The sequence below is a fragment of the Rhamphochromis sp. 'chilingali' genome (genome assembly GCF_963969265.1).
Source record: "Rhamphochromis sp. 'chilingali' genome assembly, chromosome: 5".
NCBI lineage: Eukaryota > Metazoa > Chordata > Actinopteri > Cichliformes > Cichlidae > Rhamphochromis > Rhamphochromis sp. 'chilingali'.
The window spans coordinates 42,302,809-42,365,711 of NC_137932.1; the positions used below are offsets into that span (position 1 = coordinate 42,302,809).

The window sequence follows — 62,903 nt, forward strand, 5'->3', positions numbered from 1 at the left end:
CCAAAAGTTAGTCACAGAAACCAAAATTTGAAAAAATGCAACATGACAAACAGATGTCAGTGAGGTCAAGTCTACTCAAAAGAAGCAAAACTGAATAGAAAAATTAAAGAAAAGTAAAATAAATAAAATAAATCAAAATCAAATGCAATAAAATGTTATGTGAAAAGCTTGATATAATACAGTAAGGAGCTCAAAATATTAAAATCTTAAAGAAATGCAATAAATACAAAAAAAACCCAATAAAAATGTAAATAAAATACATCAAAGTGATTTTACAGAGTAAGATTAAACTAGATAAAAATGGATTACTAAAGAAACTCTAAAAGAAATCTGCTCATCCTCTTCTTGTATGTATTTGTTGCACATTTTGCAGTAACATGAAATCTTTGTAAGCACAGTAGTCATGAGCTCACATTAAAATTACATTTGTAATACAACCTAAGCAGTTTAGGAACATTTATCATGGTACAAGTGAAAGAGACCCTTTTAGTGCACTCCTTGATTTGTGGAAGGTTGGCTTATTCACATCATTATAATGTAGCCGTAAACAGGGACCTGTCTACAACCTGCCCAATAAGTATAGCATGTTAAGTTGCAGAAAGCAACACAACATGGGGCGGTTTGTTTACAAACTCAAGTCTAACTTGTTTTTTGTTAGAAAAAATCTGATTGTTACATGCTTAAATTTACACAAGTTTACACTGTCACGAATAAAAATTTAAACCTAATTTTTTATGATTTGTTGGGTTAACCCTCTGAGGTCCAAAATATAATTGGCCATTTTTGACTACGTTCAGGGCTGGACTGGGACAAAAAATCGGCCTTTGAATGAAAACAAACGCTGTTGTGACAGTGATGTACAGTCTTATTGGTATTTATATATGATTTCTATACGTTTTACATCAGATAAAAACTTTGGTTGTAAGATTCAGATAATTATTTATTAAAAATTAGACATTTAAAATGAGAATAACAAAGAAAAGTATTTCGTTGTGCCGCCCTTTCCCTGTGTCCAGGGCTGGGCGCTCAGGTATGTACCAGCTCACTCCCGGTGACTACTTGGCAGGGCCTGGTGCCTGTTGCCTGGTCAGGCCTCTTCCGGGGCAAAGGGGGCCCTTTGGGCCTCCGGCCTCTGGGCCGGCGGCTCAGTTCACTCTGGCTTCTGCTCCGTGGCTACTGGGTGACCCCTCACCTGGGGCTCTCCTCAGCTCTTCCCAGGAGGGTGGCACGGATGCCCCTCCGGTGGTCCTCCTTGGGTTCTCAAACTCTGGGGCCTCTGGATGTCTGGGGCCTGGATCTCCTCCATGCCTGCTTCATGCCCTGGGGGCGGGGCTATGGCTCTCTACATCCTCTAATGACAAAACCACTTATTAGGTTTAGAAGGAAATGACTTTTTCTACATGAGGTAAAGTTGGAGCTGTTTCCCCAAACTAAATGAAATCATCATTTAAAAAACTACAATCTGTATTTACTCTGAACATCTGTGTTAACATTTGAAATTGGAAACATGTAAGTGTAACAAACATGTTAAAACATAAGAAATCAGGAAGGGGCATGTATAGGAATTTCTTTTACTTATGTATTAATCACATTATTTTATTGTATGATGCCTTGGTGCCACTGGATTTTAACATGTCTCACACTCATACAGTAAGACAAATGGTGGGGGTCTAGTAAGGAAGTTGGGGGAAGCAGAAAACTCCACAGGAAGAGTCTTTTGTCTCTTTGAGGACTCTGGGAGGCAGCAAGGGAGTGTGAACCTTAAGGTGTGAAACAGCTGTGTACTGCCTTTTGTTCCTGGAGATATTTAACTGAGAGCCATGCTGGGCTCAGACTCTGCTGACCGTCTGTCCCGCGGTCATGCAGGGACTTCATCAAGCTTGGTTGTCTGTTCTTTGTGTGTTTGATCAAAGAATGTTAGCTACCGCTCACCGCTCGTCTGCAGGCTTTATTTAAATGGAAAACTTCCACAACAGGCAAAAAAAAGCTTTTTGCTAAAAAAAAGATTCAGAGCAGAAGTTTTTTGCACTGCATTTTAAAATGAAAACATATTGCATTTATTTACAATTAAAGACACAGAGCAGAAAGTGTGTTACTGTTTTACATCCACAGACACACAAGAAAAGAAGCAGGCAACATGTAAAGTTATGGCAATTTTATTTGTGCATTTCAGTTTTTAAAAAACAAACAAACGTCCCAAGAAGAAGAATGGGCTGAAAGAAAGGTGGAGAGAGGGGGAAGAAACTATTGATGCTGCTGGGTCAGTTCTTTCTCAGCAGTCTGCTCCAGAATCCCCTCCTGTCCTCGGCTTGCTTTTCTTTTTCTTTTGCCTTCAGTTCGTTTAAGGTCTTGTTGAGCTGCTCCTCGGCATCTTTAAATTTTTCTTTCAGCTGCTGTTTGGCCAGTTTCCCTTTGTGTTTGAGGAGCTCTTTAGCTTCCTTTTTGTGCTTTCGCATTTCTTTCAGTGCGTCTTTGCAGTCTTTCTTGGTCACCGTCATTTCTTTCTTGAATACCTTCACCTCAATTTTCTCTTCTGCAAGTTCTTCTTGCACTTTCATCAGTTCCTTCTTCATGTTTTCAGTGTGACTCTTTGTATCTTCCATTTCTTTCTTTGCTTCCTGTATTTTAATTTTCTCTTCCTCCAACACTTTTTGAGCTTCCAACAATTCTTTCTTCAAATTTTCAATCTCATTTTCTGCCTCATCTTTACGTCTTTTCTCCTCTTCAAGTTGTTGCTTTACATGCAGTAATTCCTTCCTTAGTGTTTCAGCTTCAGCCGTTACATTTGCAGCTTCTTGTGTTGCCAACTGCATTTTCCTTTTTCCCTCTCCAAAAGCTTCCTGCACCTCCTGTAATTCCTGAATCACATTTCCTGCCTCCTTCTTTGCAGTTTGATATTTATTTTTGGCTTCTTGTGCTGTGCTTTTCTCTTCCTCCAATGCTTTTTGAGCTTCCAACAGTTCTTTCTTCATCTTTTCATTCTCCTTTTCTGCCTGTTGTTTTCCCATTTTCTCTCCTTTAAGTTTGAGACCCACATGCAGTAATTCCTGCAATACTACATCAGTTTCAAACTTTGAATCTTTAGCTTCTCCTCTTGATTTTTCTGCCTCTTCTTTTAATTTGATATTTTCAGCCTGTATCATTTGAAGTTCTTCTTGCAGGTTAATCAGCTGTACTGAATTGTGAGGTGAAGCACTCGCCGATCCTCTTCTCGTTCTCCCCTGATTCATTTTGGCCTTTTAAACAAAGGAGCCAACGTTTTGTAGAGGAGTGAAGTGAAGTTTTCGATGTTTCTTCGTCAACTGTCGTTTGTCCTGCACAGAGATGCTGCTGTAGATGTGTCTCTAGCTGTGTCTGGATACAATGAAACATGCTGGAACTAAGTGCTTGTGTTGCACAGTTCTACTGAACATTCCATTTCATGCATGCTCCGCCCACATGGTCAGGAATGTCAGGTGCTGCATCACCAAATGCTGCTCCCGTTGCCTAGCAATAACAGCTGTTTACTTTTGGGGTCTGGTTCATTATTTAATAAAGAAAACATGTCCAAGTATTGGGTGCTGAGGCTCAGCGCATATTCTAGCCTGCTGTGTGGGTGGGCAGCTAGAAATCACTGGTGGGCAACACGAGTGAGGAGAAAACTGGAGCAGCCAAGCAGGGAGCTGCAGGTTGCTGGTTTGAGTCTCTGTTCAGATGCTGGTGTCTCCTCTCTCTGAGATGTCTGCAAACAGTCCCAGATAAAACAATAAGGATAATAAACAAACACGTGACTAAAATAACAATTATGACTCTGATGTGTTTCATGTGTAGCAGGATGGCCTCTATACAGCAGTCGCTGCAAGCATCCACATCGCCACACTCGCTTTTCTTTAAGCAGGCGTGCTGGGCTCCTCCTAAGGAAAGTTTGAAACTTCATTTCCTTCATGCTGGTGAACTTTTTACCAAATATTTCCATCAAAGCTTCTCCATCACTGACAGGGATTGTTTGGATCTTCACACTCATCTCCACCAACCCTAAAAAATGAGTCTCACTTTGCTCATATAATGCCAGGAGTGTCTCCATATTCCACAAAAGTCTGTGCAAACATGTAACAGTATCCCATATTCATATGAATATTATTGATATTATAACAAAAGCTGTCACCAACACAATTGTCCCAAGTGCTTTTTTTAAACAGGATTTTCAACTAGAGGATTTCCCCACAGAGCCAGCCTGATTTGTTTTTCCAGCCAGGATGAGTCCTTCTTTGCTGTGCTGCTCCCCCAGCACACCACAGCATAGAACAGTACTCCTGCAACCACCGACTGATAAAACATCCTCAGGAGCTTCCTGCAGATGTTGAAGGACCTCAGCCTCCTGAGGAAGTACAGTCAGCTTTGGCCTTTTATGTACAAGTGCTGCATGTTGCATGACCAAACAAAACTTTCAGTGCACTGTGAAAGTAAAAAAAAACAAAAAACAGGAAGACCTAGTTAGGACATCTAAGCATGCTCTTCATCTTGGAAGAGTAATTCATACCAAAACTAATTGGCAGGTTCAACTTGGTAATAAAAGTGTTGGGTCTGTGTTTCCACAGGCCCGCTAGTTTAGAGACTTATTCCTCATGAAGAACACAAGACAAAACAGAACATCTTCAACCAGTCTTTTTTAACTCGCTAGCGAGGGAGAGCTTTGGTCAGAAACAGGCAGTGGAGCAATGCTCCTCACCTGTCTCCAGCCCAAATCCTTCAAAGAGCAGCTCTCCTCGCAGCTATTTATTGACAAACTGTTACAATACACAACAACACAAGCACCTCCCATCGTAAACCCCCCCAATGGTTCTAAGACAAGGCACTATGTGTGTGTGTGTGTGTGTGTGTGTGTGTGTGTGTGTGTGTGTGTGTGTGTGTGTGTGTGTGTGTGTGTGTGGAGTCCTGTCTGTGCCCCTCAACAGTAATATTTAACTATTAACCACAGTTTTGCTCAATAAAAGGACTGGCTTGCATCAGTCATATGACTACCATTAACCAATGATCGCCCTTAACAGCATAGCGTGCTGGTTACAGGCTGGGAACGGGCTGGCAAAGAGCACGTGCATTTTTTGCCGTTTGAGCTGTAATTAATTAACACAAATTAATTAACAGACGCAGGCTGAACAAAAACAAACAAACAAAAAACAGTAAGTAGGTGTGTATACTGTAGTCTATAGCACACAGGAGTATTTGCTTATTATGTACACGTTGGTAAGATACCTTGTGGCACTAGGGCTGGCAAGGGATCATTTTGGGGTGGCACATGCCACCTTTCTAGATCCACCCCTGCAAGTATGACTTACCACTTTTATTTAGATTATCTGGTGCAACTTTGACTTTGTAGGCCTACCAGTGAATTAGCAGGTTAAATACACATCCAACTGAGTTAGACGCTAGAAAAGTTCAAAGCTGTGAATTATGAATGAATTATAATTAAATCCGATTGGCATTTTATTATGAAATACTGTTAAGAGATGCCAGGTTTTTATGAGCTGGTCCTTTTAGAGACTGTTATGTAAGTAACCACATGACACCACCTGCACACATCCTGTTCTCCTCTCATCCCTGTGACGGTTCAGATGTAAAGCTATGCTTGCATTACTTCAAGGATAAACAGAGTTACTTAAAGTGGCATATAATTTCAAATTCAACATTTCAAAAAGCTCAATACACATAACAACCAAACTGTTTCTGCACAGTGCGGTAGAGGTGGCAAAAATACAGACATTCTTTACTTAGGTAGAAGCACAGACAGGCCACCTGTGTTAAAAATACTCCAGTAAAAGCTAAAGTACAGAATCAACTTCTTTGCTCAATTGGGAACCCTACAATTGGTTGTAGTGGCTCAGTAGAGCTCTATATCTTGGCTAATTTACATTTCCTACACTGACAATATACTGCATATTGTCTTCATACTAGACCATATACAGCTGGCACAATTAATCTAAGCATCATCAGCTTCTTTGCAAATTATTTAAAGGTTCAAGGTTCTTTATTTGTCACATGCATAGTTATACAAGTATAACACACAGTGAAATGTAGCCTGACACGCTCCTCGACATGTGCAAAAATGGGGGGGGGGGGGGGGGGGGTAGTAGAGGAAGAACATATAATAAGAATAGACATCTGACTATTTTACAGAATAGACGATATAAAAATATTTGAAATTAAAGGACTTTGGAGTGTACATTGTGCCTGGGTTTAGAGTGTCTGGAAGAGTCCTGTCTCAGTCAATTATAGATGATGTGAGAGGGCGGGTGTGTGTGTTCAGGGCCCGGATGGCTTGGGGATAGAAGCTCCTCTTGAGTCTCTCTGTCCTTGCCCGGATGATGAGGAACCTTCTACCAGATTGCAGAGGTTGGAACAGTTTGTTGCCAGGATGGGACGGGTCCTTCAGTATCTGCGCTGCTCTAGTCCGGCATCTCCTGGTGTAGGTGTCCTGAAGCGGGGGGAGAGCAATCCTGCAGCAGCGTTCTGCTGTACGGATCACTCTCTGGAGAGCTTTTTGGTCCTTCACACAGCTGTTCCCAAACCACGATGTCATGTTCTGTGTGAGGATGCTCTCCACAGCGCCTGTATAGAAGATCCTGAGGATCTTTGGAGAGACCCTGAACTTCCTCAGTTGTCGTAGGTGATACAGGCGCTGCCTAGCCTTTTTGGTCTGGACCTGAATGTGGGCAGCCCATGTCAGGTCTGAGGAGATGTGGACACCAAGATACTTGAAGGACTGCACCCTCTCCACTGGAGCTCCATTGATGATAATGGGCTTGTAGTCTCTGTGCTGACCCCTTCTGAAGTCCACCACCAGCTCCTTGGTCTTGCCGACGTTCAGCTGGAGGTGGTTGTCCTGGCACCATGATGCCAGATTCCTCACTTTATCCATGTAGACTGCGTCATCGTTGTTGGAGATGGCACCCAACACCACTGTGTCGTCAGCAAACTTCACAATGGTGTTGGAGCCATGGGTGGCCACACAGTCTGAAGTGTAGAGGGAGTAGAGCAGTGGTGAGAGGACACATCCCTGAGGTGCTCCTGTGTTGATGGTGATGCTGTTGGAGAAGCACCTGCCCACCCTCACCACCTGAGTTCTGCCAGTGAGGAAGTCCAACACCCATGCACACAGACAGCTGTTAAGTCCCAGATCCCTGAGCTTTGTGAACAGTCTGCAGGGCACTATTGTGTTAAACGCTGAACTGTAATCAACAAAAAGCATTCGCACATAGTTACCCTGTTTCTTGTCCACATGGCTGAGAGTGGTGTGTAGGACGCGGGCGATGGCATCCTCTGTGGATCTGTTGGATCTGTAGGCGAACTGCAGCGGATCTGTGGTGTCTGGGATGGAGGAGGAGATGATGTTCTTCAGCAGCCTCTCAAACACCTTCATTACTACCGAGGTCAGTGCAACTGGCCGGTAATCGTTCAGGGATGAGGGTTTGCTGTTCTTGGGCACAGGGATGATGGTGGAACTTTTTTTAAGCATGTGGGGACCACAGACTTCGCCAGGGACTCGTTGAAGATGTAAGTGAACACACCTGCTAGCTGGTCAGCACAGCAGCGCAGCAGACGGCCGGTGATGCCGTCTGGCCCCGCCGCTTTCCTTGTGTTCACTCTCCTCAATGCCGCTCGGACGTCATGCTCCGCGATGCTGGTCACCGGTCTCTCGCTGATGACATCACTGTCCTCGGTAGTCAGGCGGTAGATAGCATTAGCCGCCTGGCTAACCTCGAAACGGGCGTAGAACCGATTCAGCTCGTTGGTGAATGCAGAGTCGGCGTTGATCGGCGCAGTGTCCCTGGCTTTGTAGTCCGTAATGGTGCGTAGTCCGTGCCACATACTCCGTGTGTCGCCCTGGTGGAAGCGGGACTCCACACGTTCCCGGTACCGGCGTTTGGCATCTCTCACCGCGCGCCGCACGCCGTATGAGGCCGCTTTGTTGGCGCTCATATCGCCAAATGTAATTGTCCAACATACTCTTTTATTGTGAATTCACCAAAGTAGCTTGCAGCTAACCTGATTATTCTGCACAAGACTACAGAATATTTTCATTCAACATTTAAATAACACAAAATAATTATACCATAGTTTGTTGTGCAGGATGTTTCACAGCATGAAAATACATAATTTACCAAAACACAGCAGATTTCTTGCCGCTGAGCAGTCCTTACCTTTAAATCTAACGTCTGTCCTTTCTTACGTCTTTCTCCATCTCTTATTGAATTTATCTTGAAACTTCTTTCTGTACCTGGAAATACAGCAGCTGTTGTTGTTGTTTTTTTACCTAGCAACAAAATATGTGACAAGCTGGACAAACAGTTTGTGTGTTTGTTGAGCTCATAAAATTGACACATTTCTAATTATTTGACAAAAAAAACCAAAAGCAAAACGTTACTCCCTTTATCCTCACTCCTCTTCTGTAGGGCTAGCTAGATGCTCAAGAACCGCAACCACAACTCACAACACTTGCACTCTTTCTGGCCCACTTTAGCCCCCCACTATAAACACCTAGCTATATTTGATAGACCTAAACCTAACTTAATGTCTGTTTTGAAAATATAGAGAGTGAAAAGTACAAATACTCGTGTAACCATGTAGGTCGTAAAAGTAAAAAGTGTCCTGAAAAATAAATGCACAAATACACCTGAATGTATACCTGAAAAATATGACCTGCAGAAACAAAGTATTTGTTCCCAGAGAGGTGGAGTCTAAGACTCGACCTGACATATAGACACAGACGAACAGGCACACACAGACACAAGCGTACATTCCCATCCTCATGCACACATATACAAATACTCATCATTCGCCCAACGTGGAGACAAACATAAATGGACACTGTACACACACTCACACTCCCCAAACATACTCTAAACCCCTGGTCCAGGCACCACCACCCCCAGAGGGGTGATGGTACCCAGACACAGGAGATGTTACTCTTTTCACTGGGGTGGAGACAAGCAGACTGCCCACGGCCCCGCAGCAGCAGGGAGGCCCCGCATCCAGACCTCGATCAGATGGCCAACTCTTTCTCCCAGCCCCAATGGTAAAGAGAGAACGGAGGTATAAAGAGACCCATGCTTCCCTCCGCCCGTTCATATGTGGTGTTACTGTGTGCTGTTCTAAAGTGCAGTTTTTCCCCTTTGGATCTTTAGCCATCAGAATTGTTGTCTGAAGGCAAAGAGATGCCAAACGGATTTACTTTACCAGTTGGATCATCATGGCCTTGCCATATTGGTCCATTTGATTGACCTTTATGACAATTATGTATTAATTTTATTTGATTTTCAGTTGTTACAGACGGGACAGACATGACTGGGGGATAGGACAGGGAGAAAGAATGAAAGAAAGAGAGCGAGAGAAAGAAAAATAGAGGAGAGAAGAGATGGTGAGAAAGGGGGGAAGAAAGAAACAAACAAACAAAACACCTGGATCACCTGTATGGAGATAAGAAAAAACAGAAGAGAAAACAAACAAGAAAGAGCAACATAATGAATACAACACAGTCACAATAAACTAGCTAACAGTGGATAATAGTAGATAGTAAATATTACATATTATTGTGCAGTACGCAAGATTGACAGTGCACAATGTGCTTTGAGGTAGCAGCCAAGAAGGGTGTAGTTTGTGTCTGTGAACACCCGTGTACACCTGTGTGCATCAGCACGCTTGTATTCAAAAGGTTTCTCCATGTAATGATCTGCTAGGGAGTGGGGAGCCATAGCCCCGTCCCCCAGGCAATGAAGCAGGTATGGAGGAGATCCAGGCCCCAGACATCCAGAGGCCCCAGAATACGAGGACCCAAGGAGGACCACCAGGGGGGCAACCGTGCCACCCTCCTGGGTAGAGATGAGGAGAGCCCCAAACGATAGGTCACCCAGCCGCCATGGAGCAGAGGCCAGAGGGGGTTGCAGTGACATGCCAGCGGGCTCTGCCGGCAGCCAGCTGTGCCAGAGAGGACGGAAGGGGCCCAGCCGGGCCACAGGCGCCAGGCCCCGCCAATCGGCCACCAGGAGTGAGCCGGTACATAGATGAGCGCCCACCCCCAGACACCAAGAACCACCAACACACCAACGTCTGAGGGCGTCAGCCACCGGCAGGGAGTGTGGTGAGGGGAGATGGGCCTCCATACCTCGGAGAGCCTGAGATGTTCCCAGAGAGGTGGAGTCTAAGACCCAACCTGACATATAGACACAGACGAACAGGCGCACACAGACACAAACGTGCATTCCCACCCCCATATACACAAACGAATACTCGGCACTCACCCGAAGTGGAGACAGACACAAATAGACACATTACACACATTCACACTCCCCAAAAATACTCTATATCCCAGGTCCGGGTACCCCTGCCCCTAGAGGGGCAAACCGTACCCAGACCCAGGAGATCTAGCCCTTCTCTCTGGGGTGGAGGAAAGCAGGCCGCCTCCTTATCTGCAATAGCAGGGAGGCCCCGCATCCCAGACCCCAATCCGACGGTTAACAGAACAGGAGTGAGTGAAGACCCCAAACCTCCCTCCGCCCGCTCATATGTAGTGTTGCTGCATGCTGTTCTAAAGTGCATTTAAAACATGGGAGGGCATGGTGGTTCCTGCCAGAGAGCAGCCGGTGTCTGCTTGGCCCCTCCCGAGAACCCTCAACATGCAATTAAAACTGAGAGGTGGGCACCAGCGCCAGAGGTGAGGTTGAATACACAGACGGTCCTCTGAACGCTGTATAGCGTGCTCACCCCCATGGTGTTTGTGTTATGACATGTGTTATAAGCCCCAGGTATAGGGGCCTTTCTCCCCTCACCACACTCCCTGCCAGTAGCTGATGCCCCCAGGCCTTGGTGTTTCTTGGTGTCCGGGGTTGGGTGCTCAGGTATGTACCGGCTCACTCCCGGTGGCTGCTTGGCGGGGCCTGGCGCCCGTGGCTCAGTCGGACCCCGTTTGGAGACTGGGGGGCCCTCGGGCCTCTGGATTTCTGCGGCCTGGATCCATGCCTGCTTCATGCCCTGTGGGCTATGGTTCCCCACACTAGTGCCACTGGGCCCTTTGACCACCACCAGTAGGCAACGGGTGAAGTGTCTTGCCCAAGGAGACAACGACCGAGACTGTCCAAGCCGGGGCTCGAACCAGCAACCTTCTGATTACAAGGTGAACTCCCAACTCTTGAGCCACGATCGCCCCAATCTAAACCCTGCAGTACATGATCTCACCCTGGGTCAACACACCTGAATCAAATGATTAGTTCATTACCAGGCCTCTGCAGAACTTCAGGACATGTTGAGGAGGTAATTTAGGCATTGAAATAGCTGTGTTGGATCAAGGACACATCTGAAACCTGCAGGACACCGGCCCTCGAGGCCTGGAATTGGACACCTGTGATCTAGCACACCATTACATGGGGAAATCTTTTGAATACAAGCACGCTGATTCACACAGGTGTGCACACGGGTGTTCACTGTTCATAGACATAAACTACACCTTTATTGGCTGCTATTTCCAAGCACATTGTGCGCTGTCGGTCCTTCTTGCTACACAACAACATTCGATATTTAGTATTTACTGCTGTTTACACTTGGCTAGATTAACGTGATGGTGTTGTGTTTAGTTTGTTGCTCTGGTTTTTTTTTTTTGCTTGTTTTCTCTTCTTTTTCTGTCAACAGGTGATCCAGGAGATTTTTTTTCTTCTTTCTCTTTTTAAGTGCCCTTTCTCACTGTCCCTCCTTTTGCTTCTTGTTCGCTCTCTTTTATTGTCTTCTCTCACTGTCCCGTTTCTCCTCTGTTTTTCTTCACCCCCCCCCCCCCCCTCCTCTTTCTGTTAGGGTGAAATTGTTAAATGTTGCCATTATTGTACGTACATTTTTAAGCCTTGGTTCAAACTGTATGATCAAAGACATTCTGTTTCTGTCCTTATTTAGTGAGGATGTTTACTTCTTTCAATTTATGGCCCCGCCTGTGCTTGTGTATGGGTGACCATTAAAGGGGTTGAGGCATATACAGGGTGAGGGGAGATGACCCTTTGTGATCAGCAGGAAGTCACACAAAAACACCCACATCCACACACAGACTCACACACGTGCACACACACACGTGCACACACACACGTGCACACACACACACACACACACACACACACACACACACACACACACACACACACACACACATGCTCGTACATGCATACGCACACACTCAGTGCCTTAGTTTTATGACGCACTATAGGGTTTTTTTTTTACGATGGGTGTTTTTGTAAACTGTGTTCACAGAATAAAGGCTGCAGGGGAAGCTGGGTTCTTTGGAGTGGTCTGAGACCGAGGGCAGAGGTGCTGCTCTGAGATCCTCCCCTTGCTAGCAAGTAAAAACCGGTTAAGTTGTTGTCTTGCTTTCTTCACGGGTGATAAGTCTTTGAACTAGCGGGGCCGACCCAACACTTTCTCTCTCCCTTTCCCATTCCCCAGTCATGTCTGTCCCGTCTGAATAAAATAAATAAATAATAACAAAGATCAATCAAATTGACCAATACGGCAAGGCCGTGATAACAAAGGTAAAGTAAATCTGTTGGGTATCTTTCTTGGCCTTCACACAGTAATTCTGATGGTTAAAGAACCAACCGGGACAGGCAAAAAAAGAAAAGAAAAAATAAACAAAGTGATTGTACTTTGTTCCCACTTCTGTAGTTTAGCACACAATTTGTTTGTTAGCTAAAGGTACGGTGGGTGTATTTCCCAGGCAAAAAATTTATGTTAATGCATGGCAGCCAAAGGGATAAGCAGACTGTGCAGCTGCTTAGGGCCACCATGGTTCTCCAGAAGAGAGCTTGATAGTCAGGCAGGTCACAAGACAGGTTGATGAATGATTATTTATTGTGTTTGTGTATATCAATAGTAATCACACAGTTCAGCACTCATACCCAAAAATCTATGCAAAATATTTTGATAAATCCGTCACGATCACATCTTTGAGTCCAGTAAAAACAGAAATATATGTTAGTGCAAGTTCTCTATTCTAATGATTTCAATTCAATTCAATTCAATTTTATTTATATAGCGCCAAATCACAACAAAAGTCGCCTCAAGGCGGTTCATAGATACAGAGAAAAACCCAACAATCATATGACCCCCTATGAGCAGCACTTTGGCGACAGTGGGAAGGAAAAACTCCCTTTTAACAGGAAGAAACCTCCAGCAGAACCAGGCTCAGGGAGGGGCGGGGCCATCTGCTGCGACCGGTTGGGGTGAGAGAAGGAAAACAGGATAAAGACATGCTGTGGAAGAGAGACAGAGGTTAATAACAGATATGATTCAATGCAGAGAGGTCTGTTAATACATAGTGAGTGAGAAAGGTGACTGGAAAGGAAAAACTCAGGGGGTTGGGAAGGAAGCATATCTGTAACCTGAAGGTCGCTGGTTCGATCCCTGGGCTCTCTGTCCTGGTCGTTGTGTCCTTGGGAAAGACACTTTACCCTGCCGATGGCGCGATATGGCAGCCTCGCTTCTGTCAGTCTGCCCCAGGGCAGCTGTGGCTACAACCATAGCTGCCTCCACCAGTGTGTGAATGCAAGAGTGAATGAATAGTGGCATTGTAAAGCGCTTTGGGTGCCTTGAAAAGCGCTATATAAATCCAATCCATTATTATTATTATCATCATGGGAATCCCCGGCAGCCTACGTCTATTGCAGCATAACTAAGGGAGGATTCAGGGTCACCTGGTCCAGCCCTAACTATATGCTTTAGCAAAGAGGAAAGTTTGAAGCCTAATCTTGAAAGTAGAGATAGTGTCTGTCTCCTGAATCCAAACTGGAAGCTGGTTCCACAGAAGAGGGGCCTGAAAACTGAAGGCTCTGCCTCCCATTCTACTTTTAAATACTCTAGGAACAACAAGTAGGCCTGCAGAGCGAGAGCGAAGTGCTCTAATAGGGTGATATGGTACTACAAGGTCATTAAGATAAGATGGGGCCTGATTATTTAAGACCTTGTATGTGAGGAGCAGCATTTTGAATTCTGGATTTAACAGGAAGCCAAAACAGGAGAAATCTGCTCTCTCTTTCTAGTCCCTGTCAGGACTCTTGCTGCAGCATTTTGGATTAGCTGAAGGCTTTTCAGGGAGTTTTTAGGACTTCCTGATAATAATGAATTACAGTCGTCCAGCCTGGAAGTAATAAATGCATGAACTAGTTTTTCAGCGTCACTCTGAGACAGGATATTTCTTTCTTTTTCTTTGTGTCCTGTCTGGCACTGTAGCAATCAGAATTATTGTCTGAAGGCCAAGAAAAATGCCCAACAGATTTACTTTCCCAAGTGGGCCTTTTGCTATACTAGTCCACTTGATTGTCATAGTTTATTTGATCTTTATTAGTTATTTTTATTCTAAGTTATTGTAATCAGACCAGACTGGACTCAGGGATGGGAAAGAAAAACAAGAAGAAAAGTTCAGAAGAAAGTTAACAGAAGGAGAGGGAAAGAAAAAGGAGAAAAGAGATAGAGAGAAAAGACGATGAAAATCTGCTTCATCACCTATTTTTTCTTTCTCTTTTCCTGGATCACCTGTTGAGAAAAAAAGAAAACAAGCAGAAGAAGACTAGAGCAATAGAATAAACAACATCACGATGATCTATGGGAATATGACAGTAAATACTAAATATTAAACATTATTGTGCAGCACATAAGATCAACAGAACACAGTGTGCTTTGAGGTAGGAGCCAAAAAGGGTGTAGTTTGTGGGTGTGATCCCCCGTGTGTACACCTGTGAGCATGGACGCGCTTGTTTTTAAAAGGTTCCTTCATGTAATGATCTGTTAGGGTGTGGGGGGGCCACAGCCCCGTCCTCCAGGGCATGAAGCAGGTATGGAGCAGATCAAAACTCCAGACATCCAGAGGCCCCCAGAACACAAGAGACCAAGGAAGACCAACAGAGGGGCAGCCGCGCCACTGTCCCAGAAAGAGCTGAGGAGAGTCCCAGATGAGGGCTCACTCAGCAGCCGCGGAGCAGAAGCCAGGGGGGGTTGCAGTGACGCGCCCGTGAGCTCCGCCGGCAGCCAGCTGCGCCTGAGTGACCGAGCCCCAGGCCCAGAGGCCGGAGACAGGATATTTCTAACTTTAGAGATGTTGCACAAATGGAAGAAAGCAGTCTTACATATTTGTTTAATATGTGCGTTGAAGGACATGTCCTGGTCAAAAATGACTCCAAGGTTCCTCACAGTGTTACTGGAGGCCAAGGTAATGCCATCCAGAGTAAGAATCTGCTTAGATACCATATTTCTAAGATTTTAGTACAATAACCTCAGTTTGATCTGAATTAAGAAGCAGAAAGTTAGCAGCCATCCACAATCATAATCATAACCCAGACTGCTCTGGTCTTCTGATGCTCAATTTGAACTTCAACAGCTCAGACATATACATGCATTGAGCTGCTGCCGTGGGACTGATTCGATAGTTGCATTAAAGACCATTTGAACAACGGGTGAAAGATGGGATCAGCAGCCTAATTTTCCCTAGATTAGCTATGCTGATAACAAAATTATTGAAAGTGAGATCATTATAGTTATTATTATACTTAACTTCATTGATAGGATGATATTAGGATATCAGGATTGGGATGAGAAGCTTTAAGAATTAAATTAATTTTGTCATGAATTGCAAAAAAGGCATTGTTAATAAAATGAGATGGGATTTGGAAAGTGGGCTCTTGATGAGAAGCCTGAGACACAGCCATGTACTTACCATGGTTAAAATATTATGTAGTATTCAGTAATGTTACACTGTCAATTTTATAGGAAGTTAGAATATAATTCATTGATACTGCAGTTGGGAAACTTGAGCTCTGTTAATCATTCTGATCATCAATCTGTTTTACAAGTCATGTGATTAGTTTTTTTGTTTTTTGGTCTCATTTGCTAGTGACAGCTACAGAGTGGGTGGGTGGGTGGGTGGGGAGGGTGGGTGGGTGGAGAGCAAGGAATGACATCCAGCATGGGCCCTGGGACTGGATCAAGCCATTAAAAACTCAAACTGGGAATAAGGGATGAGATCTGCAAGGTGAGCAAAGGGGGTGACCCCATACTTTGCATTTATAATCAGCTGAATTTGCTCAATTTTAGTCAATTAAAAGTATGATATAGTCATCTTATTGAATCTTATAGTCTTTGGTCCTGTCTAATATTTCACAACATTTCATATTTTTTAAAGGGAACATTTAGAAGCATAAGTAAAAAAGCTAAATAAAACAACATGGAAACAAAGTAAATTTTACTTAAGCAACCGTCACATAAATCATAATATTTGGCAGAAAAATGGACAGAGTCAAAGCAACAAGCAGAAATTAAGCAAAAATAAATAAACGGTGTCAGAACATGACGGCAGATAAAAGCAGAGCAGGCAGATCTGCTAAAATGTCACAGCCTTCACAGTCTGACCACAACAAATAAAGTGAGCAAACAGCAATAGTCACGCTGCCCCTTTATCTGAACTTTGAAGCCACATTTGAATAATTTGATGGAGAGATGCCACAAATGTTACAACATTACAAAAAATAAATAAATCAGTGGCACTGTCTTGATTTGATGAGACAAATAATATTTAAGCAAACACTTGACATGTATGTAAACAACTGAAAATGTCAGTGAAACCTTATTTTTAATGAACCTTTTTGCTATTCTTATATAGCAAAAAGTCTTTTGGATAAAGGGAGATTAGTTATATGTCAGGAAAAAAAGTGAAAAGATAAACACATCGGCAAATACACTGCAACAAAATTTGATTGTTGTGAAAAAAATTCTATTTTTCAGTTTTACTTTCGACTGAAACGCAATGAAAATTTCTACACATCACGTCAGGACTTAGCCTGCCATATTTGAAGAGAACAAGGGCAGGTGACCCTGACTTTTCATTCACTGATATATGAGTGCAATGATCAAATGTCCAGGGGTTTGAATCATACCTTCGTGCAATTTGTCAGCACAAATTTCCCTTTAAAAGGCTGCTTACTCTGCAGACCAGCACCACCCTGTCAGCAATGAGAGCGCTCGTGCTCGCCCTGATTCTGGCCGTTGTGGGTGAGTGATGATGTTTGTGCAAAACTTTGCTATTTTATAAATATGTTGAAAAATAATGCTGATTTCATATTTGGAGTTTTATTGATTATGCGTTGAATGGTAATGTCAGTGTAATGTAGGGTCTTTACCCAACAATAAAAAGCACCTTGAAGCAACTGTTGTTGTGATTTGGTGAAATGTAAATAACATTTGAATTGAGTTGAATGTAGGTAAAGACAAATTATAGTTATGTACTTGTTATAAATTGGTAGTGGGTTTATGCCTCTTTTAAAAAAAGGTTTTCATTTTTAGGCATATGTAACAGAAAACATGCTGCGTGTTTGTTACATATTTGGTGCTTTATGTGAATTTTAATATATACAGACCCAGCAGTTCAACTTTTCTTGTAAGCAGGGAGCTAAAACCTAGAACTAGAAATGAAAAAGCATTTTAGTTCACTTTAATAACTAAAATCAATTCAAATGATCAAGATCAGTTTAAAATGGGTCAGTTTGTCAGCTACTGTAGACTCTACTCACAAAGAACCGCTAAGTTTTGTACAGTGTGACTTTGTAATGGGGAAAATTCTAGTTTATCCTCACATTTCGATTCAGGTGTTTAGTCACTGTAGGATTTTGTATAACCTTTTGTTTCTTAGATGAAGGGTGTGTGTGTTTCAATATGACCAGGTGTAACTGCTTAGCTATGCTTAACGATGTTTCACTATGTATCTACTGACTGTTAAGGTGTAGAAGGACAAAATTCCCAAGAAGACCAGTCCAGGTGCTTCCTGGAGCATAGGTAGTGGGAAGTCTTTCCTGCCCAGCAACAGTCGGGTGGGATGAAAAATAGTTGTAACTGAAAAGATGCAGGGTTTTGTGTGTGAGGGTATAAAAGAGACCTGTGACGCCTCAAGGACAAAGCTTTCATGACTGTAGAACTGTGATGTTTGATGTGCGTTTGCTCTCCTGCATGCAGTAAATAAAGCGGCTTGACCACAGCTGACCTTGTTGCAGACTTTATTAACAGAAAATTCCACCACAACATTCAAAGACATTCAAATTTCCATTTCCAGCAAAACTTTGCATATCATTTGGTTTAGTTGCTCATCTTTACTACTTCATTATCTGAATTAAAATAGAAGTCTTATTGTACACAATTATAATGAAATTTCAGAGCAGAGTCTTTGGAGCGAACATGCAGTAAATATAAATCATAACATATAAACACTGCTGAAAAGCATATTCAAGCCCATTCATATGTTTTGTCATTGTTTGTGGATTCAGATTCTTTTTTTGTGTGTTTTCTTTTTTTCAACAGATTTTTCTAAATCTCTTTGTGCTTTGAGTCTCTGTCTGGCTCAGTTCTGAAACATGCTTAAGAGATTTGGGGTTGAATTAGTGGTTTGTATAATCACAATGTTCGGCCTTTAACATTTACAGTGCACTGCTTTCCTTTTACCTCTGGTTTTAATTTGTAAAACAAAATGCAAACTATGTTTTCAAATGTTGTAATAGTTTCAGATTTTACTCGCTGTATTACTGATTTCTTTCTTATTTTCTTACAGCTGGTGATCTTCAACATCAAGGTAAGTTTAATACTGTGTTCATTGTGAAACAAAAACTGTAGGCCTGGTTTAGAGTTTATAGTTCATATAATTTCACAAATGAGTCATATAAATTACATTCACTGACTTCTTCCAGATCCTGTTTTTGAAGCTGGTAAAACCTACGTGTACAAGTATGAGGCGCTGCTCCTGGCGGGCCTGCTAGAGAAAGGTTCAGCGAGAGCTGGACTAAATATCAGCAGCAAAGTTAGCATCAATGCTATAGACCAGAACACATACTTCATTAAGGTAAAGATCAAAATCCTGCACAAGCTGCAGTCATTTACCTTTTACATGTATACTAATTGAATTAAACCTTACTCTTATATGAAAGCTTGAGGAACCTGAGCTCCAGGAGTATAGTGGAATTTGGCCTGAGGATCCTTTTATCCCAGCAACTGAGCTGACTTCAGCCCTCCAAGCTGAGCTCACGACTCCCATTAAGTTTGAGTATGTCAATGGTGCTGTGGGAAAAGTCTTCGCCCCTGAAACCGTCTCAACAACAGTGCTTAACATCTACAGAGGTATCCTGAATGTCTTTCAGCTCAACATCAAAAAGACACAAAATGTCTACGAGTTGCAGGAGGTTGGTGAAAGATCTTTATAAACCTGTGTGTGACAAGAAGTTGAATCTCCCTACTGAATATGTGTGCTGCTCTATAGGCTGGAACTCAGGGTGTGTGCAAGACACTTTACTCCATCACTGAGGACACAGAGGCTGAACGTGTCTATCTGAGAAAGACCAGAGATATGAACCACTGTCAAGAAAGAATAACTAAAGACATGGGGTTAGCATACACAGAGAAATGTGGAAAGTGCCAGGAGGTAGGTTTTACACATTTTATATCAGGAAACATCTGTGAAAGTGATGGGATGCATGACAAGCAACAGCTTTGTTCTTACAGGACACTAAAAACCTGAAAGGAGTTTCATCATACAGTTACATCATGAAACCACTCGATAATGGCATCCAGATCAAGGAGGCATCGGTCCATGAGCTGATCCAGTTCTCACCTTTCAGCGAGCAGCATGGAGCTGCCCATATGGAGACCAAGTATGTCCATAACAACTGTGAATACAAAAATTGATTCAAAGAACGTAAATGAACTTTTCTTTCCACATTCAAGGCAATCCTTGATGCTCCTTGAGGTTCAAACACCCCCTTATGCACCCACTACACCACCACCCCTGGCTCAGTATCCACACCGTGGAAATCTCACATATCAATTCTCCACTGAGCTTCTTCAGTTACCCATTCTGCTCCTCAATATCAGCGACATAGAGTCTCAGGTATTGTCGTAATTAAGAGATTATTGCTAAGGCATGAATTAAAAGTCTGTGCCGTGCTCGGTGATATCCTGTTTACCCCTGTGTCATTAGCTCGAGGACACTCTGAATCACCTGGTCAAACAGGCTGTAGGAAAAGTTCATGAAGATGCACCTCTGGAATTTTTGAAGTTTGTTCAACTCCTCCGTGCAGCCTCCAATGAAACTCTGGAGAACCTGTGGAGCAAACACTCAGGGAGTTCTGCCCACAGGTGATTTCACTGATTAAATGTTTAAAATATCATGTAAAGATATTTGCACAATTTGGCAAACTTCCTTTTTATTGTTTCAGAAAATGGATCATGGACGCCATTCCTGCTGTGGGAAATCCTGATGCTCTGAGATTTATCAAAGAGAAATACCTAGCAGAAACCATAACTGTGTTTGAAGCCGTTCAGGCTTTGATTACTTCGTTTCACATGGTGACAGCAACCACCGAGGCCATTGAGGTCATCGAGGTCGGTAAATCTCAACATATCTAGTGAAGTCAAGTTATTTTGTCCAGAGTAAGAAGGGACGTTTTTGCATTAACTCTGATACTCTTAACTCTGTGTGATGTTTTAGAGCCTATCAAAGGAAAGCAGCATCGCGAGAAACCCAGTTCTGCGCCAGATTGTATTCCTTGGCTACGGTACCATGATTTACAAACACTGCTATGAGAGGACTTCCTGTCCTGCTAAGCTCATACAAGTAATATAACATTGACCTTACATGCTGCCTTAGAATCACGTACACATTTACGAATGAGAGAACGGGTGATTTACTTCCTTATTTGCTCTTGCAGCCCATTCAAGACCTTCTTGCACAGGCTCTGAAAGATGGAAACACAGAGGACATCATCCTGTTTGTGAAGGCTTTGGGAAATGCTGCGCATCCTTCTAGCCTCAAGACAATCACAAAGATGCTGCCCCTACATAGTAAATTAGGTTCATCACTGCCAGTGAGAGTTCATGCTGAAGCCATGATGGCCTTGAGGAACATCGCCAAAAAGGAGCCTAAAACGGTGAATTATCAACGCAGAGATTTCCTGATCATTCTAGTTTTGCACAAAGCTCCACACTGAGTCTGCGTTCTCTCATACATTAGGTCCAGTATTTAGCCTTTCAGCTCTACGGGGACAAGACTCTTCATGCAGAGATCCGCATGCTTGCGTGCATGGTGCTCTTTGACACAAAACCTTCAATGAGTTTGGTGTCAGCTGTTGTTCATATTGTGAAGACAGATACAAATTTGCAAGTAGCAAGCTTCACCTACTCCCACATGAAGTCCCTGACTTGGAGCACCAGCGTTATTTATGCCTCAGTGTAAGAGTGCTTTCTAATCCTTCGTCACAATCGGATAAATCTCTGTGATTTGATCCATCCTGCAGTGAGCTCTTTCATGTTATCACTGCAGTGCTGCAGCATGCAAAGCTGGCCTGAGAATGTTGGGCCCAAACCTGGACAAACTGAGCTCACGTTTCAGCAAAGCCATCCATGTCGACGTCTATAACAGTGAGAATCGCCGTGCCTGGTTTAACTAACCTGGATCTTTATTTTCGATTTAATAATGTTTAACTGCATCTCATTAAACTCTCTGTTAGGTCCCTTTATGCTTGGTGCTGCTGCGACTGCTTACTACATCAATGATGCTGCCACCATCATGCCCAAATCTATTACGTCTAGGATCAAGGCTTTCTTTGCTGGAGCTGCTGCTGACATTCTGGAGGTAAAGGAAACCGAAATCAGTCCAGATATTTAATAACTAACCTGAAAGTTACTTGTCTTTTTTTTTCTAGGTGGGAGTAAGAACTGGGGGACTACAGGAGGCTTTTCTGAAAAACCCAGCAGTTTTTGATAGTGCTGACAGGGTCACCAGGATGAAACATGTCATTAAGGCTGTAAGCAACACCATAAAGTTACAAGAACGACAGGGACATCTTATCTGCTATCTGCAAAATGAAACAGAAGACTAGTGATCAGCTGGACTGCATCTCTCTCTCTACAGCTCTCTCACTGGAAGTCTGCACCCAACAGCAAACCCCTGACTTCCATCTACGTCAAGTGTTTTGGACAAGAAGTTGCCTTTGTTGACTTTGACAAAAACTGGTTTGGCAACACCTTTAATGTACGATTTAAACAAACAACCCATCAACCTAAAGATCAGTTTAATCACGATTTTGCAAGACGCAATATTTATAAAATATTCTTCCCCTGCAGCTCATCCTTGGCAATAACGATGCTGACACGTTTGGTAGAGATGTTTTCAAGGCTCTGCAGTCTGGTCCTACTTGGCGCTTTGTTAAGCCTCTGCTGGCTAATGAGGTGAGACGTATCATGCCTACTATAGCTGGTTTCCCCATGGAGCTCGGTCTGTACACTGCTGCTGTGGCTGCTGTTCATGGTCAAAGTGAGTGAATATTACTTAACGACCTAATATTTCCATCAACACCAAAACTTCTTTAAAAGTTTTGAGCATTTTTTTAAACTTCTTTCAAAGAAAGAAGAAGTTGCAAACTTCCTTTTAATAAATTAATGTGGAAATATCATAACAATGTGCAGAAAAGTAACTTTTCTGTTCTGTTTTCTTAGTCAAAGTCACGACAACTCCAGCTCTGCCAGAAGACTTTTATCTCAGATACCTTCTCAAGGCAGACATATACATTACTACCAAGGTCACGCCAAGGTGGGGCAATAGCTGTCGCTACAATAGTAAATGGCTAATACTTTATAACACAGCACATAACTAAGGGTTTAATTCTACCCCTGGAATCAAGTGGGAATTTCCAAGAATTTTACCTGAAATTATTTTACCTGAATGGTTCACACCAGCATAATGAATACTGAAATGTAAAAAGGCAAAGTTAAGCTACTTGATGGTTGGAGAACCTAAAATACAGCAGGTACCTGCAGTGTGAGATGGGGAAGCTCCCCACTGAAAATGGCTTAATTTTGTGTTTGTGCCTCAGTTTCTGTAAAATACCTGAAGTTACGCACTACTTAAAATTACTTATGCATTACTCAAAACTCTTCATGTACTATTTAAAATGACTGTGAAGGTTCTCAGTCATCCAGGTCATCGTAGTCAAAGGAGCTTGCAAAGAAAAGCGTCTGGACTTCTTTAAGTTACTTGAAGACGTTTCACCTCTCATCCGACAAGCTTCTTCAGTTCTAAGGTCAAATGGTGGAGAGTTCCCTTTTGAGATCCCTCCCCAGACGCCTTAACGCCCACTCACATCCTGGGCCATCTGACCTCAGGAATTCACATGACAAGGTGGGGCCAGGTTTCACAATGAGCTCACCCGAAACTCTGGCTGATTGTGACCCACACCCAGTTTCCCACCTTGGCTCAGGCGATTAGAGGATCATCAGGGGGTCCTTTTGTCCCTCTGTGGGGGGAAACTCCCACTAGGTTTAAATCTGGGACTCTCCACCATTTGACCTTAGAACTGAAGAAGCTTCTCGGATGAGAGGTGAAACGTCTTCAAGTAACTTAAAGAAGTCCAGACGCTTTTCTTTCCAAGCTCCTTTGACTATTTAAAATTACTTTCAGTGTAATTTGTGTCTCTTTTCTTGCAAAATAACCAAAGTTACACACTGCTTACTCACTTTTATTGCTACTTCTGTACTGTTTAAATTGCTTACAGTACAATTTGTCTTTTCCTGGAAACACAATACTTGTAACTACTTGCATACTACTTAAAGTTACTTATCCATGAATTTCCTTGTTTTCTTAAAATGAAAAAAAATTAAGGTACAATTTGTGTCTCTTTTCCTGTAAAATACTCAAAGATACGCACTACTTGAATTTTCTTAAGCAATATTTAAAGATATTAGAATAGAATAGAATAGAATAGCCATTTATTGTCATTGTACATGTACAACAAAATTGCAGATGCTCCACACTATTTGTGCCAAAATAAAATATAAATAGTGTACAGCAGGAATATATACAATCAAGAGGGATATATACAAAAATAAGGGAAAGGCGCACGTTAGAGAACAAAATAGTTGCAAACAGGTTGGAAGTAGTGCAAAGAAAAGGTCTGAATAGAGTCTGTGTGCAAGCGACCTGAGTGATGCAGGTATTTCTGTACTATTTAAAATTACTCACATTATAATTTGCATGATTTATGTCTCCATTCCTCTAAAATACCTGAAGTTACATGCAGATTAAAGGTACGTGTGCATAATGTAAAATTACTAACAGTGTAATTATTATTTTCTTGTAAAAAACTTAAATTATTACCCTTATGCAACTGAGTCTACCTCTGGGTATTTGTTGGTAAATATAATTATATTGTAATTTCAGGTGTAATATAAGGAAATTCCACTTATTTCTAGGGGAATTAACCTCTTGGGCGCCGGCTGTATTATGACGTGTTACCAACAAATGTAATATAATGTTCAACTGTCCTCCTCTTCTAGTGCGGCTGTGAACACATTTGCTGTGTTCGGGATAAACACTGCCATACTCCAGGCTGTCATGGTATCAAGAGCCAAACTCTACTCCATCGCACCTGCCAAAACTGAAGTCACATTTAACATCAATGAGGGCTACTTAAACTTCACAGCTCTTCCTGTTTCAGTGCCTGAAAACATTACCGCTGTGGAGTAAGCCATGACATCTTTAATTTATTGCATATTCTTAAACATCGCTTCTGAGATGCTTTTACCTTTGCACTGATGATTACGGTTCATCCTTGCTTCTCTTTAACAGGGTTGAGACTTTTGCTGTGGTAAGAAATCCTGTTTCGGGAGAAAGTATCACTCCTGTGATCCCTGCCAACCCAAGACAGATTCTTATATCGAATAACACTTCTTCTGATGCTGCTAATGAGGTGAATTTAAAACCGTTTTAGAGATATAAAAAAATATTGTGTCTTTTTTATGTAATTTACATACTTTCTCCTCATAGTCGAGATCCGCAGAGTTCATTTCTCAACGTCAGACAGCTGGCAGGCACATCAAATCTAAAATGGTGAAGAGTAAGAAGAAGTACTGCGCTCAGACTGTTAACGCTGGACTCAAGGCCTGTCTCAAGATTGCCACTGCTCACACGGGGGATGCTGCAGTGTATAAACTGGCTGGAAAGCACTCTGCTGTTTTTTCTGTCATACCAAGTAAGAACTTAGAAAAGTGCTTTTTCTAGTGACACAGTGCAGAAATTAGCTGCTAACCGCATTAACTGATGATGCTTTCAGTCGAAGGTGAAGCTGCTGAGAGACTGGAATTAGAGGTTCAACTTGGAAGTAAGGCTGCACAGAAGATCATCAAACACATCACCCTTAGAGAAGAAGAAATCCCCGAGGAAACACCAGTCTTAATGAAGCTCCACAAAATCCTGGCCTCTACCCAGAAGAATAGCACCATGTCCTCCTCCTCGTCGTCCTCCAGTTCCAGGAGCTCTCGCCTTCCTGGCAGCTCCTCTTCCTCTAACTCCAGCTCTTCATCCCATTCTAGCAGGAAGACCATTGATGCAACTGCTCAACAAGTCCAGTTGGTGAAAAGACGTTACAGCAGCAGCAGTAGTAGTAGTAGCAGTAGTAGTAGAAGTAGTAGTAGCAGGAGTAGCAGCAGCAGTAGCAGCAGCAGTAGCAGTAGTAGTAGAAGCAGCAGAAGCATAAGTAGTAGCAGCAGAAGCAGCAGTAGTAGCAGCAGCAGTAGTAGTAGTAGTAGCAGTAGTAGAAGCAGCAGTATCAGTAGTAGTAGAAGCAGCAGCATAAGTAGAAGCAGCAGCAGCACAAGCAAAAGAAGCAGCAGCTTCAGCTTCTCCACCTCTGTCGGTACTTCCAAGTCCAGCTTTGCATCAAGCTTTGCGTCGCTCTTCAGTCTTAGTTCAAGCTCTTCTCACTACAGTGTGCACCACAGAAAGGTAAACATGCTGTATTATATTCAGACAAAGAGCCGCTTGAGCTGTCACTACTACTGTTTGAATATTTATATTGTATAAGTCAGCATTTTATTAATATTCTGTTTTCTATCTATAGTTTTAATTGATTTGAAATCTCATAGTTATCTGAGTATATATGGCCACTGTGGTTGCTGACAAAATGTTTCTTCATAGCAACCTGCGAGTCATCGCCACAAATCGAAGGAGAATCACAAAGAGAAACACAAAGAGAAGCACAAGAAAAACCACAAGGGTCACAAGACTCCAGTGAGAACCCATTTACACCATGTTTGAAGTATGACAATACTGCACATTGTACAGTTTGCACAGGTGGTAACTTGTGTTGTCTTTTGCGTGGCACTATATGGCATTCTTGTAGCATCACACCTCTAAAGCCACATCATCAGAGGTTTTCAGAAGCAGAAGCAGTGGCTCAAGCTTGGACGCTATCCAACATAAGGTCAAATCCCGTCAAATCTTCTTTCCGGCGAGGGATTTTATGGATGTACTCACATGAATAGTTGTCCCCACAGAAGCGGTTCCTTGACAGTCAAGCTGCCGTGTTTGGCATGATCTTCCGTGCTGTTAAAGCTGACAAGAAGAAGCAGGGATACCAGTTCATTGCTTACATGGACAAAACCACCAGCAGACTTCAGATCATTCTAGATGACATTGTTCCTGATAACAACTGGAGGCTCTGTGCTGATGGAGCCGTGTTGAGCATGCACAAAGTCAAAGTGAGACACTGTCCGCCTTATTTTTGGATGTTGAACTAAGCATAGCACGAAAAAAACGAACCTAAACCTTTCTGCCATTTGTCATTTCGATTTGTTCTTTCTAGGCTAAAATGAACTGGGGAGCAGAATGCAACCAACATGACACCGCGATTACAGCGGAAACTGGTCTTGTCGGTCGAAACCCTGCAGCTCGGTTGAAGGTGGACTGGAATCGGTTACCGTCTGATCTCAAGCATTGTGCAAAGACGTATGAAACTTCACAGACACTGTCACGCATGTCATACAGACAATATGAAACCATCTGATATCTGTAAATTCCTTTGCAGGATGTATAAGTACATTTCTGCTCACATGCCAGCCGGCTTGATTCAGGAAAAGGACAGAAACAGCGACAAGCAGCTCTCGCTTACTGTGGCTGTAGTATCTGACAAGATCATCGACCTGATTTGGAAAACACCGAGAGTACGAACAGCAAAGTTGTTGTTTCAAAATCATATGTTTTGATTTTTCTCACAATAATTATTCTGTTTACAGAGCACTGTTCATAAGCGGGCTTTGCATCTTCCCATCACTCTGCCAAGTAACGAGATCAAAGATCTTACTCCCTTCGGTGACGTCTCTGGAAAGGTCAAGCACTTGTTAGCTGCGGCTGGCGCAGGTAATGGCTCGTGCCTGTCATTTAAACGTGGACAGGCTGTGTCCTTTTCTGACACATCATTTTTTCCCCTCCTCAGTTGAATGTAGCTTCACCGGCAATACACTGACCACATTCAACAACGAGAAATTAAAGAACGAGATGCCCTCAAACTGCTATCAGGTTCTGGCACAGGACGGCACAGACGAGCTGAAATTCATCGTTCTACTGAGGAAGGATCGCACTGAACACAAGCAGATCAGTGTGAAAATTGCTCACATGTAAGATTTCATTAAAAACACGAAAGAAACTCTGGTTTTTGACAAAACTGAGTCTTTTTATTTCTTCTCGTGCAGAGACATTGACCTCTATCAGAGGAGAACCAGTGTGACTGTGGATGTGAACGGGCTGGAAATACTCACGAGCAAGCTGCCCTATCATTATCCCCGAGGTTTCTATGCAGTCTAAAACCTTTGAATCGGATTTTGCAAACTACCATCAAACCTACGATCAAATTTTATCCCAGATCTTTGTGTTGAAAAAACGAGAGTAATCATGGAACCTTTTTGTCTTACAGCTGACATCCAGATCAAACAAAGTGGCGAAGGCATCTCTGTGTATGCAGCTAGCTTTGGTCTTCATGAAGTCTACTTTGACAAGAAGTCATGGAAGGTAAAAGCAAAACTGATAACTTTGGTTATGAGCTTAAAAGGAAAAACGAAAAAGACCAAGCGAGATGGAAATTCAGTTAAAATTGACGTCTGATTAATCACGTGATCCTACGATGCAGATTAAAGTTGTGGACTGGATGAAGGGGAAGACTTGTGGGCTCTGCGGAAAGGCTGACGGGGAGACCATGCAGGAGTATCGCACACCCACTGGATGGATAGCCACGACAGCAGTGAGCTTTGCTCATTCTTGGATTCTGCCAGCTGAGAACTGCAGAGACGCCACTGGTAAGACAAAGATATCTGATGTAATCATGGCAAGTCTTCTAAAGAATAATATACTGAATCTATCAGGAACCCTAAAATCCCTGCTGTGTTACAGAGTGCCGTATGAGGCATGAATCGGTGCAGCTGGAGAAGCAGGGAAACATGCAAGCTCAGAACTCCAAGTGCTACTCTGTCGACCCTGTACTGCGCTGCATGCCTGGGTGCTTCCCTGTGCGCACCACCAGCGTCACTGTTGGCTTCCACTGCCTTCCAGCTGGTGAGTCTACAAAGATTAAAAATGCAACATCGTGGAGAAAAACACGGAGTTTCTAATTATTTTTGCTCCCTTCACGTCCGCAGGTTCCAGCCCCTCCAGCGTGTATAAGAGCGTGGACCTGATGGAAACTACGGAGAGTCACCTCGCCTGCACCTGCACAGCTCAGTGTGCTTAACAACAGCACTGTCAGTCTCAGACATTACATGTATGTTTTGAATGTTATTTTAAATAAAGTGAATCTCCAGATAAACTTACTGAGCTAAAAATGAACTCTGGCGAATTTCAAAAGGAAAATCTGTACCGAATAAGACTGTTTATTACATTTATTGTAACACAGAGACAATAGAAATGAGATCATCTGTGAAATAAAGTGTGAAGCTGAACGCACCCATATAAATTCAGTAATTGCCAGTTTTCCTTCTGGCTTAAATAAGTGATCCATATTCTCCATCCACTTCCCTGCTTTCTGTGATATCATCCACATAAATGCTTCCCTTATACAGTGTGGTGACTGCAATTAATTTGCACATGCCAGATGACAAGTGTTGTGTAATTCTCCAAATTTTGGTATCGATCCAAACACTGATAGTGGGACTACTAACATATAAAGGCAGCTTATGTAGAGAAGAGCAGTGCGTTATCATTTATTAGATACATCACAATCATTTTGCAAATTCTGAACGCCTTTTAAAGACTTCTACTGTGATTTTTACTTTGCACAATAATTACTTAAGCCACTAAAACACACCTTTCAGCTTTTTGTGTAATTTGAAAGATTTTTTTGGACATGGAATGTAAATATGCCTGTTTCCAAAGAGCTTTGGGTCAACTTCTGTTGTTTAAATGTGCTTTAGGCTATGAATGAAATTGAACTTAAGAGGATAGAAACAAAGTATTGATCTGATACCAATACCAGCATTGGTGTCGAAACTATTTGGATCAATCCGTCCACCTCTACTGTTGACTTCGAATGAACTAGTGATTCAGAAACACACACATAGTGATGTCCTAAAGTCAACAGAAGTTTTGTATGCACTCAGTTTGTGCAAAGGAAGAACATTGAAACACACATTAATGAATGATGCCGTGTTTAGTATACAAAACCAAGTGTATTCTATTCATATAGATAAAGTATTTTATTTTACCTCTTAATAAACACACCCATTGAATGGCTATAATTATTGGTGCCATGGTATTCTTCTTATAGTGCATTTTGTTTTCCAGTCTCAGTCCACCACAGAGGAATGGGAACCAGGAGAGGCAGTGATGATTAAAAAAAAATCAGTGATTACTTCCCCGATAGAAGTCAAAACTATAATGAGCGTGAACATGAACATGTCATTTAACATTTGAGAGGAAAATAACGGCCACCTGTCAACACAAAGCTCCTAAAAGAAAAGTGACATTAAAGAAACAAATTGTTTCATGACAAATCATATTAACGTCACAGTGGACTAAAGTCACTATCTCCTACATAATATGTAAATTGTGCAAGATGTTACATTCTTCCTATTCAAAGCAGCAGATAAACTACCTGTTACAAACCTAACAGCAACATTTACTGGAAAAATGAGCTGTCACTCAGTCACATTCTCAGTGTTGTAAACAGAGCCGGCATACTTGATTTGATTTACCCAGTCACATATTGTCACATATTGCATCAGCAGCATCTAAATGTAAGATATGCCAATTTATGATTTACAGTACCATAAATAAGTAAACTAACTACATACTATATGCAGTACATTAATACAGATCCAGCAAACCAGAACGTCACTCTTTCCTTCTTAAGCTGTTTAATCATTTTACAGTCCATCTGTGGGCCTTTGGCATCCACCCATCAGACGCATCAGACATAAACACTGGACATGATACGTCTGATTCAAGTGAACGGAGTTTTTGGCTTCAGATGGAGCTGTTCTTCTCCTGTGAGAGTGTGTGGTCCTCGCTGTACTCCCACTGTTGGTGCTGGACGAAAACATCTCCACAAAACGTGTCCGATTCCTCCACATGTTCCCCGTTTGTCTTTGGTTGCACTGAGCTGCAATCACATTGAGGGGAAAACTTCAAATTAAGTTCATGCAGGTACATTATGCCATGCTTATTACTAATTCAGAAACTGTGGTACACATAAAGCAACCACACCTGTTTTCTGGGATAAAGCAAAGCGTGCGACACAGGTCAGTGGTGGAAGCCGACGCGAGCGCGACACACCTGGGTGTGGGGGAGGCTGTGTCTGAAGGACATTTGATGAGCTTTTCTGGAGCCACCGTCGCAGCCGCCTCTGTTTCAGCTGCTGGGGAAAAAAGAGGCTGATTTAATGACTGCTGGAATTGATGGAAATTACTCATCACTTAAAAAGAAACTTAGTCATAAGTCTATTTGGATATATTTTCCTTTTTTCAACTGCTGTCAATACGTAACATTTTCAAACCATCTAAAGCAACTGCTGCTCTTCATTTTAGGGAAACTGATAGAAAACTGAGAGACTCACATATCAAAAAGGCACTTTTAGATTTTAACAATGGGGTTTTCTTTGAGTCTGCAAATGGACTCAAGTTTAAAAACTGGTGTTTGAGCCATGTTGCCCGATCCTCCTCAAAGGCCTTCCTCTGCAAAATGAACCCAAAAAAAGGTTTTAAAAACAGTTCAAGCATCTTACCTGTCATATGCACACAACTTTGCACAAGATGTAAACTAATATTTGTTTTTAATCACCTCGTGGCTCAGTCTGATGGCTGCCTCTGTAAAGTTCTTCCTCTCCCTCTCAAAGATCTTCCTCTGCTCCTCCAGAGTCTTCCACTCGTCCCCGAGGCGCTCCTTCTCTTGAAGCATGTAGCAATTGCTTAGCAGGGATGCGGTTTCCTCATCACATGCAGAGCTTACCTGATGCTATAGGAAAGAAAGGAACGTGGATGAATTAATCAACAATTTATTGATTATTTATAAAACAAAATGAGTTTCAACCAAAACACAAACAACAGTAAGTCAGGTGTTCATTCCAGAGTAACGTGAGAAGTAGCAGACATCTCTGATCCTGTTTTTGGTAAATGTATTTTCCTTTCACTCAACACCGATAAATATTAAAGACACTTTCTCTCTGTGTGTGCAAATTTCAGCTTTTAAATCCACACAACCTCAGGGCTAATTCACCCGTACCTGCAGGAGCTGCTGCTGTGTTTGAATAAAGTCTTTGCACTGCTGGATCTCCAGCTTTAGTCTGTCCATCTCTTCCTCCTGAGTCTCTTGTGGAACAGCATCAGTGTTTTTGCTTTCCACCATCTGAACCAAGGATGCTAAGCAAAAAGCCCAAATAAACATGTCTTATAAATACTGAATTCAACAAGAAGGAACAGTAAGTAAACATCAAACACAAAGTGACAGAGCCGCTGTATATAAAATATTCAAACCATTCATTATCTTTTGCTTCCAATCAGCTCATAACATTTCTTGATTTTAACAGACAAAAAAACATAACAGGTCCATGTGTGAATACTGACTTTTAATTCTTTGAGCAATCACAGCAGAGGCTTCAGTTAATAATTTAAACAATTATTTGAATTAGTGAGGAATCGTTGATGTCACAGTATTTTACCCTGGCTGTCCAGTCTTTCCACGTGGCTCTTAAGTCTCCTCCACTGGAGACGAATACTGTTGGTCAGTTTCTCCCGGGCATGAAAGCAATAAAGCTCTACACTTTCCTTACTGGAATCGAACACCTCTTCCTCTTCCTCTTCCTCCTCCGATGTGGCCTGGAGTGAATAAATCAATCAAACATTTTCCAGTCTCCTGGTAGCACATCTAACAAACATTTTTGAACGACTAAGTGAAACAAAGAAGGAGGCTGATTGTTTAAAATTGCGAGGAAATGTCATCAGCGGCTTTAAAATGTGACGGAAGAGTCGCAAAAGAAAAATACAAAGTATACAAAAGGTGATCAAACACTACCTGTACGCCACTGTGTTCAGGTTTGTCGCTTTTCGCAGCTGGTTTTCTTGAACTTAGAATGGACACCATGTCTTTTTTTATCTGCTGCAACACTTTCCTCAGCTCTGCATTTTCCAGCACGAGCTCTCTGTGGCGAGCGTCATAGTCGCTCAGCAGAGTCTTATACATTTCCCCTTCATGCCTTATGAAGAGAAACACAGGTCTCTTATCAGTTAGACAGTTGCGCTCAATTTAAGAGGAAACATCCAAGATTAGTGCCAGCCATGTTTGAGGTTCATGCTGCCAAAAATGTTCATTAGAGTGACCTAGAAAACTGACAAAGGCACTAATCTGCTTCTTGTTTGAGGCTCCAAAGTATAGCGACTAACATAGAGGAGTGTCTCTGATCCAAAAAAGGTTCACCTATGTATCTAGGGTTCTCAGAGTGCCACTGGCCACCCTTACTAAGAGTTTATGCAAGCAACAAAGAAGATTGAGCAGAGGGGTCATTTCTCTAATGCCAACTTTCCACTCTCCAGTCATCTTAGTCACACAGGTCTAGACACCAGTGTCTCTAGGCGAGTGGTTATTGGAGGTTGCTGGTCAATAGGTGAACATAATCACAAAGAGGTATGCAGTGATGCACCAAAGACCACCTTATGATTAATTTGGTCACTAGCAGATAGCCGCGGTTACTGTAGCTGTCAGGCTGTCTGCAAACACTTGCCAACTACTCACCGAGTGCTAGTTAAACTGTGGAAGGTGCAACACAAACTGGAAACTGAGAATTTTGGCACTCGGAGTAAAGGTTGTGCCTCAACACTGCAACCAGTAAATTTTAAAAAATTGCAACTATTCAAGAATTAGTTGGAGAATATGCATTTTGCCCAGTCTCTAGGATCATGTGACTAAGGCAGTATCAGACTGAACCTCTATAACTTTGACACATACAATCAATCTTCACACTAACAGTTAAATGTTAGTAATTTAACTTGATTCTTTGCAGTCAAAACCCAGATTTGACATATAAAAGAAGTGAACTTACTTTGCTTCTGTCTTTTCAGTTTTCCAAAGGCTTCTCTTCCCATCAGCTCTCCCAATGTTGTTTAATACATCAATGGCTGAAGAGCCCGGAGAACAAATGTGGGAAAATAAGAAATTCTGAGACTTGAAAGGAAAGAAGTTTCACCTCTCACACACAAGACATTGAATTAACTATTGATGCAACGAATGATGTAAAGAGGATTTTACCCTGTTTCTTCTCCTTTTTGTCAACCAGCAGCTGATTCAGTCGTTCCTTCAGTTTGTTAAATTCTCTTTCCTTCCTTTTCATCTCGTGATTGTACTGGCTGGCCCGGCTTGCAATAATGTTCTGAAGCTTTTGAACCTAGGGGATTGTGAATAAAAGAAACTGTGACTTCTAATAAAATTGGCGCCCTTTCTCCTGAAACCCAAATACCAGACCATGAAAGCCAGATTGGTCTCACACTGTCTGTGGCAGCACTTAATAAAAATACCTCTTCTTTTTCATTCTTCAGACAGCTCTGCAAACTTTTTGCTTTCAGCTGCAGCTGCCGTTCTCTCTCAAGAAGTCCCGTGTTTTCTCTTTTAGAGAGTTCGAGCTGCTCCTAAAAAATAATACAATGGGCAGGAACTCAGTAAAAGACCAGAAGTGTTTTGGAGAGCTTAACAAAAGGATGCACATCACAATGTTTTTTCAGAAATAAAAGGAAGAAACAAAACTCTAATGCCAATTCACCAACAGCACGTTGCTTTACTACAGATAATGCTACCTGTGTTTTTCAGGTGAGCTAGTGTACCTTCAGATGAGTGATGGTGAGCTGCAGGTGATCGATACTGCTGCTAGATTTAAGCTGCTCCACTTCCATGCTTTCAAGGGTTCTGAGGCCCCGGCGCTGCAGCTGAATCAGGTCATACATGCAATTTAGCACAGCCACAATATTCAGCTCTGAGCTGTTGCCCGACTCTGTCCAAACTGGTGGGAGGCCAAGAGAAGATATTTCCTTTAAAGGCAGAGCAAAGGGAAAAGTGTGAAGGAGGACTGACACAAATTCTCTCTGTCTTGTGTCCCTGAAAACATTCATTCAAATAAAGATTTTCTTTAAAGGCTAATTTGTTTTAGCAGTACAAGACAAACCCAGGAGACTGCAGTCATGTACACGTTTCAATAGGGCACCTAACATCAGTAACAGCTGTGGTAATGTGCAAGGCTACCAACCTGATTGATGTGTGACAGACATTGTTGCACATTGTGCTCTGTGCAGAAGGTACTGAGCATGTAGGAGTTTCTGTGCAGCAGCAGTGATGATTGGCTAAACTGTCTCAAGGGGGATGCTCCATATTCAACAGAGCTGCTGCGACCGTCCTTGACTTGTGGAGAAAGAAAGAAGCCTGTTAAGTATTGTACATTACTCTACGCTGATTCAGTGTCTAACAATACATTTACTAGGTGTCACTAAAAATGGCTTTTATCAATCATATTTATCAATTAAGTGTTCTTTACTGCAAAGCCGAGGTCGACATTCAGAACTGAAGGTACAACACTGCACTGATATATATTCAGTGGCCTTTAAAGACGTCAAAACTCACCCAGGGAGGACTCTGGCATGTTTGCAGTGCAGACCTCAGGCTTTGTCTCTGGATCATCTACTGCATTTGCAGGACAGGCAACGTTTGCCACGGGATCCACCTACGCAGCCTGCTCCTGAAATAGACGATCAGATTAACAGCAGCGATTCAACTCGTCTGGATTACAAGGATTTGGGAGGCAGTGGTGAGAGATGGAGGCATGAAGCTAGAGAGCACGGTCTGAGGATAAGTGATTTATTCACTTATCAGTGGCAACAAGCTACACAGAAAACATCCAGCGCACTCGCAGTTACCCCACAGTGTGTTTATTTAAAACGTTTAGCTTCAAATCTAACAATGTAGCTTTTGTTATCAAACCATTGTCAGTGCAGGCTGAGTATCTAACAGGTTACGGTTTGGGACACAAGAGATCCTCTCATCACAATGTGCTTATCAGCTGATTAGACTAATCCCAGACAGACATGCTTGTTTGTCTGCAGGCATTCACGTTCAAAAACATGAATGAAAAAAATTATGTGAGGAAAGTATTTCCTTCTAACAAAATAAACAGTGTGCACTGACACTACTTCAAACATACAACATCCTTTTACAGCGCTTCACAAGACATCAGCTACTGTACCAGAGTGAGACCTAAAAATATTTCTCTTACTCAGACATTTTTCCCTCTTATCACCATCTGTTATGAGAAGTGTGACTTTTAGGGGACCTACCTTTGGTTTCAGTGATACTTAATCAGTCTGCAGAAACAGATGGCAAGCCTTCAGCCACAAAGCCTGAGGAGCATGGGCCCGGCTTATATAGACTACTCAACAAGTACTAACCTTTAGCTCATTAGGTCACCATTCACAAACTGAGTCCTGACAGAATGTGTTTACAGTGTAATGGTGAAATAACATAAAATAGTCACTGAAATTTTAGACCGGAGAACTTGATGGGATCACAGCAGAAACTAAACTAAGCCGCACTGTTTATGTTTACCGGGTGGAAGCTAAAGCTCTCTGTAGTAAATCTTTCCTTCATATAATAGTATAATATAATATGATATAATTAAAAGTTCAGCTACATCCCTTTACAAAATTGGCAGCTATATTAAATTAAAAACATCTCTAAAATTATTTAAATTGGAAATGAAGATTATTGGCCGTTTGAATGAAGGATTTATTACACCATAACTGCGCAGTCGGTGTTCCTAATTATTGGAAACTCAAAAATCCCAGGTAAGTAAAGTGTCCAGTCACGCATTATTTTAGCTAACGTTAAGGTTTGCCGATGAAATTAAATAAATAAATAAAGCATAATAAAGCAAATGTTATTCGGGTTTCTCACCAGCCGTCAGCGCTAAACTAACGTTGTCCACGGAGCGCTACCACCGCAGAACAGCGAAAACAGAAGCCGGAGGGCTACCACAGCCGGACGAACAAGTTAGGTAGCCTCGACAGTTGGTGTTTTAAATGTTTACATCATGAGGAAACAAAACTCACTTGCCTTACGATACAATTTGACACGTATCTCTCCAATGCAGCTCGCACCGGACCGTCTCCTTAAGCCCCGTCGTTCCTAATGACAGTGTACGCCACCGCAAGCACTCCAAGCATAGCGCTAATTGGCCCACTCGTTGTCTAGCAACCAAACATGGCTTATTGTGATTGGCTCTTGGCGTTTTATCTGCTTCAACAGCAAGTGTTTATTTTATTTATTACACTTATTATAATACACAATGTTAGTGATATATATATATATATATATATATATATATATATATATATATATATATATATATATATATATATATATATATATTTTCGTGAATAGTGGGATTATTCTGTAATCAGATGCATTCACCATCGTACGAACAAAATTATCATATCACATTAACTTTAATGTCTATAGGAAAAGTAGAATTAATACTCCAAATTGTAGTTACAATGATCAAAACGACAAAACAGACATTCTTATATTACAAAAGCAATGTTTGGGTCAGACACTATTTTTGTAATATACCCAATCCTGATTAAGTGTTAATCCTGATTAATAACTAAATAATGATATATATGTTCATCCTATTGCCCTATCTGCATATTTGTTCTCTAAACAGCCTGCAAGGACACAGCCTTTTCACGCACTGGTTTTCTGTAGTTTTAGGAAGCAATCAGTCACTCATTGAAGTTGGGACCTAACTAAAATGCTTTTTAGTTAACTATAGTAACCTGGTGAAAAAGGCAGTTTTGTTAACTAAACTAAAACGTAAAAAAGGCTTTTAAAAATAAAAGAAAATATAAAGAAAATATCTTTAGTTTTAGTACTTGTTGGTTTGGTCACCGTGTTATTACAACTAATAATGCCCAATGAGGCATTGATGCACATGTTTATTGAGACTTTGGATGTCTACAAGTCTGTGAGTCAACTGCTTTCAAAAAGTTCTGTGTTTTTATTATAACACCTGTACTGATTTTCATAAATCTGACATAAGCCCTCTAGACAAAAATAAAAGCTAATCATTTAAAAAATAATAATCAGATTTTTTTAACACAGAAACTAATTTAAAAAAAAGTCAAAATGTCAAAAAAAAAAAATAAATAAAAATTATTGGAGAATACAAAACTATCACAACTCTTACTTCACATTAACTTTCAAATAGAAGATTCATGCACAACCTTTTCCCTGTTGTATTGAAAGAAAGAAAATGAGAGTGGCTGAATGAGAGAAGAGAGTCATATTGCAGAGTGTCTCCCCTTTGAATTTTAAATAAAGCCATTAGGATCTGATGGCAGAGAGTAGCAGCTGAGGCTCCATCTGAGTAAGACATCAATGTCAGCTCTTCAGCCCTGTCCCCCGGGACCGAGATGTTAACCACTCCCCGGTAATCATACTGCCACCACCCACATAAAAAGAGGTTTTAGGTTACCATGTGAAAAGAAGCCAGAAATGTACAAGATAATGGGAAATGAGTACAAATATCTGTTACACGCATTTATATTTGGAGTGAAGTTTCCCTGGCTTTATAAATGTGTTTTCTGGTCAGTTTCAAATATGAGAGAGGCTTATCTGTTCTTAGCATCCATTTACCTTCAAAATACACAAAAAAAACAAATGTCATGGTATGCAAGAAATACCACCATAATTAGGTTTAACTTGGGTGGGTTTAGGGATCCTCTTTGTTCATTGAGATGCCACAAAAGATCCAATCACTGCAGCAACGACGCTGCCAGTGGCCAGGAATGTGCTGAAGATCGCCCCCTTCTGGAGTGTTTGTAAATGTATTTCCCCACAGAAATGCACACGCAAGTAAAAGTTGAGAAAGAAGTACTATGAGTCCTGATCAGACTTCACGTATGTGCAGGGTGACTGGATCCCAATAAACTAAGCAAACGCTGTGTTTAGGTAAAAAGAAAGCTGACGTTTGTTCTCGTGGTTTAATTATAGTCTTTATATTATTTTTTATCTGCATGTCAGATTATTTTTATGTACAGTCTGATTTGTGACATGGTGCACAGTAGTTTGTGTGGTGAGACTAACTGTTAAAAGGATGATGGATGTGCTTAAGAGGACCACAGGAGCATATTGGGGGATCTTCATCTGTGTGTCAGGATTAATCTGAACTGTGGGCCAGACGCGCCCAAGATCCAGTGCCATACTGGGAATCTCTCCTCTCCCACATGATTGATGCCACTTTCTTCAAGGACCCCAGAGACTGCCATGGAGGAACTACAGGAACAGCTCCACTAACAATTAGGCAATCTCTGACAGCAAATTGATAAATTACCCTTTAGATAATAAATCTTTCAGACGTATTATTTTCAAATGAAATAATATCCACTAGGAAACAAGCTCAGTGGACACAACGCTGAAGTAAACAGCATTGTGTCCAATGTTGTGCAGCCATTAGCTTTGGTAGCATACACAGCATTTCACAGCTGACGGTGCTTTCACTCTGTATTTGGAGCAATAACTGTCTCTAATGTTCCACCAGATGGCAGTGAGTACATTTCACTACGTCCTTAAATCTCAATTCAAGTGTTGTTTTTTGTTCATATGCTTCACTGTGAAATGTGCACAGCGGAAATACAAAGTAGTAGTAATACAATATTTTACTGTTCCTAACCACCTATTACATAAATATAAGTTCTGCTGGCCTATATATATTAGTGTGTTCTCTTCTCATAATCCTCATTAAAGCAGTGTGGACCCTTTCCATCTCTCCTCATTGTTTTTCTTACAGTATATCAATCAGTCTTCACTTTCTCTTGAAGAAGATCTAGTGGACTTCCTCCAAGGACACCAGATGTTTCTGTGAGTCTAAAACTCACAGAAACCTGGATTTCTTAAAGATAACAGTCTGTAATTATTTCTAATGTAACTTTCTTTTTACCAGGTTCATCATTGTGTTCACAGGGCTGACTGTGTGGGGGTTCATCTTTTCAGGCATCTTCTTTACATGCTTCGTAGCGTTACCTGGGCTTCGTTGTGACCAACACCCCTTAATGAGCTGCTAAAGTTTTACAGGGAAGAAAACTGAGTGACTTATAACAAATCAAAAGTTATAATTTGCAAAAACATACAGTCATGTGAAAAAGAACGTTTTCATAGGACACTGTGCAATCATCTGAACAACTAAACTCCACAGTTAAATAACTTTTAGAAGAATTCTTAGGAGCCATAACTTGAAGCAGTTGTTTTCTGCATGACTTTACGAGTCTCTCACATCACTGCAGAGGAATTTTCTGCACAGTGCTGCTTTAGTTCAGTCAGCTTTGTGGGCATTTGTTTAGCAGAGCTCTCTTAATTTTCAACAACATTTCAGTTTTCAGTCATTCTGTTTTAGATTTGCTGCTGTGTATTGTTCTCTTGCATGACCCACTTTCAGCCACTTTTAGTCTTTAGCTATTGGACAGATAGCCTCATATTTGACTCTAGAATACTTTGGCATACAGAGGAGTTCACGATAGGGTCAAAGACAACAAGGTGTCCAGATCCAGCAGCTGCAAAATCAGCCCAAATCATCACCCCTCCACCACCATGCTTGACAGTTGGAATGAAGTGTTTCTGCTGATGTGCTTTGTTATATTTAGGCCAAATGTGGCGCTGTGCATTAAGGCCAAACATCTCCCTTTGGTTTTGTCCATCCAAAGGACATTGTTCCAGAAGTATTGCGGTTTGTTTGGATGAAACTTGCAAACACAGACCATGCTGCAATGTTCTTTTGAGAGAAAAGAGGCTTTCTCGTGTGAACACTTTCAAGCAAGTCATACCGGTGCAGTCTTTTTCTAACTGTCCTGTCATGAACTTTTCCATTTAACATGTTAACGGAGCCCGAAGAGTCTCAGATGTAGCTCTTGGGTTGAGCACTGCATGGTCTGACCTTGGGGTGAATTTTCTGGGGAGACTGTGACACTGTGTCAACACACCGCAATGCTCCGAACCAGAAAACTGTCAGAATCTCTGCTTTTATAAAGGCGCTCATACTTGCTGATAACCAATTAGTCGAGTGTATTTGATTATCAGCAGAAAGCGGCTACCCACCCTCGTAATTCCTGTGCAAACACTCGGGGTAGCGTTAGTTTTTCACAGGACAGCATAGAGCACCGTGAAAACTTTTCACACGACTTTAAAATTACCAGCTGCTTTCTTTGTACAAAAATCATATATTCCCAGCTATATTTGCACATGTTACAGACCTCAAAATAGTGTTTGGGGACTACGACAGTTATTATCTGTCTTCTGCTTTGAGTTCAGGCGGCGGGAGGGGGGGGACGCCACATCCTCAGTCCCTCAGCCTGTTCCTGCTGGTCACAAAACAAAGATCAAAAGGATGCTGAAGGTTGTAATCTAGAGGGCTGTCATACTTGCTGAAATGAGGTCAGAACAAGCTGCAATCACAACTACAGTCAAGGCTGCAGAAAAGACACAAAAAAAGAGACAGATTCAGTAACTAAGTCTAAGTCTTCAGCTTAGCTATACGGAGTAACTGCATGATCCAAATACTACAATAATCCAATTTTGCTGCTTTAACTACCACTAACTGCTTATAGTGTGTCTCTCCAAAACACCGATACACATCTGCTGCTGATGTTGTGGAGCTGCTTGCCGGCAGGACCTCTGGAGTTTCGTATATGAGGTTTACATGCCCTAAATTAAAGTTGTCAAATTTCTCCTTTCTGCAGGCACAGAGTCGACAATCTGAGGCCGAACACAGAAAAGCACAAGGGTTCAGTGAAGTAGGACGATGCTGCTGTTGTAGGGTGTGTAGTGCTATGACTCCTATGAGGGCTAAGGTGAGTAAGTGTGACTACTGTAACACAAATTGTGTGTTTTGCCAGTATAATCATGACTCACTGTGTAATTTATGATGACATATTGTTACCTGTTACAGTTTCAAGTGTCTTGTGAAACTTTTTGTGCTGGACATCCTACGGGTGATACCGGTGACAAACAAAAGCCTGCAGGGGAAAAGACATACCAGTACTAGCATTACTGAGAAACCAGTATGAGATGATCTGAGATTTTGACTTTTGCAAGTTTTCTTCCAACCAAAGTTAGCAACACACCCAAACAAACACAAAAATGCCTTCTGCTAGCATTTCATAATGGTAAGATGAGGACATTTTGAAAGGATTTTCAATTTTTTCTCCGGTCATTCAAAACAGTATTAGTATTATTTAGCAGTATTTACTGATTTTAATGACTGAGATTAATTTCTAATATTTCTTATAGCAAAGATCAGTTCACGGATCATTTCCACTATATAGTCTGTATCTGTAGCTAGTACATGATTATTGTTAAACGTAGATTGAAAACATAATAATAGTAAATTATCAGAATATTGTAAATGCGAGTTTTTCCCACTTAAAGCCAGAGTTAATAAGGACGTCATCCTTCAGCAGGACATAAGCCAGGCTTCCACTGGGACAGTGGATTAGCACACAGTCCATGAACATGCACGGACTGGGACTGGTCCAGTTACTTGGCCAAAATAAAATGACATCAGTTATGTCAGCAATTTTTGACAGCATCTCACTATATATCAGGCTGTATGAAGCCTTGTTTGAAGGAAGTGTTGACCCCTGCTGCTTTTACATTGATGTGATCTCCAAATCCTGAGAGGAGTCTAGTGTGCGTGGATGAAAAACGCTCTTATTAAAAGACAAAAGTCACTCATCATCAATATGATTAAAATCTCAGTATGCAAAAGATCAATCAAGGTCTATTATTTCACACTTTGTTCTCTTTCTTTTCTTTTCTCAAAAGAAAGTTAAACTGTTGAGCTTCCAGTGAGTTGTGTTTTCTGTGGAAATGCATGTGTAAGTGTAAACTGCATCTTTGAGACATTTTTACCAAATATTATGATCTTGTAGTTGATGATCCAGCTTTCAGCCCAAAACATCTTCTGTTTCTGGTACTGCAGCCGCTGCAGGAAGGAGAAGAAAAGATAAACATCAACACATGAGTCACATGCATTTATTTGTGTGTCTGTGTGTTTGCATGCATACTTTCAACCGGATTATTCATCCAGAATTGCTACAGGAGCCTCCGGACTAAGACCACCAGGAACCGGAACAGCTTCTTCCCCACAGCTGTCAGACTCCTGAACTCTGCCTCCTGACATCTGACCCACGTTAAACTCATGGACTGAACACACACAACCACCTACACACACACACAATGGACAACTGTACCCTCAAACACACAATAATAACAACATGGACTGAACCACCACTCACAACCACTAGCACTTTATAGCCTCTGTAGGAATTATATCTCACTTATCTTAACTGCACTACTGTATAGCTCTGTGTAAATAATCATTCTGTACATACGATAATTTTTAATCCTACAACTGTTTATAACTTGCATAGTTCCCATTTCTGTATAACTATATATCTCAGATTCTGTAAAGTTATTTATTTCATATTTATATCCTGTTCATATCCTGTACATAGCTTGTACTCACTACAGCCTGTACATACTTATAGTTATAGCATATTCATAACATACTTCATACCGTGTACATTATAACATACCATAATAGACCCATTTCTGTAATATACTTACATATCTATATATATTGTAATATATCTATATCACGGCTAAAGCACTTCTGGATGGATGCAAACTGCATTTCGTTGCCCTGTACCTGTGCATGTGCAATGACAATAAAGTTGAATTCTATTCTATTCTATTCTAGTGCACAGCTTGACCATCATGGTTAGGATGAAGCCATTGCTGAATGGGGGGGACTGGAAGCCCAAGGCCCACCTTGACACTGATGAAGATTGGGAAGAAAGAGAAGAGGATGATGGATGTGTATCATATTACTACATATAACTACTTTGCACCCAGATAGTTTTTCCACTGGGATCTTTATCTAACCTGGCCCTGCTGCATATAAATGCATCCTAACTTATTTCTGTACCATATTTTGTGTTAACAGGCTACCAAACAACAAGCAACTAATTGCAGTAAAAACACAAGTGGCGTAAACACAAATGCTTCAAAACTGTACTTAAATACAGTCAATGAGTAAATGACTGAGTTTTCTAGCAGTGAATGAAACACGCTGCACGTCGACTACATCCCCATGTTCAGACAAAATCATTTGTTTTTCATGCAACAGACAGAATCTTTACATAAATCTGCATTTAATGTGTTTTTGCTGTAAAAACTGCTGAATAAACATTTAATAAAACTGTGATAGACATTAAAATTACTCCCCCACTTTGTTAAGCATTCCTCTTTAACTGCTCACAAATGCAAATATCTAATCAGCAAATAACATGATAGCAAATCGAGGTATTTAAGCATGCCATCAGTGTCAAAGGTTTCTGCTGAAATCCACCAGAATGAGGAAGAAAGGTGATTTAAGTGACGCTGAATGCTGCGTGGTTGTTGGGATTTTCCCACACGGTCTCTAAGGTATACAGAGATCATCCTGAAACTGATAAAATGTCCAGTGAGAGGGTGAAAATGCTTTCTTGCCAGAGGCCAGAGGAGTAAACCAGACTGGTATGAGATGATAGGAAGGCAGCAGCAATGCAAATAATGCAAATAAAGCAGATGTGCAAAGATCACACCGGGTGCCACTCCTGTCAGATAAGAACAGGAATGTTAGACTCCGTGTCACACAGGCTCACCAAAGAAGGTCGGAAAAATCCCGTCTTGTCTGACGAGTCTTGATTTCAGCTGCAACATTCAGATAGTGGGGTCAGAACTGAGCATAGACAACATGAAAACCTTGATCTTTCATTTTGGTTTCAATGGTTCAGACTGATGGTGGCAGCATGATGGTGTAGGGGATACTTCTCAGTACACTTCAGAGCCCTTTGGACCAGACGACCTTCATTTAAACACCACACCTGGGAATAGTTGCTGACGTGTCTGTCCCTGTACGACCACAGTGTGCCCATGTTTTTATGGCTGCCTCCTTCAGGATAATAAGCCGTGTGGCAAAGCTGAGATAATCTCAGACTGCTTTCTTGAACATGACACTTAAACGGCCTCCACAGCCACCAGTTCTCAATCCAGCAGAGCGCCTTTACGATGTGGTAGAACAGGAGATTCACGTCATGGATGCGGAGCTGCAAAACCTGGTATGGATGTATAATCATATTAAAAAATATTTTCCCAGAATATTAAAAACGAATCCCGTGACTCAGTAGGTATGACACAATCCAAAGTACACCAGCTTCTAATTTGGTACAAATATGCAGTGAGTCGGCTGTTAGGCAACATGCCTGAGCAAATGAAAACATGTTCTCACACTGTTGCATATCTCTGTGAGCACGTGTGTGTTTTTAAGAGCTGCATTTTGTCAGTAGAAGTAAAAGTAAAATGTCGTCAGTTCTGAAATTCATGTTACACAACGTTACGCCGGTCCACAACACCGGCGTAACATATGCAGCGCTTTTTGTTTGTGCTGCTTTACCTTTGAAGTCCAGTATTTCTGAGTCATCCTTCCTGCTTTGGTTACACTGTGAGTCACTATTTTTACCGCTGTCACACACTCGGTGGTCACACAGTCCTCCTTGGGGGTTTTTTGTTTTCAACAGACAGTTTGCAGAAGTGCTCCAACAAAATGTGCTTTCACTCCTCTACACTAGTTGTTCAAGTCTGCAGACATGTGGATTCATTCATAAGTATCTTCCACCAGAGCTGCGACATTAGATGAAGTTATGATGCTTTGAAAAGGAATTTAAAAGGTTTTTACACGAAGCATATTCTGGGTGTGCCAGCTGAGACAGAGTCAAAGAGAATTATGTGCTTTATCACTACAATGCTTCCAATCTTGCAGTTTAAGCCGTTCACAGCCGTTCAGTCATTAGAAAGTAAAGAGAAGCACCACACGAGCATTAAGTACCAAATATTTTCAGATGAATCCTGAGGAAGTCAGAGTGAAGAAGATGATGTTTCTGTATTATTTCTCTTGGTTATAAAGGACGTTAACAATGCAAATATCTCTCTCTGTGTGTGTGTGTGTGTGTGTGTGTGTGTGTGTGTGTGTGTGTGTGTGTGTGTGTGTGTGTGTGTGTGTGTGTGTGTGTGTTTCTGTCAGTAATATAAATATATGAAATACATTAACAGTTAATTAAACAGGTAATGAAACAGCTCAGCATTGTCATTATGATGTGCGTCACATATTGTTGTGGCCCCTGATACTCGAGCAGTTTGTGCCATTAGCGTTACTCCTGTGTGACAGGCTCACGTTCATGACAGATGCTCGGACGCATTACTAGAAGTGAAAGTTAGCGCGCGGTCAACACGACAGTCTGTGTCGGTTTTTCAAATGCAGAAGCTCCACAAAACCAAACAGAGCTGAAACTCCTCACATGTGATGTTGTTATTGCTTGTTGTAGAGCTTTCTCTGAATAGTCACCTTTTATATAGACGCTGTGAGATTTTTCTAGTATTTGTGTCCAGCTACACAAATGTGTAATTAACACAGGCGCTTTCATTTTTGTCTTTCCCAGCAGCAGCTCTTAAAGTAACAATCACTGATTCAGTGTAATGCCAAGCATGTGTTTGCATACGTATGTGTGTGTTTTGGGCACGGCAGATCTTCACCTGAGCTCGAAAATCCTGTTTGTGACGTTGTATTCGTAGGAGTCTGAAGCTGTAACTGTGTGCATGACACTGAACTCTTCCCCAATAGTTGCTGCTACTCGTGGGTAATGTGAGGCCTGACTTGTGACAACACATGGGTTTGCATTTGCATTCAAACAGTGTAAATATGCTTGAAGGCGGGGATACTATATCCAATATTTGCACATTTCACAAACAGATATGATTTATAGAGGCCCTAGTTTCTCCAAAGACACTGAAATTCCTCCTTCCTTTCCAAACCTGTCATAAACTTTGGAAAACAGCAAGAGACAGAGTGCAAGACAGAGAGCTGGAGGTGGTCAAACGTTCATAGGTCATTTGGTTTGTTCAGCACTGTGTTGTCCAGATCCCAGCAGACACGACAGCCACATGTGTGTAAAGTGGAAATGTTCATTCATTTAAGACACATCTTTAACTTAAGCCAAAAATAAAAGGAAAAGATCAGCAGTGGGCATCAACAAAAGCACTCTGCTAACACATTATAATAAAAATCTCTACACCTTTTGAGGGGACAGCAAAATAATTGGGTTCCTCAGCATTACACAAAAACCTGAACATTGCAAACTAAGTTGCCATACTTGGTTAGTTTGTCCTTTGTGTTTGAAATTAGAGATGGCACGATACCACTTTTTTATGTCCGATACCGATACCGATATCATAAATTTGGATATCTGCCGATACCGATATGAATCCGATATAGTGTTTTTTAATCAACAAAACTGTTTTTTAAATATCTTGCTGCATTTTGTATAAGTTCATACTCAAGTTTAAAACAACAACTACACTAAAGCTATTCTGTTATACCTGTATGCAAAAAAAAATATTTCATAGTTCAGCAATACTGATCAATCTAATAAACTTACAGTTTTTTACAGACGCTAGGACACATTTCTCAATACTTAGGTCACTTTTGCAAAACTCTTCACACAATCCTCCTAACTGACCGTCAGCTTGGCAAAGCAGTTCATTTCACATTCAAAATGCACTACAACTACCAAAACACTTCATTCAGGTCTCAAATAAACTCATTCTTCCAGAACACTAGCAAAGGTTGACAGCCGACAAACACACTTTGTCACCCACAAAACAATGACCTAAAAAACACTAACAACATGTAGCATTACACAGTGTTTCCTTGTGTAAAACAAGGACACATCTCTGTTTATAATTTCAATATATGTTACTGGAATGAATCAGACATCATGCAGAATTCGTTAATATTTGTTTCTGTATTTTTATTTTTTTGCACTAAGTAATCCCAAAATACAAGAATTTGTATACACACCATCCACTGATACACATACAATAGTAATGCTAATCTACTCGGTCTTCTCCATTTGGCCACATCACATCTTATGTCATCTAGGGCAACACACCTAGGAAAGAATCTCCTGGCTGCCAGAATTGAAGGAGTTGAAAAATTGAAGGAGTAACACCTGTGTAGATGTTCATCTACAATGAGAATCAGCTGTGGCTGGTTAAACTGCATCTTTAGATTTAAAATATGTTTCAATAAAATATTGCTGTTGGATTTTGCGGTCTTTTCAAGTTTTGCATTGTGTTATTGTTTTGGCCATAAGTTTAACAGTTTTGAAAACAGTATGTAAGCACATGCAAAATGTCCTGTACGTACAAAGATTTTTGGCAGTTGTTGTGTCTGAGTGAGAAGATAATTCATGAAATTTGAGAGATGTAGTCATTGAATGCATTTTGTGCCAAAACAATGATAACTGGTCCTCAGTTTAGCCCACATAGACTTCTGTTGTGCTCACTGTGTGAGGAGTTTTGCAAACGTGACCTAAGTATTGAGAAATGTGTCCTAGCGTCTGTAAAAAACTGTAAACCTACACCATCCTCCCTATTCTGGTATTTTAAAGAGTACTTAGCGTAAATATTAAGCAACCTAACTAATAGGGTTCCAACTCCCAGCAACAAAAATAAATAAATAAAAAATGGGGAACCACCCCTCACACTCCACCTCATGATGCTTAATCGACGTAATCGACCTTAATTTGATGCAGTGTGAAAAAAAATGCACAGAAATCAATTATTTTTCAAGAAATATTAAATAGATTCAACATCTTTCTTCAACAAAATTGCAGACTGCACAGATGGTACCTTCCCAAAGGAAAAAGTACTATAGCTTACTAGGGTATATATTAGACTTAATAGTTACTATATACAGTAATGGACTTCTATTCATTTTGCATCAAATTAAAACTTTGGGTGTCAGATAATTATTTATTAAAAGCTAGACATTTTAAATGAGAATAAGAAAGAAAAGTATGTCTTTGTGCCCCCTTTTCCCAGTTAACGCCCTATCGGCCCCCCTGGCTAAACTTTGCTAGATCCGCCCCTGCACAGTTACCAGCGTCAGCTACGTAGAAAAAGATCCTGGTGTAGAAAGTAATATTAAATAAATTCTAACAACAGCTGATCAAGCTTAAACGTGCTGCTGTTGTTCAGCCGCTGGTTTCCTCTTTCTGGTGCAAAGTGGGCCAAAAACAAACAAGAGAGATGGACTCCCGACAGAAAAGCCGATCAGCTGATCGTTAAGCAGTTTCATGATTGAAGTAGCAGCAAGAAGAGGCAGTCGCTCCATATATCGCTTGTTAAGCTTAACGCAGGAATGCTTTACATTCAGAGATGGACTTACACACTTGCTTTACTTCTCTCGGGGATAACTTTGTCGGAGATGAAATGCCAGGTTGCTAGCGAAGCTCCACATGCTATCCAGACCACCGACAGGTCCCGCATGCCACAGCCGCTCTATCACGTGATGCATACTGCTCCACGTGCTAACGTTCTGAGGTGAGTTACGGTGTGTTGCAAGTTTTGTGAGGTGCTTTCGTGATATTTAATGGATCGGATTACATTTTTTATTTTTCTCCGATATCCGATCCAGTAATTTAGGTCAGTATCGGACCGATACGTAATATCGGATCGGCCCATCTCTATTTGAAATAGAGTCTTAAATAACCTCAGGCAGGCTGTGGCCTTTAAATGATGCTCAGTTGGTACCAAAGGGACCAAGTGTGCTAAAAAAAATCATTACATCACCAGCAGTAGCCTGAACCGTTGATACAAGGCGAGATGGATCCATGCTTTCATGTTTTGTTTTGTTTCATTCATCAACCAAATGTTGCAGCAGAAATTGAGCCTCGTGGGAGCATTTTTCCAGTTTTCTGAACCATAGCCTCAGTTTCCTGTTCGTAGATGACAAAAGTGACACGGGCATTGTCTTTTGCTGCTGCAGCTCATCTGCTTCAAAGTTCAACATGCTGCGCATTCAGACTTCACTCTTCTGCATACCTTTGTGGTTATTTGAGTTACTGTTGCGTTCCTATCAGCTAAAGCAGCCTGGCTATGCTCCTGTGACCGCTGGCATCAACGAGGGATTTTCTCTCAGGTAACGGGCCAGTTTCAAAGATGGTTGTGTCGGGAGAATCCCAGAAGATCAACAGTTTCTAAAATATCAGATGTTTGGCACCAACAACTCGGCCACTTCCAAAGTCACCTTTCTTCCTACAAGTGTAGATGCACTGAGTTGCTGCCATACGATGTAATTTGCACTTACTTGCAGTCAGACAGATGTATTTAATAAAGTATGTTGAGGTTCTCTGGATGTGAGAACCATATAAAGTGAATACATGACAAACTTTTTATTTTTATCTTTTGCTGATTTATGCTGAATAAGTCTGTAATCTGATTTAATTTTGAAGCTGGCCTTCATATGCGATATGAGTCCTTATTTTTAGAGCAAAAGGGATGATTTACGCAACATTTCCCATCTGTGCCTACATCTGTTTGCCCTAACATTTAGAATAAACCAAAGGACGGCATTTCTGAACATATGTGAAATTTAATTGGCTTTTCAAGAAGGCATAATTACAGCACAGCTGTAGAAAAAGACGGCCACACAACGCAGTTAACAGTTCAGGTTTTTCAGAAGGTTGAACCAGCGTGCCAATCAGCAGGAATTACAGATCTGCAGAGGCCTCTGCTTTGGTCATACAATGTGCGCTGCCATGCAGCATCATGTACATGCAAACCACATGACCCGAGTCAACCCATATCTCAACAACTGAAACGAAACTGGATGTCATTTACAACCAGGCTATACATGTACCTGTTCTGCTTCTGCACAGGGCAATACATTCAGACCGCCGTGTGAGGTTTTAAAGCTTGAAAGGATGTTAATGCAGTAAAACAGTACATCCGGCTTGTGGAAAAATAAAAATGGCTGTGGGTTTGTGGTTGCTAAGAGTAAACAATAGGCTTTCGTTTCAAGCATGTTGATTGTTGTAAATTAGAGGGAGACCTGACACATAAACAGGGCTTTTGGGGAGAACAAGAACTACGTCTATGATACGCAGTATCGAGTGTTTACTTTGGAAAGAAAGGAATTTACATCTATATGGACCGAAATCTAGAGAGTGGGTTTGAATAGTTCGCTCTTATACCTGCATTTAATGATTATTATTAACTGCCTAAATCTATACTTAATTCATATTGTCCAATTTTTTTTTTTTTTGCCTGTCCCGTTTGGCTCTTTTGCATCAGAATTATTGTCTAAAGGCAAAGAAAGATGCCCAACGGATTTACTTTACCAAATTGACCATCCCAGCCTTGCCGTAATGGTCCATTTGATTCACCTTTTATTGTTTATTTTATTTTCACTTGCTGAATACGGGACAGACTTGACTGGGGGAAAGAAGGGGAGAAAGAAAGAGGGAAAGAGAAACAGCTGAGAAGAGGGACGGGGGAGAAGGGAAAAAAACAAAAACCAACAGAACGGGCAGAGAAAAAAAAATGCATATATCAATCACCTGGATCACCTGCTGAGAAAGAAAAAAGAAAGCAAGCAGAAGAGAACAAGAGTAATAGAATAAACAACATCACAATGATATATGGGAATATGACAGTAAATACTAAATGTTAAACATTATTGTGCAGCACATAAGATCAACAGAACACAGTGTGCTTTGAGGTAGGAGCCAAAAAGGGTGTAGTTTGTGGGTGTGATCACCCGTGTGTACACCTGTGAGCATGGACGCGCTTGTTTTTAAAAGGTTCCTTCATGTAATGATCTGCTAGAGGGTGTGGGGGGGCCACAGCCCCGTCCTCCAGGGCATGAAGCAGGTGTGGAGGAGATCAAAACTCCAGACATCCAGAGGCCCCCAGAACACAAGAGACCAAGGAAGACCAACAGAGGGGCAGCCGCGCCACTGTCCCGGAAAGAGCTGAGGAGAGTCCCAGATGAGGGCTCACTCAGCAGCCGCGGAGCAGAAGCCAGGGGGGATTGCAGTGACGCATATTGTCCAAGTTTTACAGTGCGATCCACACAGGGTTTACTTATTTTTATCAGACTCGTTGCCCAATAATATAATTGACTGGAAGCGTTTAGTGCTTGAGGCCCATTAAATAGCCTAAATCATCCCAAAGTGCTCTCAAGCTGCAGTACTTCATTACAGACGGTCCTTTTAGTGCTTCTTCTTGGTGCAATCAATTCTGCAAAGGTTTATAGTATTATAATCAGTCATCACTTAGCATTGATCATCAGAGTTAAAATCTATAGACACTTAGCTTCAGTCGAACTGGATTTTCAGGCATTGCATGGCTTGTTTTGACTGGTGTGGGTGCCAAATGGGTGGTGTGTGCAACATTTAACAAGACTACAGTCCAGAGTCAAGCTGAAAAGTCTGCAGCAAAACTTTATGACAAACTGATGGTTGTTAAGAGACTTAAAACCACCAAAGTCAGTGTAATGATGACAATGCGGCGGGGTGGGGGTGGGGGGGGGGTGGTGGGGGGGGCTATTTTCCACCATTAGTCCTCTGGAGATGAAGATAAAGCAAAAAAACAACAAAAAACTGACCAACCAATCAACTAATATTTCCACGAGTCTGCTGTTATGGCTGAAAATACAGGAAATACTGAAGGATATAAAAATGTATATATTTTACATATTCTTCTGGAATTAACTTAAGGTTTCTATATCATGTCATAAAAGAAATATTGTACACATTCTTATATTTGCTTATTTAAAAAAAAGAATGTCCTTAGATATTTAAAAAGACATTAAAGTTTTATGGCTTTAAAAGTCCAAAACTACACAGGAACACAGGTCATCTCAGCCTAACAAACAAACCACAGAAGGTGTAAACGGCTCCACTAACTTGTCTCTCAATTTACAATTTTAATGACGTCCTTTACAACATACATGGCATAAATACTTTACAACCAAAGAAAAGTCATTTGAGCCCAGTCAGTGGTTTAGATTTGACCAGGAAGTTTTCCTAATCAGCCTGCAGCGCTTGTGTTCGCAAAGGGAGGTACAGTCTATTCAGTCGTATCGTCTTCAGGTCCTGAGGGCCTACTGTATGCCAAACCTCCAGCTGGAATCCAGTGTGTTGCAACATCATTTTACAGCCCTTTTACTGGTGACCAGCTGTTTCATCAGAGCAGCATCAGCCACTCAGCAAGCTGAAGCGGATGTTTGAATAAAGAAAAGTTACACAACAAGTCTGTCTGCGTGATTTGCTGCAGGTCATAGTTTTGCACAGGTGAACTGAAAAAAGGAGACAGACTGTCCACCAGAGGCCAAACTACTCAACAAGAAGTGACTGAAATTCTCACACCAAGTACATATTTTCTGCACAGTATAGTTTCAAGAATGCTTTGCTAGATCTATTGAAAGCATAAAATAAACATAAAACCGCGTCCTGCCCAAGCGAAGCCGCAGCTTTACAGTGCCCGACTTGGAACGAAATGTCACTCTTCTTGACTAGTTCTTCCACTACAGCATTCCTTAAAAGCTAACCAGGAAGTGAACTTAGTGGAAGAATCAAGCAGATATACAGAAAATCATATTGATGTCACACTTCATATGGTTTACTCCCTCACAGGCTTAAAGGAGAAATGAACAGCCGTGCACGCCACGCCGACTTGTTTTAATCAGCCATTCGAGTGCAGTGTCACCCGTGCTTACGCAACCCAGAGGATATGATAAAAAAAACACAGGATGATTCCCATTATGGAAGAATGGGAGGTATGTGTCCAAACATGATCAAACCCTGACAGAACAGCTCGTTTGCATTCATTAGGGGAAACAGCAGTGCATGAAGATCCCTATCTCCATCGAACCAACTCCAGCAGTGGAGGAGTTGGGGTGAAATGTCTCTTCAGGAGACTGCTTTTAATCTGAGGACAAACACAACCCACTGAGACCAACTGGAGACATGTGCAGCTTCTCTTTCAAGTCGGCTCCAGTCTCTTTTCATAAAGATCGTTCAGATCTGGACAGATGTTCTCAAAAAAAAAAGAAAAAAAAGAAAAAGTTTTCAGTTCTTGAGTAAACCCTCATCATTCTTCATCTCTTCTGAGGGAGGCTGGCTGTTGCCCGTGTCGTGCCCAGAGCTCAGTGGCTTGGAGTTGGCATTTGTTGACCTCTGCCGACGAGTGCCGTTGCCAATGCAGCGCATGAGGTTCTTAAAAGTTGCCCACATTTCCTCATCCTTGTAAGAGTAGATGCAGGGATTCATGACAGAGTTGAGTACAGCCAGGAGCAGGAGCCAGCGCTTTAACTTCATGACGTGACAATTCTCACAGTTAAGGCCATCCATCAGCAGAACCACCAAGCCAGGAGTCCAGCAGATCACAAAGGCCCCTGAAGAGAAAGAAGCAAACTGCGTCATCATCTACTGTACCTTTCCTTTCAAAAATGTGTATAATTTTTGCACAATGGCAGTCTGAAAAGTCGCATCTTCAACATTTTGCAGATGAAACTTAAATAATAAATGTCTTATTATATGACAAGACATTTTGGACATTTATTGTATGAACTAAAATATTGATGAAAATTGTTCTAAAGAGGCGACTTTCAGCTTTGATCCTAGCAAACGAACAACAAAAACTGCATTAAAGATTGAGGAATTACGTCCTTTTGTTTCCATATTTTAAAACCTTCGTCATGAACAGTTTGAAAAGGCAAAAACAAACAGCAAACAGTCTTCTTTGTTTTGCCTTATCATACTACTTTATCATCAGCAAGTGATAAATCAGGTTAACCTGGTGTGACTGACTCTCCCACTGCAGATCGTTTCATTTCGTTATCTTTTTAAAAAAGGGTCATTTTCACTGCTTTGGTGTATTCAGCTGAAAGAGCAGAAAGTGTAGCTTTGCACACTTCAGAGCTTATCTGGCTGCTTCTGTCTTCTGGCACATCATCAATGAACTCACTGCCTCTGGAGGGTGTGCATGCTTACGTCATCTCACTGCCTCCGCCATGTTTGACACACCTTTTCCGATGCTTCGACTCAGAACAAGACCTCAACAGTTCACTTCTTTCAGAGGAACCGGTACAGCCGAGCTCCGATTCATCTGTCCACACGCCTCTTTAGAGCTGTGTTTGTTTTTGGTCATCTCTAATCTTTCCTTTCTGGTGGTTTTTCTTTACAATACATGCTGCGAACATTCACTTCTCTCTTCTGCAGACTTGCAGGCATTTTTATGTTACTGAGGTCACCGGTGTGCTCCATCTTCTTTTCACACTATGTTAAACTTTTAGTTTGGTTACTCTTATTAATTCCTCTCGTGTTTTTTTTTTTTGTTTGCAGGATGCTGCATTTCACTTGGGCCAGTTCGTGACAATCAATGTAAAGGCTTAGCAAACAGACTGAGGTGAGCAGAGGAAGCAGGAAAATGAAAAAAGATGGTTGCTGAGGTTGTGTGGCCAGAGATGATGCAGGGGTCGGGTGATAGTTACGGTTTATTACTCCAAAATGAAGCCAGTCTGCATTTTTCCATTAGCATCTTCTTGGCATAATAAATGCTGCTGGGCTGAGGGGGCCACTTGTACATATTTCATTTATTTATTTGCTTCTGCCCGACCTTACGTCACGATCGGACCTACATTAACCAGAGGTTTTCAGCAGACGGTAAACATAACCACAGCCTGTAGATTTTTGGATGCTCTGTATAAACATTCAAACTTCCACCCGGTGTCCGATTGCTGTGCACATGTGGAGATCAGGAATTGTGCAGAAGTTATATTTTACACAAATGGAATTATGTGTTAACAAACTTCACTCCTGAAGTTAAAGCACAGAATGTAAAAGAACCACGTTGCTTAAATTCAACCTATTCTAGTCGAGAAACAAGTAGACGCAGGTTGGAAACACAATGCCATTATTGTGCTCAGTACTTAACTGTGTGTAGCAGATAATGAGGTGGGTCATGGAGGCACTGAAGCAGCCATCTACTTCAAACATGTTTGGGCACAAAGCAAAGCAACTAAAGCTTTTCTGGAAATAAAACAAACCAACAAGCATCAACCTGTCTGCTCTACTAGAGCATCTCTGAGCTTTATGTCAACAGCAGGAGAAAAACATGTTTTTTGTTTGGGGTTTTTTTACAGCTCACCATTTCTTTTGTCAGACAGAGGGGTGTGGGAGAAGGGTTGAGCTCAGCTTTTATTCTAAAACTCAAAAACGAGTTATTTATATGCAGCCTTCTTCCGCCTGAATTTGTTTTCATCATCTTTGATGTCCAAAGTAACGTGAACCAAACTGTAACTGAGATTCCATCACCGTGCAGATTTTGAGGTATTCTACAAGCTCAAACTTTTTTCCTCTTAAATCTCTTACAAATAAAAAGGCTTTAGAAGCCCATGTTTTGAACATCTGCTCCTTTTGCTATTCATTTGTCGATTTGTGGTTACGCTTAAAGAATGAAAACAAATCTGCCGGGAGTATTACGATGCTTCACTTCAAAAGCAGGCCCCAACACACTGGGATGTGCTACATTTAAACAGATGGATGCTTAAACTACAACAACTGCATGCTGACAAACTAGTGCCATGAAGCGCAATTATGAAAAAAGAAGAAGAGTGATTCCTGACGCTTACTTGTTTTAAATTTGAGTGAATTTATTGTATGAAGTCGGAAAGATTATGAGCAAAAAAACAAAACACCCTAAAAACAATCTTCGAACCTGTTACAGGCCGAACACTGAGAGAAAACAGGGACAGCTGTTGTTTCCTTTTACTTCTAAAGGACAGTTTATGCATTAGCATATTCATTCTTTGGTGTGACAAAGGCCATAGCATTTCCAGTCTTTCTGCAATCAGTTATTTTACTGCTTTTAACAAAGCATGTGTGCTTCGTACGCATTTCTGAACTGGTTTGCCCTGCTGCCGTTTTTGTCTGCACAAGCAGTTTTCCCTTTACCTTGGACCTGACTCCATGCCCTACAGGTTTTGATAGTCCAATTGTTTCTTCCATAAGAGCTTCATTGACTTTTTCCCATAAAGCATAATCATTAAAATAATTGTGTTACATACTCTCCAGCTACAGTTTTAAGTAAGTAAGTTTCTGTGTTAACTGTTGAAGCTTATTGCTACTGTGAGCAGCGGTGGAGGGCTTTAGCCCTGTGATAGACAGGAGATTTATACCATATCTCGCCCTATGAAAGCTGAGATAGGTTAAGAGGAAGAAGGAAATCAACAGATAAATTAACATACTGAAGGGACGAACCTACACTTGTGTGATTACACTTCAAGCCATGGAGAAGTGCATCTGAAAGCAATCGCCGAAGTCCCCGAGTATAGGTTCTTTTTCTTTTTTCCCTTTTTTGGGTAGGGAGGAGGGGACGTTCACTGAAAACCAGTGCGGTGTGGTGGATGGTACGCCACACAGGCTGTGAAGCAGTGTCCTTGCAGGAAGAGATAATTACACAGCCGTCTGCAATAAAGTGTCTAAACAGACAAACATCTTCTACACTACATTCAGCACTGAGATATCTGCCCGTGTGAGCTGAGAAAGATCACACTGTGGTGTGACGCTTCAACCTTCTCTTTTATCTGAAGAGCACACAAAACAAAAAGCAATCACACTGAACGCTGAGGAACTCGTCTGACCTGCAGCGCTATCAGAGATGCATCAGTCCAGCCTGCATTCCTAGCTTTGGTGACTTACTATACATAGACTGTGTTATACAGTTCTGTGCAAATGCTTCGAGTTCTCTTTTAGTTTGTCTTTGGACATTGGCTGCTTTTTCAATCAGTTCATTCCAGTCCTCATACCTGACCATTTTCAAAGGAATGTTTTGTTTATTAAGCCAACTAACACTGAGGCAGCTAACTCAAGGGATAAACGATTGTTGTGTCTGCTAAGTTTTCTGCTATGCATAAAGAAGCTATTTTAAATTGTATCTTTAGGCACTTTGTTGCCAACAGCCTGTCACAAAAACAGTTTATTCCTGAACTGAATCTGTGTAAAATAACAATGATAACGCAGTTTGACGGACATAAAATGGTATGTTTGGACCACAAAGGTGATTTACTAAGAGCTGTTAGCTGGGGGGAAAGGATGTGGTGTGGAGGAGGAGGTCGGGAGAGAGGTGCAGCAGCGAGTGTCTACAGCCATCTGTAAAACACGGTGGAGGCTCTGCCATGGTTTAAGGCTGCCTGTCAGTCAATGGTGTTGGGAATCTTGTCAAGATGTCAAAACACTTTCAGATTTTGATCAACCATTCAACCATCTGGAAAATATCAAATTGGCAGTGACGTACTTGTTATCTAAAACATGCTGCCAATGCAGTAAAAGCATACAAGCATAGAACAGCACACAATGGCCGCCCCAGAGCCTCAAACAAAATAGCTTCAAATGACCTTCAAAGTCTGGTGAACTATTCCTGAAGACCATTTAAAGGAATGACAAGAGAGCTTGTCTAAGAGAGTTCAGGCTGTGCTGAAGAATAAAGGTGGTCATACCAAATAATTAACTGTTTTTGACTCGTATTCTAAATCTCTGTGCACGTTTGCACACGTTTCAATGAATTGCCGCCCATTTTCTAAGCCAAATGTACAGACGTGGGGGGTGGCTCAAGACTTTTTCACAGCACTGTACTTAAAACAGTGTAACTTCCAATGGTCTGTAGTTGCACTGCAGTAGAATATCCTTGTACACTCCTATTGTACCGTTTACAATAGAAAGCACTGGTCTGATTTTATTACTGAGCCTCTATTGAAAGGTATCCTCTTGCAAAACGCCAACAAAGGGAGCCAAGTAATGATATCCGAGGCCCTCGTCTAAGATGAGTCAACTGAGAAGGGGAGAAGGTATTATGACAAGCGTTGTACCACTAAATCATGAGTTTATGTGCCAGCGGTTAAAAAACAAGAGGTATTTCTTATTACTCTGAGGCTACAGCTTCTCAGACGTGAGGGCACTGAATGGCTGTTGTTTGGGCGAACGCAGCTAATATTTTTTTTGCCCCTTTTATAACTTGCTTTTCCATCTTGTCAGGAACATCTAGATTATAATCAAGTATCTTCAGCAGAGACTCCAAATTGTTTCTAAAGTTTGTGACAACTTTAAAAAGCACAATAGTGTTTTTATGATCCGCTGATCAGCGATACTCCTCAGGGAACTACTTTATGAGTAGCACCTACCAAGCACAACCAAGACCGTCTTCATGAGCTTCATGGGTGTCCTCTTGCGGTTGATGGAGCCGGAGGTGTGTGGCATGAGCATCGCCGTCTTCTTTTTAACGTAGGCGTAGATTCTCAGGTAGATGGACACCATGATAAGGAACACCACCAGGTTGGAGACAGACCAGAAGATCAAGTAGCTCCTGCTGAAGATGGGAGCGAGCTTGGAGCACGTGTTCAGGTTGCAGATACAGTTCCAGCCCAGACTGGGCACAGCCCCCATGAAGATGGAAATGGCCCACACCAGCACAATAAGCAGCGTCACCCTCCTCTTCGTCAGGTTGCTATGAACTTTCCAGCTCATAACAGATATGTAGCGCTCCAGAGCTATGACTAGCAGGTTTGCCAGTGAAGCTGAGAGACTGATGTCTAGAAGACCTTGGCGGATGAAGTAACCAGTGACAGTAAGTTGCCGTGACACCTCGCCCGTGTTGAACATGAGGTACACGTACGCTATCCCTGCGAGGAAGTCCGAGGCAGCCAGGTTGGAAAGGAGATAGTAGAAAGGATAATGAAACCTTTTATTGGTAATGACAGCAGCTATGACCATGACATTGGAGACCAGGATGAAACAGCAGAAGATGGAGCCCACAACCTGGACCAGGATGAGCTGAGTGGTGTCCCATTTGTCATCACCTCCGCTCTGGTTGTAAAAGAACTTCATCGTCTCATTGTAATGACAGGTGTTCTGTTCGGCCATTTTAAAAGGCAGGTCTGTGAAATGAGAAAACCAAGACGTTAAAAGCAGAACTTTTCATTATCCATGTCAATACGATGGACTCTTTAAACCTTTTGTCTCATGTTGCATCTATGCAGTCTTAGTCACCAGCTATAAAAAAGCACAACTCATTAATATCATCTTCTACAAATTTGTTGTGATGAAATCTCTAGACTGACTGAGTTTTTTCTCTCCCCCTGAGCCATAGGTGTCAAACAATTACATATGGCCCGTGAAGCCATACCAAATTACTATTAGAGCTGGCCTACTGGTATTACACAGCTAATATATATATTGTTTAGTATTAAGCTTTGCTTGATCCATATTCAGTTTTTCAGCAAAACGTGTTTGAGTCCATAAGGAAAGATTCATTCTTAAATCTGGAGGAATAAATATATTTCAATAAATATTAACATTAGCCCGCGACTTTGTTCCAGTTTTGAATTTTGGCCCACTGTGTATTTGAGTTTGACACCCCTGCCCTAAGCCAAGGAAGAGATTCATTCATTTGACTCCAAAACGCACACAGCACAGCCTGTTTACCGGAGCCGCTCTGATTGTACAAAACTAAACTCACAGTAAACCCTCATTACTAAAGCTGAAGGGCATGGCCATATATTAAAAAATCAGAGTGAAAATCATATGGACCCCATCTGAAAGTTCCATGTATGCAAACATTTCTTAGGGTAAACGCTGCATACATGGTAATAAACCAGAGTTGACTGTAACACGGTGCAAGGTACACTTTTCTTCATGACTCCTTTGTTCACTCAAACTTTACTACAACCGGTCCGACTTGGAAACCAGTGGACAGCAAAGCCAGGGGAGGAGATTCTAACAGCGGGACAGACAAATGATAAGCACTTGGAGAAACCACAGAAAAACTAGTCAAAACTAATAAGAAGTTAACAAAAAAGGCAATTACAGGAGATCGAGCAGAAGGGAAAAAGAGCCAGGTGGGTTTACCTGTGGGAAATGTTTGTCCTTTGAGCGTCAGCAGACTTAAAGTTGCGAAATCCTCAGTTGGACTTAATGAACATGTTTCTCCTGTAGCGCTGTGCGTCCTCGGCTGAGGACGGAGGGAGGTGACTTCACTGCGCCGCTGCCAGGACAGAGTGAGAGCAGAGCGTCTTCCTCCCCAGGTCTCAGCAGCGTGACGCAGAGGGCGTGAGCGTGGAGCCACCCACGCTCACTGCTGTATTCTTTGCACGAGACCCCGCGAGCGCACGATGACCAAACGAAACCGATAACAAGTCAGTGATCTGAATGAACCAGAAGTTTATCAGCTAGACTACGTGACAGCTGCGGATACAGTTACATCTTAACAGTGTGACGTCTTATTCGCGTTTTCAGTGTGAATAATGAAACATTCTAACTTTTTGGCTTTTAAAATCAGTCATTTGGAGTCCCTGTCACTTTTAACATGTCCATGAATTTTTACCAGGTCATTCACAAAAACATTTCTCCTTTAAACTCATCTGGTTTCATTCCTATAAGCATCATAATATGTGACGTTTAACCTGTTTTTTTTTTTACCCTTGCTCATCTAGTCTCATATACACTGGAAACGTAGCGCTGGAAGGACTCCAGCTCCTAGACTGAGCTACAGAAGACTATGTGCGGTAGCTAGAAGCAGCTCCACCTTGAACAACAATACAACCACTTAGCATTAATAATAAATATGTCTGATAAAATATTAATTACAGGCGAGGCATTTTTCCTGCATAGGCACTTTTCTTTTTGACACAACAGCATCTTAAACTAGTTTTAATGCAACTTTACTTGAGTCAGAAAACTGATTAGAGTCAGCACTGAAAAAAGTTGAAACCAATTAACCAGCAGCTTAGCACCATTACCTGATTTTCTGGTAAATCGTCCTTGGAAGGGATTTGTTCCTTTGGGGTTTCGAGAAGCAGGCTCAGGTTATCCAATGGCCATTCAGGGCCTGTGACCGGGGTTCTCGTAGAGATGGGGCCCCAACCAAGAGGCGCATAAAAGAAATACCAAACTGTATCGACTTAAACGTTAGATTTTTAAACCATATTGTCTTGTTTATATCATACCAGGATGGCATAATTGGTAAAATATAGTAGTATGTATTTTTCCTGCCCCTTTTCTCCCCTACAATGCCGATGCTAGTAGGCTCTCCCAAAGTTAGACATCTTGTGGACCAGGTACTCCCAAACCCATGGGCACAATAGAGGAAATGTGAATAAATGTGTTCCTGATTCATTTTTGTAAATAATTCTGGATGAAAACCTTTCAGTGAAGTTATTGAGATGTCAGTTAGATGACATGCAAGCTAATCACAATGGATTGATGACCTGAAACCTTTAGCATCCAGGGAATAGTTTTGTTTTACCTGCAGGATTTTTTCCCCCATCAAAGAAAAAAAAAGGTCCTTTTTCAGTGGACACATGCCAAACGTGCCTTTTCCCAAGAAAAGCTCTCCGTTACAACAACGAACAATCATCCATGACCGAGATTGGCAAGAATCTCGAGGGTTGTGGTGCGTTGGGGGCAGAAACCAAGACGAAGATGATAACAGCTGCTTGTGCACGAAAACATAGCATCATTTTTTTTTTAAACAATCTCTGGCTGTTTCATTTAGTGTAAGGATAATACAGCTTTTACAAAACTTGTATTTTGATATTTCTTCACTAAAAGGTGCAGTGCTCTATTTCAAAACTGTTCTGTGTACATACAGTGGGGCAAAAAAGTATTTAGTCAGCCACCGATTGTGCAAGTTCCCCCACCTAAAATGATGACAGAGGTCAGTAATTTGCACCAGAGGTACACTTCAACTGTGAGAGACAGAATGTGAAAAAAAAAATCCATGAATCCACATGGTAGGATTTGTAAAGAATTTATTCGTAAATCAGGGTGGAAAATAAGTATTTGGTCAATAACAAAAATACAACTCAATACTTTGTAACATAACCTTTGTTGGCAATAACAGAGGTCAAACGTTTACTATAGGTCTTTACCAGGTTTGCACACACAGTAGCTGGTATTTTGGCCCATTCCTCCATGCAGATCTTCTCGAGAGCAGTGATGTTTTGGGGCTGTCGCCGAGCAACACGGACTTTCAACTCCCGCCACAGATTTTCTATGGGGTTGAGGTCTGGAGACTGGCGAGGCCACTCCAGGACTTTCAAATGCTTCTTACGGAGCCACTCCTTTGTTGCCCGGGCGGTGTGTTTTGGATCATTGTCATGTTGGAAGACCCAGCCTCGTTTCATCTTCAAAGTTCTCACTGATGGAAGGAGGTTTTGGCTCAAAATCTCACGATACATGGCCCCATTCATTCTGTCCTTAACACGGATCAGTCGACCTGTCCCCTTGGCAGAAAAACAGCCCCATAGCATGATGTTTCCACCCCCATGCTTCACAGTAGGTATGGTGTTCTTGGGATGCAACTCAGTATTCTTCTTCCTCCAAACACGACGAGTTGAGTTTATACCAAAAAGTTCTACTTTGGTTTCATCTGACCACATGACATTCTCCCAATCCTCTGCTGTATCATCCATGTGCTCTCTGGCAAACTTCAGACGGGCCTGGACATGCACTGGCTTCAGCAGCGGAACACGTCTGGCACTGCGGGATTTGATTCCCTGCCGTTGTAGTGTGGTACTGATGGTGACCTTTGT

The 62,903-nt window shown here is 41.6% G+C and overlaps 3 protein-coding genes across 5 annotated transcripts; 1 reads left to right on the forward strand and 2 right to left on the reverse strand.

Annotated features, from left to right (window-relative positions):
• Positions 1–16,016: 16,016 nt before the first annotated feature.
• Positions 16,017–30,186, forward strand: LOC308397608 (vitellogenin-1-like; the record flags this gene model as incomplete). The annotated part of the gene is given in 36 exon segments (XM_080883580.1): positions 16,017–16,030; positions 16,950–16,975; positions 16,978–17,046; positions 18,593–18,613; positions 18,729–18,880; positions 18,966–19,217; positions 19,295–19,456; positions 19,537–19,685; positions 19,759–19,921; positions 20,012–20,169; positions 20,250–20,415; positions 20,522–20,647; positions 20,742–20,960; positions 21,044–21,261; positions 21,353–21,450; positions 21,540–21,664; positions 21,735–21,836; positions 21,944–22,063; positions 22,156–22,345; positions 22,528–22,621; positions 24,364–24,549; positions 24,656–24,776; positions 24,854–25,058; positions 25,140–25,810; positions 26,003–26,095; positions 26,208–26,288; positions 26,362–26,565; positions 26,670–26,812; positions 26,892–27,027; positions 27,100–27,223; positions 27,300–27,480; positions 27,556–27,650; positions 27,777–27,871; positions 27,990–28,155; positions 28,250–28,411; positions 28,495–30,186. Coding segments are annotated over 36 exon segments (5,379 nt in total). The 3' UTR covers positions 28,587–30,186.
• Positions 30,187–30,193: 7 nt separating this feature from the next.
• Positions 30,194–36,531, reverse strand: LOC308396430 (afadin- and alpha-actinin-binding protein-like). Of its 3 annotated transcripts, none has more exons than XM_080881719.1 (14): positions 36,434–36,531; positions 34,949–35,063; positions 34,578–34,729; positions 34,159–34,362; positions 33,856–33,966; positions 33,590–33,725; positions 33,384–33,459; positions 32,360–32,540; positions 32,007–32,163; positions 31,571–31,707; positions 31,130–31,303; positions 30,906–31,023; positions 30,557–30,704; positions 30,194–30,452 (listed from the first exon to the last, which is right to left on the reverse strand). In XM_080881719.1, exons 2-14 carry the CDS (start codon positions 34,965–34,967, stop codon positions 30,317–30,319), a joined length of 1,749 nt encoding a protein of 582 aa, XP_080737845.1. In that variant the 5' UTR covers positions 34,968–35,063; positions 36,434–36,531; the 3' UTR covers positions 30,194–30,316. The 3 variants fall into 3 exon arrangements, with proteins under 3 accessions (XP_080737845.1, XP_080737843.1, XP_080737844.1); XM_080881717.1 differs by having other exon boundaries at positions 30,557–30,707; XM_080881718.1 differs by having other exon boundaries at positions 30,557–30,707; positions 36,430–36,499.
• Positions 36,532–51,736: 15,205 nt separating this feature from the next.
• On the reverse strand, positions 51,737–60,354 carry lpar3 (lysophosphatidic acid receptor 3). The gene is made up of 3 exons (XM_080882506.1): positions 60,220–60,354; positions 58,497–59,249; positions 51,737–53,711 (listed from the first exon to the last, which is right to left on the reverse strand). Exons 2-3 carry the CDS (start codon positions 59,233–59,235, stop codon positions 53,386–53,388), a joined length of 1,065 nt encoding a protein of 354 aa, XP_080738632.1. The 5' UTR covers positions 59,236–59,249; positions 60,220–60,354; the 3' UTR covers positions 51,737–53,385.
• Between the last annotated feature and the right edge of the window lie 2,549 nt (positions 60,355–62,903).

Coding starts and splice junctions, on each gene's coding strand:
- lpar3 (XM_080882506.1), bottom strand. CDS start 59,235: ATGGCCGAACAGAACACCTGTCATTACAATGAGACGATGAAGTTCTTT. Junction 53,712..58,496: donor GACGGTCTTGGTTGTGCTTG/GTAGGTGCTACT, acceptor CTTTCTCTTCAG/GGGCCTTTGTGATCTGCTGG.
- LOC308396430 (XM_080881717.1), bottom strand. Junction 32,541..33,383: donor ACTGAAAAGACAGAAGCAAA/GTAAGTTCACTT, acceptor TCTCTTCATAAG/GCATGAAGGGGAAATGTATA. Junction 31,024..31,129: donor CCATCAGACTGAGCCACGAG/GTGATTAAAAAC, acceptor TTCATTTTGCAG/AGGAAGGCCTTTGAGGAGGA.